The 72,089-nt window shown below is 44.1% G+C and overlaps 3 long non-coding RNA genes across 4 annotated transcripts; 1 reads left to right on the top strand and 2 right to left on the bottom strand.

Moving 5' to 3' along the window:
* Nucleotides 1-13,693: 13,693 nt before the first annotated feature.
* On the bottom strand, nt 13,694-27,198 carry LOC132814779 (uncharacterized). Its single transcript, XR_009644490.1, has 3 exons — nt 27,149-27,198; nt 21,506-21,631; nt 13,694-13,795 (listed from the first exon to the last, which is right to left on the bottom strand). It is a non-coding gene; the product is annotated as an uncharacterized LOC132814779 (long non-coding RNA).
* A 16,642-nt stretch (nt 27,199-43,840) lies between these two features.
* LOC132814778 (uncharacterized) lies at nt 43,841-53,268 on the bottom strand. Its single transcript, XR_009644489.1, has 4 exons — nt 52,522-53,268; nt 51,916-52,104; nt 46,045-46,110; nt 43,841-44,783 (listed from the first exon to the last, which is right to left on the bottom strand). It is a non-coding gene; the product is annotated as an uncharacterized LOC132814778 (long non-coding RNA).
* Nucleotides 52,795-70,701, top strand: LOC132814777 (uncharacterized). Of its 2 annotated transcripts, none has more exons than XR_009644487.1 (6): nt 52,795-53,527; nt 61,035-61,197; nt 64,704-64,789; nt 65,457-65,608; nt 69,065-69,230; nt 69,386-70,701. It is a non-coding gene; the product is annotated as an uncharacterized LOC132814777 (long non-coding RNA). The 2 variants fall into 2 exon arrangements; XR_009644488.1 differs by having other exon boundaries at nt 52,796-53,527; nt 61,035-61,072.
* The last annotated feature ends 1,388 nt before the right edge of the window (nt 70,702-72,089 follow it).

The raw sequence follows: 72,089 nt of genomic DNA, 5'->3' as shown, positions 1-72,089 counted from the left end.
CCCTACATTCTCAGACACTATGTTCCTAATCCTAACCCCTCAATTGATCTTGCCTTCAACACACTCTAATGCACAGTGTTCCTGTCCCTAACTCCAGTGGGAATGGAGTGTAAGGCAGTGGAATGTTCCTCCTGCAGAATGTGGGAAGTAAGGGTCACCACTAGTGTCCCTGCTGACGACATCTGTGGGAAGTGCACCCAACACCAGCTCCTCGAAAACTGTTTTAGGGAACTGGAGTTGGGTGAACTTTGGATCACTCGGGAGACAAAGCGGGTAATTGACAGGACTTACAGAGAGGTAGTCACTCCCTACATAAAAGAAAAAGACAGATGGGTAACAGTTAGGGGACAGAAAGGGAACAGGCAGGCAGTGCAGGGATCCCCTGTCGCCATTCCCCTCACCCATAAGTATACCGTTTTGGATACTGTTGGTGGGGGGGATGACTTACCAGGGGAAAGCAGTGGGGCACTTGCTGCTCAGAAGGGAAGGGGGACTCGATAGTTAGGGGGACAGATAGGAGGTTCTGTGGGCACGAGAGAAAATCACAGTTGGTGTGTTGCCTCCTGAGTGCCAGGGTCCATGATGTCTCTGATCGTGTTTTTGGGATTCTTCGGTGGGGCGGGGAGGGAGAGCAGCCCCAAGTCGTGGTCTATATTGGCACTAGCGACAAAGGTCGGAAGAGAGATGGGGACTTGAGGCAGAAATTCAGGGAACTAGGATGGAAGCTTAGAGCTCGGACAAACTGAGTTGTTTTCTCTGGTTTGCTGCCCATGCCATGTGCTAGTGAGGTGAGGAATAGGGAGAGAAAGGAGTTGAACACGTGGCTACAGGGATGGGGCAGGAGGGATGGTTTGGGGTTTTTTGATAATTGGAGCTGTTCCTGGGATAGGTGAGACCTCTACAAGCAGGATGGTGTTCATTTAAACCAGAGGAGTAATAATATCCTGGGTGGGAAATTCCCTAAAGCTATTAAGGTGGATTTAAACTAATGCAGCAGGGGGATCGGAACCAAAATTGTAGGAGAGGTACAGAAGAGGATGAGAGTAGAGAGTTCCCAAATCAAGTATTTGACAGTCACAAGCGAGAACTTGGTTTGAAGTGTGTGTACTTCAATGCGAGGAGCATCAAATAAAGTGAGTGAACTGGCAGCGTGGGTTGGTACCTGGGACTTCGATGTTGTGACCATTATGGAGACATGGATAGAACAGGGACAGGAATGGCTGTTGCAGGTCCCAGTAGATGGTTCAGTAAGAACAGAGAAGATCGTAAAAGAGGGGGAGGTGTGGCATTGTTGATCAGGGACAATATTACAGTTGTAGAAAGGATGTTTGGGAACTCGTTAACTGAGGTAGCATGGGCTGAGGTTAGAAACATAAAAGGAGAAGTCACCATTCTATAGGCCGCCGAATAGTCCCAGAGATGTATCGGAAAGGAGAGCAAAGATGATTCTCGATAGGAGTGAGAGAGGCGGGGGGGACTTCAACTATCCAAATATTGACTGGGATCACGACAGTACGAGTACTATAGATGGGTCAGTTTTTGTCCAGTGTGTGCAGGAGGGCTTCCTGACACAGAATGTGGACAGGCCTACAAGGGGCGAAGCCACTTTAGATTTAGAACTGGCTAACGAGCCTGGCCAGGTGTTAGATTTGGAAGTAGATGAGCACTTTGGAGACAGCGATCACAATTCTGTCAGGTTTACTTTAGTGATGGAAAGGGGTAGGTGTACTCCACCGAGCAAGAGTTACAGATGAGGGAAGGGAAATTACGATGCACTTAGGAAAGATTTCGGAAGCGTAGGGTGGGGAAGGAAACTGCAGGGATGAGCACATTAAAAATGTGGAGCTTATTCAAGGAAAAGCTCCTGTGTGTCCTAGATATGTATGTGCCTGTTAGGCAGGGAAGAAGATATAGAACGTGTGAGCCGTGGTTTACTAAGGAAGTGGAATCCTGGTCAAGAAGAAGAAGAAGGCTTATGTTAGGACAAAATGTGAAAACTCAGTTAGGGCGCTTGAGGGTTACAAGGAAGTCAGGAAAGTCCTAAAAAGAGAGCTCAGAAGAGCCAGGAGGGGACATGAGAAGTTGTTGGCAGATAGGTTCAGGGTTAACCCTAAGGCTTTCCATAGATACGTCACGAACAAAAGAATAACGAGAGTTTAATTAGGGCCAATCAAGGATAATAGTGGGAAGTTGTGTGTGGAGTCAGAGGAGATAGGGGAAGCACTAAATAAATATTTTTCCACAGTGTTCACTATAGAAAATGAAAATATTGGCGAGGAAGATACAGAGATACTTGCATCCAGACTAGAAGAGATTGAGGTTCACAAGGAAGAGGTATTAGAAATACTCCACAGTGTGAAAATACACAAGTCCCTTGGGCTGGATAGGATCTATCCTAGGATCATCTGGGAAGCAAGGGTAAAGATTGTCGAGCCTTTGGCATTGATCTTCAAATCATCATTATCTACAGGAATAGTGCCTGAGCACTGGAGGATAGCAAATATGGCTCCCTTGTTCAAAGAGGGTAGTAGAGACAATCCTGGTAATTACAGACCAGTGAGTCTCACTTTAGTTGTTGGTAAAGTGTTGGAAAAGGTTATAAAAGATAGAATTTATAACCATCTAAAAAAGAATAATCTGGTCAGGGACAGTCAGCACGGTTTTGTGAAGGGTAGGTCGTGCCTAACAAATCTCATTGAGTTTTATGACAAAGTGACCAAACGGGTAGATGAGAGTAAACGGTTGATGTGGTGTATATGGATTTCAGCAATAAGGTTCCCCACAGTAGGCTATTATACAAAATGCAGAGAAATGGGATTGTGGGAGACATAGCAGTTTGGATCAGTAATTGGCTTGCTGAAAGAAAACAGAGGGTTGTCGTTGATGGAATATGTTCATCTTGGTGTCCAATTATTGGTGGCATACCGCAAAGGTCGGTGGTGGGTCCACTGCTGTTCGTCATTTTTATAAATGACCTGGAAGAGGGCTTAGAATGGTGGGTTAGAATTTTGCGAACAACACTAAGGTCGGTGGAGTTGTGGATAGTGACGAAGGATGTAGTAGGTTGCAGAGAGACATGGATAGGATGCAGAGCTGGGCTGAGAGCTGGCAAATGGAGTTTAATGTGGACAAGTGTGAGGTGATACACTTTGGACAGAGTAATTGGAATGCAAAGTACTGTGCTAATGGTAGGATTCTTAGGAGTGCAAATGAGCAGAGAGATCTCAGTGTCCATGTACACAGATCCCAGAAAGTTGCCACCCCCCATATTGACATGGTTGTTAAGAAGGCATACAGTGTTTTGGTTTTTAATAGAAGGATTGAGGTCCGGAACCAGGAGGTTATGCTGCAGCTGTACAAAGCTCTGGTACGGCCACACTTGGAGTATTGTGTACAGTTCTGGTCACCGCATTATAAGAAGGATGTGGAAGCTTTGGAAAGGGTGCAGAGGACATTTACTCGGATATTGCCTGGTATGGAAGGAATGTCTTACGAGGAAAGGCTGGGGGACTTGAGACTGTTTTCGTTATAGATAAGAAGGTTGAGAGGGGACTTAATAGAGACATACAAGATAATCAGAGGGTTAGATAGGGTAGACAGGGAGAATATTTTTCCAAGTATGGGGAACGGCAAACACGAGGGGACACAACTTTAAAGTGAGGGGAGATAGTTATAAGACAGATGTCAGAGGTAGTTTCTTTACTCAGAGAGTAGCAACGGTATGGAATGCTTTGCCTGCAACGGTAGTAGATTCGCCAAGTTTAAGTGCATTTAAGTCGTCATTGGACAGGCAAATGGACGTACATGGAATAGTGTAGGTGGGATGGGCTTCAGATTAGTATGATGGCGTCGCAACATCGAGATCCGAAGGGCCTGTACTGCACTGTAATATTCTATGTTCTAATTCACTCTGCTTTTGCTACACTCTCAGGCAGCACTTTCCAAACTTTAACCTCTCGATTTATCTTACCTCCCCCACATAAAATCAAGCTACTTTACTAAGACTTGGTGGGTGGCATTAGATTGTCTTCATATGGTTTTAACCTCCTTAATTCGCTTTAATTCTGCTGCGCAATGCTCTGACTTCAGATAAGTTTTAGTGACCACTCAAGTTCGGAAGAGGCTGATAAAGTAAGAACAAGGAGAGGATCGCAGATGTCTGTGATTTTGCTCTTCAACATATCTGAGAGCTCTGTCTTCCTGTGTTTAATCAACGTTTTATATTTCTTACGTTTTGTCATTCATGGATTTAATCTTGATGATTACCTACCTATTCCATATGACTTCAGTGCAATTGGTTTCATGCTGCAAAACCTAAGTTGTTGCACAAACACATTACTGTTTAGGTATGCAGCAAATATCAGAAATGCAGTAAAATAACTGAATCCATGAATTCCTTACATTATGAACAAATAAAACACCTCTGTGTAGCCCACAGGAGGATGCTATTGTTCCCAGACTATGAAATTATTATTTTTAATTCATTTGTGGGATGTCAGTATCACTGGCTAATTCCAGAATTTTGATGCAGTAACACAAAAGACAACATGATATATTTCCAAGTCAAGAGGGTGAGAGGGTTGGAAGGAAACTTGCAAAGGGTGGTGCTCCCACGTATTTGCTGCACCTGTCCTTCTAGATGGAAATGGTTGTGGGTTTGGAAGGTGCTGACTGAAGAACTTGGGTGAGTCTCTGCAGTGCATCATGCAGATGGTACACTACTGCTATTGATAGTCGGTGTTGGAAGGAATGAATGTTTGTGGATGTGGTGTCATTCAAACAGGCTGGTGTCAAGCTTCGAGTGTTTGTTGTAGCTGCACTAATCCAGGCAAGTGCTGAATATTTCATCACATCCCGACACAGAATCCTTATACCAGTGCAAGGAGAGAGTTTAACTTGGAAACCTGTGGATTCTCCATCATGGACAATTCCTTTGGATTGTGCTTAAGAAATGGAATTTCCTGCTAAATAATTCCTCTCAGCTTGGAACCCTCCGTAAGTCTCCTTTAAAATCAAATTCTTCTGAGTGTTCTGATAAAATTAAATAGAATAGTTAATCAGAAAATGTTTCACTATCAAATACATGGTCTCACTTCACAGTAACATATCTTCAGATCCAATGCTTATGTCACAAACAGTTATATCAACTGTTTCAACTTAGGAAATTGTGGCAGCCGATTACATGGAATTATCGTCACCCACTTACCGAATACATAAGTGTCTGGGCTCCCAATTTTTCAGCATTAAACTTCCCAATTCCAATGGGCTGCTACTCCAATGTAGTCTTATCAGAAATTTCCTGTCATGTGGTGAAGAGTGAAAATAGTGCAACAAAACTCCCTTGTGTTGAAAGTGATATGCCCTCTGCTGGTTGCCCCACACCACTGCACATGGGTGTTGGAGGGTGAAAACTCTCAAGGATTCAGTCAGAGATGGAGAGAGGGAGAGCATCAGGTCACAGCACCATCCAATCAGCACAAACAATAAAGAAATACACTCAGAGACAAACACGGAGACATACACACAAGGCTGGTATACAGAGGGCTGCAATTGGACTTGAGGTCCTTTATTGTGGAATATGCATATATGGAGAAATGTTGTGCGCCCTCTGCAATGTGGAAATGATTTGTCTTTGCACAACATTCCTGACATTAAACACATTAAATAAAGTGCACCAGACCTGAAATGTTAACTATTGAGTTTTCTTCACAAATGCTGCCAGACCTGCTGAGCTTTTCCAGCACCTTCTCTTTTTGCTTCTGATTTATAACATCGGCAATACTTTCAGATTTTATTTTGCAATGCCAGAAAACACAGACTCTGATATTTCCTCCCAAACAAAATCTGTTGTTTGTGAAGTGATGTGGAGTGTCCAGTGGAGGGTGGTATTTTATCACTTTAAACTCAAGGTGGATAGACAGAAAAAAACTGAGGACAAACAGGATTCAGTACCAGGACAACAGAGTAAAAAGTGGACCCAACCAGGACAACCTGTACCTTCAACAAATCCGAAGCCTCCAGCAACAGACCTCCCTCCGGATCCTCCGCTCCACCCTTGCAGCCAAGCGTCGCTACCTACATTCCCTGCAATCAGCCCTACCCCAACTCAGGACAACACTCTCACAAACTTGCAAAGGACCTCTACTGTTCTTCAACTACAGAAGAATCCACACACTAAACAAACAGTTCTTCCTAGCCATATCAGAAATTAAAGACAGTAAGTACCGAAAACTTTCATGTACTTACCCCCACACTCGTGGTTCCTGATTCCTGATGAAGGGCTCTGGCCCGAAACGTCGAATTTCCTGTTCCTTGGATGCTGCCTAACCTGCTGTGCTTTAACCAGCAACACATTTTCAGCCAAGACAACAGAGACAGCATTGCACAGAGATACTGATATGGAGGTACACACAGATAAAGAAGAGAGAGGGAGAAAGGGAGAGTATGAGAAAAAGACAGAGAGGGAGAAATGACAAAAAGAGAAAGAGTGAGAGGATGGAGAAAGAGGGTCAGAGAGAGCAGGACAAAGAGAAGGAGAGAGATAGAAAGACAGATAGAGACGGAGGGAGAGAGGACAGAGGACAGTATGCAATGGGGAAGAGATTCTCGTGATCTACTCATAGGATTGGAAACATCAATCAAATTCCTCGCTCTGCCTCCTCTGCTCCAGCGAAAAAATCTCAGCCTATCAGTCACCCCTCATAACTGAAACCTTTCATCCAAGGCAACATCATGATGAATCTCTTTTTCACTCTATCAAATGCAATCATGATTTTCTGACAGTGAGGCAAACACATCGGGGCACAGTACTCCAGATGTTGTCTCACCAATGTTTGTAGAAACCTTCCTTAGTCATTCATTCCTGATGAAGAGCTCATGCTTGAAACGTCGACTCTCCTGCTCCTCAGATGCTGTCTGACTGCTGTGCTTTTCCAGCACCACACACTCGACACTTGATAATGAAGGCAAGTATCCCAGATGCCAGATTTGTCAAACTGACTACCTGCACTGACCCCTTCATGGATCTATAGACTTGGACGCCACGACCCCTTAGTACTCCACTGGAATTGAGCATTCATTGTGTATGTCCTTAATTTCCATTTGCCAGTACCCTGCCCAATTTACCAGCTGATCAGTATCTGACTGGGACTATCCTCCTCACTATCAACAGCACCATCGATTTTTGTGTCTTCTGCAAACTTGTCAATTCCACCATCCGCATTCACACAGAGTCAGAGAGTAATACAGCATGGAAACAGGCCCCTCAGTCTAAACTAGACCATGCTGATTATGAGTGAAAATGTGTTGCTGGTTAAAGCACAGCAGGTCAGGCAGCATCCAAGGAATAGGAAATTCGACGTTTCGGGCACAAGCCCTTCTTTTAACCTACTGCTTTTTACCCGAAGATTTTAACCTACTGCTTTTTACCCCATGCTGATTATGATGCCCACGAAGCTTATTCCAAGTGCCCACAATTCTTCTATATCCCTCTCATGTCTTCCCATGCCATGCACCTATAAAATGTTGTTTTTTAAATATTGCTATGGTACCTGCCTCAACCATTTCCTCTGGCAGCCCAGTCCATATACGCATCACTCTCTGCGTGACAAAAGTTGCCCCTCAGGTTCGTCTAAAACCTTTCCCCTCCCACCTTAAACCAATGCCCTCTCGTCTTTATTTCCCCACCCCTGGGAAAACAACTATATGCATTCATGTTATGTGTGCCCCTCATGATTTCATACACCTCAGTATGGTCACCCCTCATTCTCTGACATCCCAAGGAATAAAGTCCTATACTAGCCAATCTCTCCCTATACCTCAGGCCTGCTTGTCCTGGCAACATCCTCAGACCTTCTTTGCACTCTTACCAGTCTTCCATGTCATTAATTTAAATAACAAACAGCAAGCATCCCAGCGCTGAACAATGTGGCACACTGCTGGTCAAAGACTGCGTTACTAAGACAACATCCTTTGTCTCATATTTGTAAGCCAAGTTTGAATCCAGTTTACCAATTTGTTTTGGATCCCTGTGCCCTTTCGTTTTTTTCCAGCTTTTCATGTGGGACCTTGTCAAATGTCTTACTCAAGTTCATGTCAACCACATCAACTGCACTATCCTAATCAATATATTGAGTTTTCAAAAAACTCAAAATTAAATTAATCTTCTTCCAGTCCTGTCATCCCTCTTTTTCACTTTTCCTGGTTCCTACTACTCTCCCTGCCTCAGTAAATTGTATTATTCCTAAAGTACTTCTCATCGACATGAACTTCTGTTCTTGCAATGCTCCATATGACTGTAAACTCTTACCATCCCGAGAAATCTTTATGACTCGAACGTTTGTCATTCATTACAGTTTCCCCATTCACTGTGAACTGCACCAGCCTCTAAAACTGTCCCTGTCTCTCTAAACTCATCTAGCTTGTTCAAACCGCACTTTGGCTGCAACCTTCCCCTCAGTCCCTACAAAATTCTCTATCTGAATAATGTTGTCAAGACTCGACAACCCTCTTGATCACTGTAAACTCTTCCCATCTCTCCAAACTTTGCTGTCTCTGTAACTTCCTCTAGTCCATACACACACCCTAACCCTGGAAGCTTCTTCAGTCTCTCAAATATTCTGTTTCAGAATAACTTTATCGAGTCAATACAATCATTCCTACCTCTGCCAATACAAACCTCCCTATCCGTGTATTCACCTTCAGTCCCTATAAACTTCCCAGGAAGTTCTTGCCACAAGAACCTGTTTTGGGACCACTGCTGTTTGTCAATTTTATAAATGACTTGGACGCAGGCAAAGGTGGATGAATTAGTAAGTTTGCAGATGACACTAAAGTTGAGGAGTGGTGGACAGTGTGGAAGAATGTTGCAGGTTGCAGGTTCTTGGATAAACTGCAGACGTGGGCTTAGGAGTTGGAAATGCAGTTCAATGCAGATAATTCCGAGATAGTTCAATGTCGGGGTGCTGAGGGAGGAGAGAGCGAGGGGGAGGGTGGGAGAGAGACAGACAGACAGACAGCAAGCAAGAGAGAGAAACAGCGAAAGAGAGCAGACAGCGATAGAGAGAGGGACAGTGTGTGTGAGACAGAGACAGGAACAGCAATAGAGGGAGAGAGAAATGAAACAAAGAGAAAGACTCAGACAGAGAAAGATGGAAAGAGTGAGAATCAATGAATGAGTGAGAGAGAAAGTGACAGAGAAAGACAGAGAGGGAAAGAATGGCAATAGCAGAGACCCGGAGACAGACAGTGGGAGAGGGAGGGACAATGAAAGAGAAAGATGGGGAGTTGAGAGAGTGAAAGAGATACAGATAATGAGATATAGAGAAAAGGATGTAGTCAGAGAGAATGAGAGTGAAAGAGAGAAAGAAAGGGAGATACATAGACAGTGTGATAGAGAGACAGTTAAAGAGAGAGAGACACTGAGACAGAGTCAGAGCAGGTTTATAAAAAAAGCAGAAGGAGGGAGTGATGAAGTAAGAGAGAGAGACTGGCAGAGTCAGTTAGAGAGGGAAAGACAGTGTGAGAGAGAGGCACTATTAGGGAGACAGAGCTTGGAGAGAAAGACAGTGAGAGATAACAAGATAGAGAAAGAGACACAGAGTGAGCGAGAGAGTGAAAGTGAGAGAGAGAAATCACAGAGAACAAGGCAGACAGACAGAGAGATAATGACAGAGACAGACAGACAGTGAGTGATATAAAGAGTGAAAGAACAAGAGTGTCAGAGTGTGAGAGTGAGAAAGTGAGAGTGGTAGAGCAACACAGAGAAAGAGAGAGAAGGGTTAAGGGAGATTGTATCAAATGGAGACAGGCCAGAGAGAGAGACACACAGAAAAGTTTCACCAACCTGAACGACCTCTTCTCTGAATTAAATAACGACTCTGCCCTTGAAGCCTCAATTGATGTCATTGTCCCCCTGTTGGCCCATTCATTATTTTGATTTGGCCAGACACTTACATATTGCAAAACAACCATCTTGGCCAGATGATCCATGAACATCCAGACACCACTTGCGTCAATAGGGATCGAACACCAAGTGCAAAAGTTAATTTAGATTGCAGTTGTATATTCCTTTCGTTCTGACCCATTTGATTTCTATAACCTGCTACCTGGTTGCAGACTGTCCTAAAGCAATACATTTGTTCATTGTTCAAACATTCAGTGGAAATAAGATGCCTCTGTATAAGAACTTGTCAGAAGGCAATACTTCATCTGAAGAAATACTTTTATGTTGATCTCTCCACTGGAAGCATAACTTCCATCATAAGATCAGCGATACTGTGCATTTTACTCAAAGGCACAATCCAGCGGACATCTGGCAAGTGGACAACCTGACAGTGAAGCATTGCCTCCCCCCAGCTCCTGATAATGTGACAGTCTGTATACGCTGTAGTCTGGTTAGCTTGCAGTTAAATCGAAAATTTTAAAGATTTCATCATTTGTAACAAATTTGATTTCCAATCTTGAGCGAAAGCCTGAAAGAGATCCAATCATGTAATACAGGGGAAGGTAAAGAGTGTTGTTAATTAAAGGAAGAGTTGTGCAAAGCTGATGTTGGGTTGTGGGGAGCGTTTTCTGGTGCAGTGGTAATGTGCTAAATGTATAAAATATATATAAAGCTGACGTTAAACACTCAGAACATTTTCTAATTCCGTAAAGCAGGAACTAACAAAATAATGCATGGAATTAAACACGTGAGAGTTATAAACGTGTGTTTGAAACCACTTTCTATAGATGAAGCAAAATGTGCTCAGAAAAGTCAAATATGTGCATTCATTTGGCAGCAGAAGAAAACCTGCAATTGGGACAAAGTGAATAACAGAGAAAAAAATGTTATTTTGGGTCTGTCTTCAGAGGTGAAAATTTGCTAAGTTTCTCAACAATACAATAGAAGCAATACCCTCGTCAAAATCAGGAGATAAACGAATTGGTCATGAGCGAACAGAAGTAGTACTGGAGAAAGTAATCCTGGAATCTGAAAACCAATGTCTCATTATCGATTGCAGTCATCGTGCATAATCGTACATATGTTCCTGGTTATCTTTCCAAATTCTGTGATGTTGGTATGGCATCAACCCCAGTGAAATATCAGAATGCATTGTAAACGATGATGTAAGTGGACACTTAAAAATAAAATGGTGTGATTGGATGGAGTCAACGCAAATTTATGAAGATAGACATTATTTCACAAACTCTGTTGTGTTTCCTCCTTGGAAGAATTAACTGGCAGAACATTTACAACGTAAATAGGGAGGGTTTGGTATCCAATATGACAGAGAGCATGTAACTGTGGGTACCCAACTGGTTAGCATTCAGCATGTTTAATGGGCACCAAACAAATAATAGGAATACATCTGCCATCCTCGGGTTAACTTGTTGTGACCAGAATGCTTCCGAAAGGACCAGCCTTTTCACACCAACTAGTATGCATTGTTTAAATTTCACCATAAAAAGATAAGACATCAGAGTGGGAGTTAGGCAATTCAGCCCATCGAGTCCACTCCGCCATTCAATCATGGCTGATGGGCATTTCAACACCACTTACCCGCACTCTCCCCATCTCCCTTAATTCCTTGCAAGATTAAGAATTTACCAATCTCTGCCTGAAAGACTCATGCCGTCCCGGCCTCCACTGAGCTCCATGGCAGTGAATTACACAGGCCCACCACTCTCTGGCTGAAGAAATGTCTCATCATTTCCGTTCTAAAATGACCCCCTCTAACTCTAAGGCTGTGCCCACGAGTCCTACTACCCCTGTTTGATGGAAACAATTTCCCAGTGTCCACCCTTTCTAAGCCATGCATTATCTTGAGGTTTCTATTAGATCTCCCCTCAACCTTCTGAACTCGAACAAATACAATGCCAGGATCCTCAGCCGTTCATCGCATGTTAGGCCTGCCATTCCAGGGATCATCCGTGTGAATCTCTGCTGGACACGCTCCAGTGCCAGTATGTCTTGCCTAGGTGTGGGGCCCAAAACTGCACATAGTATTCTAAATGGGGCCTAAGCAGAGGTTTATAAAATCTTAGTAGCGCCTCACTGTTTTTAAATTCCTACTCTCTTGAAATAAATGACAACATTACATTTGCTTTCTTAACCATGGACTCAACTTGCGAGTCAATCTTTAGAGAATCCTGTACTAGTACTCCCGGATCCCAGTGTACATTGTCAGACAGCCAATCCTCAATCCATGACAGTAGCTCACCTCGAACACCACGGGCCCTCACCTTCCTCAGCAGCCTCTCGAAAGGCACCTTATCAGAGGCCTTTTGGAAGTCTCAGTAAATAACATCTACTGGGTTTCCCTGATCTAAACTACTTGTTACCTCTTCAAAGAATTCTAATAGATTTGCCAGGCATGACCTCCCCTTAACAAATCCATGCTGACTTGTTCTAATTCGACCCTGCACTTTCAAGAATTTCGAAATCTCATCCTTAACGATGGATTCTTGAATTTTACCTACAACCGAGGTTAGGCTAATCAACCTGTAATTTTCCATCTTTTGTCTCGATCCTTTCTTGAACAAGAGGGTAACAACAGCCATTTTCTAATCATCTGGGACTTTCCTTGACTCCAGTGATTTTTGAAAGATTACAACCATTGTTTCCGCTATTTCTTGAGCTACCTCCTTCAGAACCCTACGATGTAGCCCATTTTTAGAGCTTTTGGCTTATTGACTACAGAGGAACCTCGATTATCCAAATGCCAATTATCGGAAAATTAGTCTGCTCCCTTGTGGGCTCTCTCACAAGCTATTCCAAATGCCATCCTGTAAGCATTCCATGAATTCCCTTTCTTTGGATCCACTGGCAACATAATTCCCCCAGACCATCTACATATTGAAGCCCCTATGATCACCATGACCTTGCATTTCTGACACGCCCTATCTATTTCCTGGTACATCTTACATCCATGGACCTGACCACTGCTGGGAGGTCTGTTCATAAATCCCACTCTGTTTTATTTTGCCTTTGTGGTTACTCAACTCCATCCAGACAGACTCCACATCATCTCACCCTATGCCATTCAGTGCCATAGATTTAATTTCATTCTTAACGAACAAGGAACCCCACCCCCTCTGCCCACCTCACTGTCTTTTCGATAAGTTGTAAATCCTTGGATGTTTAATTACCATGTTTAAATGGAAGCTAGGGAACTTGGGGAAATTAATAGTGATGTCATAAAATCTATCCATATTACAGAGGAGGAGATGCTGGGCACCTTAACATCAATAAAGATAGATATTTCCCCAGGACCTGATCAGGTAATTTCAGAAATTTTTAGGAAGCGAGAGAAGAGATTGCTGGGCACCTTTCTGAGATAGAGGATGGCGATAGAGGGTTATTTTCCTGAGATAGAGGATGGTAATAGAGGGTTATTTTCCTGAGAAAGAGAATGGTGATAGAGGGTTATTTTCCAGACTGGAGGCCTGTGACCAGGATCAGTTCAGGTTCCACTGCTTTTTGTCATTTATAAAAATGGTTTGTATGTGAATATAGGTTTGCAGATAGCAGCAAAATTGGTGGTGTGTTGAACAGTGAAGAAGGTTGTCTGACAGTACAACAGGACAATAGGCTGAGGAGCGGCAGATGGAATTTAATTGAGATGAATGTGATGTGTCGTATTCTGGTTAGGCAAACCAGGGCACGACTTATACATGACACCCCATCCCTCCCCTCACCCTCCACCCCACTCGTAGCATGTTGCGGCCGCGACTCTGTTCCTCTTCCTCCTTGCGGTCTGTCACGGCTGTGTCGCCGTCTCGGTCCATCCTCCCCCTCGCGGCGTCATCGGACCTGAAACATTAATTCAGATGTTTCTTCTCAGATGCTGCCAAATCTGCTGATCTTTTCCAGCAATTTCTGTTTTTGTCTTACACTGAGGCTAGCCTGATCTCCACGCCTCCAAGTAACTATACACTGACTGTAAGGAGTCTCACAGTGATTCTGGCCTGATCTTCACACCTCCCAGTAACTATACACTGACTGTAAAGGGTCTGACAGTGAACCTGCCCTCATCTGCACACCTCTGTGTAACTGTACTGTGTCTGTAAACAGTCTCACACTGAGTGTGGCCTCGGTTACACACCTCCAAGTCAGTATAATGTCAGTGTAAAACAGTCTCTCAGTGAAACTAGTCTCATTGACGCACCACCCAGTTACGATATGGTGACTGTAAACAGTCTCATTGAGAGTCTGGCCTCATCTGCACGCCATTCAGTTACTACATGGTGATTGTGAACAATCTAACACTGAGCTTGTCTTTTTCTTTTTAAATTTCAAAATTATATTTGATTCATCAAAAATATCTTTCTGTATATACATAGGCACAAATGGAATTTGGTCCTTTCCAGTTGCAATATCCTTTATTGTCACGTGATATCCAACAAAGAATATTCTATTCAAGTAAACAAACATTGGACTTTGGACAAACCAAAAACCCAAAAAATGTCGCTTACACGTACGTCATTATATATATGGGAGACACTGGGAGGGTCCGATAACTGAACGGACCCCCATTTCCCTTCAGCAGGAAGATCTCAGACAATGGTCTTACCCCCCACTGCACCTTGGCAGCAGTCGCCCCAAGCTGTAGTCCATCCCTCAGCACGTAGTCCTGGACATTAGGATGTGTCAGTCTGCAATACTCAGTCAGGGTCAACTCCTCGCTCTGGAAGACCAACAAGTTCTTGGCAGACTAAAGAGCATCATTCACTGAGATGATGATCCTCCAGGCTCAGTCAACGTTTGTCCCAGAAACTATATGGTGACTGGAAACAGTCTCACGGTGAGCCTGTATTGTTCACCCTTCTACCAGTGTCTGTTGCCTGTTTCACAGTCAGCCTAGCCTCATCCTTACTTCCTTTGAGTCAATCCTTTGTGTCCCCTTCCAATTAGCCCCTGCGTTTGAGAATGCAGCCAGAGATCTCTCCAGGCCACATTTCATTCTCCTCACTGTCTCAGTGTGCCCACGTATACCACTTGTCTTTCCCTTTCCCTCCTGACTAGTTTTTGTGAACCCCAACCCCCTCCCTGAACCCACCATCCAGCTGCAATGTTCGGGAACCCCCACAATGGACGCTGCCGTTACTCTTCCAGCTCGTTCATATTTCTTCACAAAACAGAAACATAACTCATTGACAGGAATAAGTGGCGGGTGAATGAGATAAATCATACATCTGCAAGCAGATTGCTGTTCAATGGTGAGATTAACTTTATTTTATGTGTATAAATTAAAATCAAAAGAATCACGTGTAGTTCTGCATGCAACTCATTTCATTGAATACAGCTGTGCAAAGAAATGATATCTCTGCTGTTCAAACCATTCCAATAGTACAACATTGGAGAGAGAACATTTGGAAATGATACAGAAACTGCAGATCAATTAAAGGGAAATTGAAGGCATGCTCTGCACCAAAACTCTTAATCCATTTCACAAAGGAAATACTTCATTCAGGCGATTAAATCTGTCTTTACTGGTCTCCTTCCCATTATATTTTCTTCCACTCTATGGGTCACCTCAAATGTGTGACTCCATTTCCTTTCCAGTATGGCCTTACCCCTTCCTTTTTCCCGGGTATGTAACTGTTTCTCTTTAGTGTGTGCTTTATTTCCAGGGGAAATATGAATTCCAATGGTTGTGACCAGGACAGCCAGCTGGACCTCATAGAATATGAGTTCCCTGATTGGGGCTGTTAATCTGGACCAAGCAGGGAGCCCTGGCTGACAGATGAGAAGGGTCAATGTCAGAGATGCGGTCTCTGAATGAGGCAGTGATAAAGTCAAGGACAGTTCATGTGTAAATAGAGGGGGACCTGGAGAAGGCCACAAGCCTCAGTGCAGATTTCTTCACATCCATCTCCAGCACTGGGTTTAAACATTACTGCATACCCTTCCTTTTAGAGTCACAGGCATAGAGACACAGAGATATACAGCACGGAAACTGACCCTTCTGTCCAACACAGCCATGCCAACCAGCTATCCTAAATAAATCTAGTCCCATTTCCAGCATTTAGCTCATATTCTTCTAAACCCCTCTTAGTCACATACTCATTCAGATGCCTTTAAAGAGCAGTGAATATGATCTACATGAGCATCAGTCAGAGGTTAGTCAAGGTTCCTCTACTGCTCACCCGTAGACTGTTAGATCAAGGTTAGATCACATTGAACACAGGGTAAAAACAAGGACTGCAGATGCTGGAAACCAGAGTCTAGTTTTGAGTGGTGCTGGAAAAGCACAGCAGGTCCTCAGATGCTGCCTGAACTGTGTTGTTCCAGCACTACTCTAATCTAGACTCATATTGAATACAGTCTATTCATCCTCTCCCTATAGCTTAAACCCTGCAACCCTGGCAGCATCCTTGAAAATTTTTTCTGAACCTTTTCAAGTACAGTAGCGCCTCGACATACGAACAACCCCATTCACAAACAAATCCTGTTTACGAACAGGATTGTACGTAAAATCTTGCTTCAACGTACATACAAAATTCAAGGTACGAATGCAAAAAGCCCGTGTGCGACCATGTGGTTTCATTATTTTGCTTTGCTACGTGCTTGTTGAACGCAAAAGCTCTCGGGCCCCGCATGATCTCAATCAGTTCATCTTTGGCACGTGCGCTGTGAACGACCGTCCTAGCATTCTTATGCTATGCGAGCAATGGAAAAAATTGATTCAGTTCACGAACTGGGTCCCAGAATGGATTAAGTTCGTAAGTCGAGGCGCTACTGTACTGTTGTCCAACATCTCAGTTTCAGTAAAGCGTTTGATAAGATTATCTACGGTAGGCTATCACAGAAAATACGGAGGCATGGGATTGAGAGTGATCTAGTGGTTTGGATCATTAATTGGCTGGCTGGAAGAAGAGGGTGGTGGTTGATGGGAATTGTTTCATCCTGGAGTTCAGTTACTAGTGGTGTACTGCAAGGATCTGTTTTGGTGTCACTACTGTTTATCAGTTTTATAAATGACCTGCATGATGGCATAGAATGATGAGTTAGTACACTTGCAGATGCCCTTAAGGTTGGTGGAGTTGTGCCAAAGTATGTTGTAGATTACAGTGAGACATAGATAGGCTGCAGAGCTGGGCTGGGAAGTGGAAAATGGAGTTTAATGCAGAAAAGTGTGAGGTGATCCACTTTGGATTGAGTAACAGGAATACAGAGTAATGTGCTAATGGTAAAATACTTGGTAGTGTGGGTGAGGAGATAGATCTCGGTGTCCATGTTAGAGCCCTGAAAATTTCCACCCGGGTTAAAGGATTGTTAAGATGGCATATGATGTGTTAGGTTTTATTGGTAGAGGGATTGAGTTTTGGAGCCATGAAGTCATGTTGCAGCTGTACAAAACTCTGGTGTGGCCACACTTGGAGTTATTGTGCATAGTCCTGGTCATTGCATTATAGGAAGGATGTGGAAGCTTTGGAAAGGTTTTAAAGGAGATTTACCAGGATGTGGTCTGATACGGAGGGTAGGTCTTATGAAGAAAGCTTAGGGACTTAATGCTGTTTTCCTTAGAGAACAAAAAGGTTAAAAGGTGACTTGACGGAGGCACACAAGATGATCAGAGGAATAAATAAGACAGACAGTGAGAACCTTTTTCTTCGGAAGGTGATTGCTAGCACGAGGGGGCATAGTTTAAACTGAGAGGGTGATACATATAGGACAGATATTAGAGATAGATTCTTTACTCAGAGAGTACAACGGGCATGCAATGCCTTGCCTACATCAGTACAGGACTCACTAACTTTAAGGGCATTTAAATGGTCACTGGATAAACATATGGATGATAATGGAATAGTGTAGGTTAGATGGGCTTCAGATTGATTTCACACGTCGGCAAAATATCGAGCCAGTACTGCGCTGAAATGTTCTAATGTTCTAACACACCCTATCTCTGTAAGCTTGTTCAGTCTCTCAAACATTTTGTATCTATGTTCTATCTCTGTCTGCAGTGAGCAGCAGGGTTAGAATAAGACTGATACTGAAAATTTGGGACCAGTATTGGGTTGCATTTGCAGATGTGTTGTTGGACAGGAAAAAGAGGTTGTGAATGGAATTGATTTTGACTGTGAGGGATTCTTGAATTTATTGAGTTGATAACTGACTTTTATTCTCTGATGACATCTCATTTGATTCATTGAATGTTAAGCAGAAAGGATATGTTGGTAAATTTGGATTTTTATATTGTTTTGAAATGTGATAGATGTATTTGAATACGCACTCCACCCATTTACAGAAATTCCCAAATCCCTTAGTATGTTAAGTCAATTCTTGGAGTCTGTTCGATGCAGTATTCTGGAGCGGAGCATTCTTTACACCTGATTGGGTATTCTATAGCACACCTTCTGACATGAAACCCGGTATTCTCTACTGCAGCCAGCTTTTCTCGGATTTCCTGGTGTCACCTCTGATCTGCATCGTGTGCAAATATTTTACTGAAGACAAAATACTTGTGAATGTCTGGTTCAGTCCATATGTCCGGAAATGGGGATTTTTGCAAGGCATGGATGAACTGACAATTCCCCGTGTTACTGAAGCATTGATCTAGACATGGGCTGTAGGTGGTGTAGAGAATGATACAGCCCATTAGCTGGTTATTGTGCTGGGTTCTGTTATTCAGCAGAGTTTGGAAAAGCTGAGCTGCGGTGCGGTTCCCGTTGATCTGGGCGGGGTTCAGCAACTTACTTTCTGGGCAACTACTGCTGTTGTTCGGGAAGACAGCGAGGTAATTTCTACCTGGGTAGTTTTGGAAATAGTTCACATCGGAGGTAATGAAAGGATGTGTTGATATGCTGGTGTTCAAGTCTATATATCTATTGGAGTTTCCGCACTGGGAAGCAGGTAAAGCCACCAGGAAGGCGAAGTGTTCTTTCCCATAATCAGATGCCCAGTGCCCAGCACCAAGCGGAAACTGAAATGGGTAAAGTCAGGGTGTGAGTCAAGGGACGGACTTCAGGTGAAACATTCTCTGTGATGACAATTCAAACTTGTGCATCATTGTGACAGGAGGTAAGAGGGCTTCAGAATATGAACAATTTCAGTAAATGGGGGAACACATGGAAGGTGCAAATGGGAAATTGTCCACGTCAATAGGAAATAAGATACATATTTGTAGAGTATTATTCAAATAGTGATTGAATGGAGCAATATTGGCGTCCATAAGGAGAGGAGGGATAGGCTGGGACATTTGTTCACTGGAATGTACGAGGTTTGAGGGGTGACCTTAGAGAGGTTGAAAAATCATGAGCGGCGTAGATGAGGTAAATAGCAATGGTCTTTTTCTGAAGATGGGGAGTTCATAACTGGAGGGCAGAGTGTTTAGGTGAGAGGAGAGAGATTTAAAAGGGACCTGAGGGGCAACATTGTTACACAGTGGGTAGTTCGTGTGTGGGTTGAACTGCCAGAGGAAGAGGGAGATGCATGTACAGTGACAGCATTTAAAAGACAATTGGACAGGTACATGGATAGGAAATGTTCAGAGAGATATGGGCCAAATGCAGCACAATGGAACTAGGTTAGTTTGGGAAACCTGATGAGTATGGACACATTGCACCGAAGGGTCCGTTTCCATGCTGTATGAATCTATGGACGTCTTTTTCCAGAGGTCACTGAAATTCAAAATGAAGGTGCAGCTGGATAGCAACATGTTAGAAAGACAAACGGCATGTTGGCCTTCATTGGCTGTGGATTTCAGTACAACTTGAAAGCTTATACAGTTGGTGAGACCACAGCTGGAGTATTTTGTACATTGTTGATTCAAGTACCTATGGAAATTGATACCTACTGCGAGGGGATAGCAGTAAGGGTTTATCAGAATAATTGTTGCTGTACAAGGTTGGTCCTATGAGGAGTGTTGGGGTTGGGTGGGCCGGCATTCAGTGGATGGTATCAGAAGGTGAAGTCTCTCACTGATGTGTATAGGATTCTGACAGGGCTCAGGATGCAATGATGATGTTTCCCCGGCCTGGGAATCCAGAGAAAGGGGCCAGGGTCACAGCATATACACGGGACACCATTTCTGACTGAGATGCTGAGAAATGTCTTCACTCAGACAATGGTGACCATCTGGAGACCTCTACCGCAAAAGTCACTGTTTTTTTTTTAAAGAAAGAAATATATTGATTTCCAGGAGCTAACAGTGTCAGTGGGTCTGAGAAAAGAACAGGTGATAAAGGATCAGCCAGAATCATATCGGAAGATGGAGCAGGGCTGATGGGAAGGTCACCCTTTGTTTCATTGCCCATTCTCTCCTATTCTTAGCATCTATTAACACATATTCAACTTTTCTTCTATCCTGGCCTGCTCTCCGTTATCTCCTTGTTTAGCCAGCCCTTTCGTATTTTATGGAACAGACCAAATGCCCTGAAGTCAGGGTGTGAGTCAAGGGACGGACTTCAGGTTAAACATTCTCTGTGCAGTGCCAGTGGGCCCTGTTTGAGATGTGTTACATGGAACAATGCCCATCATATTAATGAAAAGGAATTCACATTTCAAATTCTTGCATGGGAAGGTCAATGTTGCTTCATTTTGTACCCCTATCTCAGTGTTGTAGTAAATTCTGGGATCTGTGTCAGGTTTAAAGACAGAGTGATGCGACAGAAAGCAGAACATTGCTACTTATTTTTATACAAAACCTCGTGCAATGAATCACAGAATGCCACAAGCCTTCTTGATAACTCACTGTACCTTCATCATAAGGTCCTTTGACTGATGCACTACTCGATGCTCCATGCCATACGTATTGATGGGAAACGTATTGCCATACGTTTCTAACAAAGAGAGATGGGGAGGGAGAAGGAGAGAGACAATGAAGGCTACAGGAGCAGTGAACTAGAACTGGAGGTAGAGAGAATCCTGGAAGAATTGGAAAACAGAAAATGTTTGGGAAATAAGGACAAGGTGTGGAGCAACTAGAAAGCAAGGGAACAGAAGAAAGGGACAGAGAGAAAACAAAGAATTGTGACTGACAGGAAATTGGAATAATAAGTGAAGGAGACGGAGGGAGACAAAGTGAAACTGAGAGGTGAGGCGATTCAGTAAACAGTAAAATGTTGCCTGTGCGTGGGATTTGAGCATTTTCTCCAAACCTCACTTCGATGTATTACACTGTCTCCTTTATTTCAGGGTCAGCGGATGCTATCAATTTCACTCTTAGTGATGTACAGCCCCCCTCCCCCCAACAGCTTTTTTTTAGATTACTTACAGTGTGGAAACAGGCCCTTCAGCCCAACAAGTCCACACCGACCCGGTCGGGGCGCAACCCACCCACATTTTCCCCTTCACCTAATACGACTGGCAATTTAGCAAGGCCAGATCACCGAACCTGTCCATCTTTGAGCTTTGGGAGAAAACCGTAGCACCCGGAGGGAACCCACGCAGACACTGGGAGAATGTGCAAACTCCAGTCAGTCGCCTGAGGCGGGAATTGAACCCAGGACTCTAGCGCTGTGAGGCAGCAGTGCTAACCATGCCCCCTGGTCAGGTAAGATCTGTTTCACTGACACTTACCATTTAAAAATGCCAGTCACGGCATGGTTATCCAGTACAGCCGCATCTGACATGGGGATTGTGAGCAGCACCAACAGGAAAAGGCAGAGTGTCCGCATTTTTCGGATTGGTCAGCACCCTTTAAAACTGGAAAGGATGAAAGAAAAACTTGTTCAATTCATAACTGCATTGGCAAGAGCGTGAAAGATATGCAGGGACACATATGTTGGCAAACAGAAACTGTCTCTATCGTCCTGGGTGGTGTTTGCCATTAATTAAGCAGAAGGTCTGGTTACCTCCCATGGGTACAATTTGCAGGTGAAGATTGGAGTTTCTTCCAGGAATTATGGAGTATAGCCAAACTTTCGGAATAGGTGCAACAGGCCCACAGCTCTCTTGGAGGAGATGTGTTCTCAGACTCCAAATACAACAGGACCTTGAAAATGTCCAAAACAATGTGCACTTATATGGAACCTTTAAAGGATCGAATCATCCCACAGGATATTGCACAGGTTCCCTGTATTATAGGAGAAAGTGAGGACTGCAGATGCTGGAGATCAGAGCTGAAAATGTGTTTCTGAAAAAGGGCAGCAGGCCAGGCAGCATCCAAGGAGCAGGAGAATCGACGTTTCGGGCATGAGCCCTTCTTCAGGAATCCTGATTCCTGAAGAAGGGCTCATGCCCGAAACGTCGATTCTCCTGCTCCTTGGATGCTGCCTGACGTTCCCACTGATCACAAACTGACTCTGGTGCAGGTCCAGTTAAGCACAACACATATCACCAATTTGGATGGGTGAATCAAGAATAAAATATCCAGGTTTGATGACAATTCAAACTTGTGCATCATTGTGACAGGAGGTAAGAGGGCTTCAGAATAATATGAACAATTTCAGTAAATTGGGGAACACATGGAAGGTGCAAATGGGAAATTGTCCACGTCAATGGGAAATAAGATACATATTTGTAGAGTATTATTCAAATAGTGATTGAATGGAGCAATATTGGCGTCCATAAGGAGAGGAGGGATAGGCTGGGACATTTGTTCACTGGAATGTACGAGGTTTGAGGGGTGACCTTAGAGAGGTTGAAAAATCATGAGCGGCGTAGATGAGGTAAATAGCAACGGTCTTTTTCTGAAGATGGGGAGTTCATAACTGGAGGGCAGCGTGTTTAGATGAGAGGAGAGAGATTTAAAAGGGACCTGAGGGGCAACATTGTTACACAGAGGGTAGTTCGTGTGTGGATTGAACTGCCAGAGGAAGAGGGAGATGCATGTACAGTGACAGCATTTAAAAGACAATTGGACAGATACATGGATAGGAAATGTTCAGAGAGATATGGGCCAAATGCAGCACAATGGAACTAGGTTAGTTTGGGAAACCTGATGAGTATGGACACATTGCACCGAAGGGTCCGTTTCCATGCTGTATGAATCTATGGACGTCTTTTTCCAGAGGTCACTGAAATTCAAAATGAAGGTGCAGCTGGATAGCAACATGTTAGAAAGACAAACGGCATGTTGGCCTTCATTGGCTGTGGATTTCAGTACAGCTTGAAAGCTTATACAGTTGGTGAGACCACAGCTGGAGTATTTTGTACATTGTTGATTCAAGTACCTATGGAAATTGATACCTACTGCGAGGGGACAGCAGTAAGGGTTTATCAGAATAATTGTTGCTGTACCAGGTTGGTCCTATGAGGAGTGTTGGGGTTGGGTGGGCCGGCATTCAGTGGATGGTATCAGAAGGTGAAGTCTCTCACTGATGTGTATAGGATTCTGACAGGGCTCAGGATGCAATGATGATGTTTCCCCGGCCTGGGAATCCAGAGAAAGGGGCCAGGGTCACAGCATATACACGGGACACCATTTCTGACTGAGATGCTGAGAAATGTCTTCACTCAGACAATGGTGACCATCTGGAGACCTCTACCGCAAAAGTCACTGTTTTTTTTTAAAGAAAGAAACATATTGATTTCCAGGAGCTAACAGTGTCAGTGGGTCTGAGAAAAGAACAGGTATGTGACTGCGTGATAAAGGATCAGCCAGAATCATATCGGAAGATGGAGCAGGGCTGATGGGAAGATCACCCTTTGTTTCATTGCCCATTCTCTCCTATTCCTAGCATCTATTATCACATATTCAACTTTTCTTCTATCCTGGCCTGCTCTCCGTTATCTCCTTGTTTACCCAGCCCTTTCGTATTTTATGGAACAGACCAAATGCCCTGAAGACTATCAAGGAGATAGCCTAGACCGTAACTGTTGTCTTATTTTAAGGCTAGTTTAAGGTGCTTCATTCCGGATTTGAGTGGTCAATCTCATCGGATTTAAGCAAAAGACACTTCGTTCTTAACCACAGTTAGAAAAACTGCAAAACAAAAAAATGCTCATTTTAATTCTGTCGAAATACTTAACAAAATAATGTATTATTTAACTAATACTCATCAGCGTCCTAGCACAGCAACATCACATAAATGCAGCCTTGGACAAGGCAAATCAAGCAGATTCTAGTCCAGGAGAAGGAACAGTAACAGCAGGAATCTGGCAGCAGGGAGAGAGGGAGACCTGTATCTGGCAGCTTCAATTCCAAAACCCCCAACTTCAACAACTGAAAGCAACCCCTAAAATCCGGGGTCTGTGCATGAGGCTCATTCATGCTTCTGTCCTTTCCCTTAAACTGTGACACTGCCCTCACTTTCACAAGGTCGTTGTGTCCTCGGGTTGTTTTTCACGAGACGTCTTAAAGGCAGAGGTGTTGATGGGTCTGGAAAGAGCCGAGTTTAACAACGGCTGGGAAGTGGCCAGTTCTCTCAGCTCAGGGTTTTTTTTTCGAGTTTGTTTAGCAGGCAGTCTGAAGATGATGGATTCCAGGGAAGATTGAAAACTTCGGCAGATGATTCCTGATTGCCTTTCTCTCTGAAATCGCTTTGGAAGTTATTCCTTCCTCTCTGTAAGAAGCTGTGCTGCAATTTACCTTTTTGCCAAGGGGTGTGTTAACGAAGTGTTGCTGTACTGGACTAGTTACCTAGTAGGAGTTACTGTATTGTGTCGGTTAATGTTTTCCATAGTTCGGTTATTTTAAATTCCGTTTTGTTTAGTTTGTGTTTCAACTGTAGGATTTAAATAAATTCTGTTTTGCTTAAAGCTCAGTTATTTGAGCAATTGCTTTTCACCGGGAATATCCACTTCACATCTGCCTTTAAAACAGGATGAAGTTAGGGTCTCGGCTACCTTCTTAAAACATTTTGAGGAGTTCTGGCCTGGTCTGTAACAAAATAAAAGCTACTTACTCTGCTTTCCATGGAGAAGACATCCCACCCTCGTGTTTACAACACATCTCTTGAAAAGAAACAGAACAGAACCAATCCCTCTTAAATGCGCATGTTATCACACACATCTCTCTCTCTCTCTCTCTCTCCCTCTGGGCTTCATCTCCATCTATCCAATCAGATCTCCCCTTTCTCCCCGCAGCACACCCAACCCATTCTTCACCATAAATACCCCTTATTCCCTGCTGCTATCAGTTCTGATGAAGGGTCAACAGATTGGAAGCATTAACTCTGGTGTCTTCCCACAAATGCTGCCATTAATTCGCGATTCACCATATTCATTACAAAGGTGGTTAGGGGTGGATAATAAAGGTTGATTTAGCCAGTGAATACACCAAAGTGCAAAAGCTGAGGTTTTTCCACTGCTACCTCAGAGGTTCGAAAACTGCACTTCCCTCCAGACACCGTACTATCTCTGAGCACAGATACTTCCAAAGTGCAAATCCAAGCATATGCTTCTGCCTCCTGGAACACAATGTCCAGATAATCACCCCCTCAATGAGACATCAGAATGATCGAAGTTCAGACTCCATTACATTAGCACAGAGCTGATGTTCCTTGACCTGCAGGCATTTTCTCTGAGTGTTGTTGGTATCGATCACACTGGTGTGCACCACCCTACCCACAATACAGCTGGAAAATATCATTTACCATCTATCCAAATATTGTGCTTGAAGAATTAGAATTAATTGGTTCAAACAGGACCTTTTACACACTCCTCTTACATTACCTTGTGAAACCCAGTAATTATAAATATAATGTTATGCCTTCAGCAACCTGCTTCAGATAGAGAGAGACAAATGGGCTGGGTGGTGGTGGTGGTGGGTGGGGGGGGGGGGGGGAGTGAGGGGAAGAGAGAGAGGCGGGCTGACAGAGTGAGAGAGAAAACCAGACAGACGTAGAGAAACAGTGAGAGAAAGAGACACAGACACAGACAATGAGAGAAACAGTTTGTGTGTGTGTGTGACAGAGAGAGACAGACAATCAAAGATGCAGAGTGGGAAAGAAGAACAGAGAGAGAAGAGGTGAGACAGAGACAGTGGCAGACAGAAAAAACGAAGTCTGAGAGGCAGAGAAGGAAAGAGTGAGAAAGGGAGTGAGAGACAGATAGAGACAAAGAATATGTGTGCGAGAGAGGAAGTTAGTGTGCGACTAAGAGGCAGAAAGAGAGAAAGAGACAGTGAGGGCGCTAGAGGAAGAGAGAGAGGCAGAAAAAAGAAAGAGTGAGAGAGACATAGATGGTGAAAGGACAAGAAATACAGACAGAGAGAGCGACAGCAAGAAATCAAAAATGAGAGAGAGAGACTGTGAGAGAGAGGTAATGACAGAGAGAGTGAGAGATAGAGCGAGTCAGAGACAGAGTAGAAACAGAGAGAGATACAGAAGGAGAGAAAGTTAGAGAGACATGGGGGGTGGGGGCTGAAGGAAGAATGAGGAACTGAAAGAGTCAGAGAGAGAGAGAGACAGTGAAAGACATGAGAGAGAGGGGAAGTAAGAATGAGGAACAGAAAGAGTCAGTGAGAGAGGGAGAGAGAGACAGCATGAGTGTCAAAGAGAGATAACCTGAGGGAGAAAGCAAGACAGTGTGAGGGAGGGTTAGTGACAGAGACAGTGAGAGATTCAGAGAGAGTGGGAGACTGTGACAGAGAGAGAGTCACTGAGAGAGAAAGACAGTGGGAGAGATACAGTGAGGGAGAGAGAGGGAGACAGAGAATGAGGAAGTTAGAGTTAGTTAGACAGAGAGAGGGAGAGTTACTGCGGCTGAAAGAGTGAGAGGGAAAGAAAGCACAAGAGAGAGAGAAACAATGAGAGAGACACAGAAAGAATGAGAAAGAGGGACAGAGTGAGATCAATAGTGTGAGAGAGAGACAGTTTAAGACAGAGACAGTTTAAAAGAGAGAGAGAGAGAAGAGACATACTGAAGGACAGAGAGAGAGAGAGAGGAATTCAGAAGCAGAGTACACAGGGACATATGAGAGAGAGAGCGGGGGAACGAGCAAGAAAAAGGAACAGAGAGAGATTGTGAGAGAGATTAATTGAGGGAGACAACAAAACAGTGAGAGAGAAGAGTGACAGAGACAGTGAGAGCGAGAGAGAGACATTGAGAGAGAAAGATACAGTGTGAGAGGAAGAGAAAGAGCGTAAGAAATAGACAGACAGAGTGTGAGAGAGGGAGAATCAGTGAAAGAGAATGAGATAGACGGAGAGAGGCACTGAGACAGAAAGAGGGACAATGACAGCGAGAGAGAGGCAGAGTGGGAGACAGTGAGAGAGAAAAAGAGAGAGAGCCAAGTGAAGAGAAACAGACAGAGAGGCATAAAAACTTTTCACCAACCTGAACCACCTCTTCTCTGAACCAGTTAATGACTCTGCCCTTCAGCCCTCAATTTATGTCACTGTCCCTGTTGGGCCACTCCTTCTTTAGAGTCAGCCAGACATTTACATCTTGCAAAACAATCATGTTGACCAAATGAACCACTGCACGTCTACCCAAATCTTATGTCAATGGGTGTAGAATGCAAAGTGTAAAAACAATTTGATTCCATTTGCATGTTCCCTTGCTTCAAACCAATTTAATGCCAATACTCTGGTGGCTGGTTCCAAACTGTCCTCAAGGTGAGACATTGATTCAACAACCATTGCTTTGGGTGGTCTGGTGGCTTAGTGGTGAGCACTGCTGACTTACAGTGCTAGGGACCCGGGTTTGATCCCAACTTCGGGTAACTGTCTGTGTGGAGTTTGCACATTCTTCCCATGTCTGTGTGAGTTTCCTCCCATAGTCCAAAGATGTACAGATTAGGGTGGATTGGCCATGCCTACAGCGTCCAGGGATGTGGAAGCTCGGTGAGGTAGCCAGGGGGAATGGGCTGGGTGTAGGTCAGGCACTGTTTGGTGTGTCAGTGTGGGCTCAGTAGTTAGCACTGCTACCTCATAGTGCCAGGGACCTAGGTTCGATCCCAGCCTCGGGCAACTGGAGTTTGTACATTCTCCCTGTGTCTGTGTGGGCTTCCTCCGGGTGCTCTGGTTTTTTCCCACAACCCAAAGACGTGCTTGCCAGGTGAATTGGCCATGCTATGTTACCCATACAGTCATTGATTAGATTAGATTACTTACAGTGTGGAAACAGGCCCTTCGACCCAACAAGTCCACACCGACCCGCCGAAGCGCACCCACCCAGACCCATTCCCCTACACCTAACACTACGGGCAATTTAGCATGGCCAATTCACCTAACTTGCACATTTTTGGACTATGGGAGGAAACCAGAGCACCGGGAGGAAACCCACGCAGACACGGGGAGAATGAGTAAACTCCACACAGACAGTCGCCTGAGGCAGGAATTGAACCCAGGTCTCTGGCGCTGAGGCAGCAGTGCTAACCACTGTGTCACCATGCCGCCCACATTCAACATTCGACTGGGTGGATTGCTCTTTAGAGGGTTGGTATGGACTTATTGGGCCGAAGGGCCTGTCTCCTTATCGAAGGGGATCTGATCTCATCTAATAACCAACCATTCATGTGTGTGTTTAATTAAATAAACTTTACCTGTATTTTTTTAATGAGGCAAATAGCCTTGCATGCAATACTTACTGTCAGAAGCAAGTACTTCATCTGAACATAGAACATAGAAGGATACAGCGCAGTACAGGCCCTTCGGCCCTCGATGTTGCGCCGACCGAATCCTACCTAACCTATACTAGCCCAATAACTTCCAAATGCCTATCCAATTCCCGCTTAAATGACCATAAAGAAGGAGAGTTCACCACTGATACGGGCAGGGCATTCCATGAACTCACAACCCGCTGTGTGAAGAATCTACCCCTAACATCTGTCCTATACCTACCACCCCTTAATTTAAAGCTATGTCCCCTAGTAACACCTGACTCCATTAGCGGTAAAAGGTTCTTAGTATCTACCCTATCTAAACCCCTAATCATCTTATACACTTCTATCAGATCTCCCCTAAACCTTCTCTTCTCCAATGAGAACAGCCCCAAGTGCCTCAGCCTTTCCTCATAAGATTTTCCTACCATTCCAGGCAACATCCTGGTAAACCTCCTCTGCACTCGTTCTAAAGCTTCCACATCCTTCCTATAGTATGGCGACCAAAACTGCACACAATACTCCAGATGAGGCCTCACCAGAGTCTTATACAACTGCAACATGACCTCAGGACTCCGGAACTCAATTCCTCTGCCAATAAAGCCCAGTACACCATATGCCTTCCTTTCAGCACGATTTACCTGGGTGGCAACTTTCAGAGATCTGTGTACATGGACACCAAGATCCCTCTGCTCATCCACACTACCAAGTAGCCTACCATTAGCCCAGTAATCCATCATCTTGTTATTCCTACCAAAGTGAACGACTTCGCACTTAGCTACATTGAATTCCATTTGCCACATTTCCGCCCAGCTCTGCAACTTATCTATATCCCGCTGTAACCTACCACTTCCTTCCTCACTATCCACAACTCCACCGACTTTTGTGTCATCCGCAAACTTGCTTACCCAGCTTTCAAGTCCTTCCTCTAGATCATTTATAAAGATAACAAAAAGCAATGGTCCCACAACAGATCCTTGTGGTACACCGCTAGTAACTGCGCTCCAAGATGAACATAATCCATCAACTACTAGCCTCTGTCTCCTTCCAGCCAGCCAATTCCTAATCCAAACCTCTAATGTATCCTCAATGCCATACCTCCGAAGTTTTAGCATTAGCCTACCATGGGGAACCTTATCGAACGCCTTACTAAAATCCATATACACAACATCTACTGCTTTACCCTCATCCACTTCCTTAGTCACCTTCTCAAAGAACTCTTCCCTGCATATTTCCAGGGCATCCATTCTAATTATTTGTGATTCCATATTCACATCAGCAACAGTGTCCTGTTCCTGAGTGAATACTGATGAAAAGTACTGATTTAATGTCTCTCCAATCTCCTCCGCCTCCACACACAACTTCCCACTACTATCCTTGACTGGACCGATACCTACCCTAGTCATCCTTTTATTCTTGACATACCTATAGAAAGCCTTTGGGTTTTCCCTAATCCTACCAGCTAAAGACTTTTCATGTCCCCTTCTCGCTTCTCTTAGCTCCCTCTTTAGCTCCTTCCTGGCTACCTTATAACTCTCAATCGCCCCTACTGAACCTTCACGCCTCATCTTTACATATGCCACCTTCTTCCCTTTCACAAGGGACTCCAATTCCTTACTAAACCACGGCTGCCTCACAAGGCCCTTTACACCATGCCTGACTGGTACATACCTATCGAGGACACGCAGTAGCTGCTCCTTGAACAATCCCCACATCTCATTAGTGTTCTTCTCTTGAAGCCTGTTTTTCCAATCCACACATCCTAAGTCATGCCTCACTGCATCATAATTTCCCTGCCCCCAGCTATAGCTCTTGCCCTGCGGCGCACGATTATCCCTCTCCATCACTAAAGTAAAAGTCACCGAGTTGTGGTCACTGTCCCCGAAGTGCTCACCTACCTCCAAGTCTAACACCTGGCCTGGTTCATTACCTAGAACCAAATCCAATATAGCCTCCCCTCTTGTTGGCCTGTCGACATATTGTGTCAGGAAACCCTCCTGCACACATTGTACAAACACCGACCCATCTAATGAACTCGAGCTATAGCTCTCCCAGTCAATATCTGGGAAGTTAAAGTCCCCCATAACAACCACCCTGCTACCTTCACTCTTTTCCTGAATCATCCTCTACTTCTCTAGGACTATTAGGAGGCCTGTAGAAAACACCTAACAGGGTGACCTCACCTTTCCTATTTCTAACCTCAGCCCAAACTACCTCAGATGGCAAGTCCTCTTCCATCGTCCATTCCACTGCTGTGATACTGTCTTTGACAAGTAATGCCACGCCTCCCCCTTTTTTACCCCCATGTCTGATCCTACTAAAACATTTGAACCCTGGAACGTGCAACAGCCATTCTTGTCCCTGTTCTACCCACGTCTCTGTAATGGCCACAACATCGAAGTCCCAGGTACCAACCCACGCTGCAAGTTCACCTACCTTATTCCTTATACTTCTGGCATTGAAGTATACACACTTCAATCCACCTTTCTGGTTACAGGCACCCTCCTTCGAGATCGCTGCATTATTCCTAACCTCCCTACACTCAAGGTCCTGTACCCTAAAGCTACAGTCCTGGTTCCCATGCCCCCGCGGTGTTAGTTTAAACCCTCCCAAAGAGCACTAGCAAACCTCCCCCCAAGGATACTGGTGCCCCTCAGGTTCAGGTGTAGCCCATCCTTTTTATAGAGGTCCCACCTTCCCCAGAAAGGACCCCAGTTGTCCAGAAACCGGAATCCCTCCCTCCTGCACCATCGCTGTAGCCACGCATTTAACTGCTCTCTCTCCCTATTCCTCGACTCTCTATCACGTGGCACGGGTAACAAACCAGAGACTACAACTCTGTTTGTTCTAACTCTGAGCTTCCAACCTAGCTCCCTGAAAGCCTGTCTGACATCCTCACCCTTCTTCCTATCTATATCGTTGGTGCCAACGTGGACCACGATCTGGGGCTGCTCCCCCTCCCCCTTAAGGACCCGGAAAACACGATCAGCGACATCACGTACCCTTGCACCTGGGAGGCAACATACCAAACGTGAGTCCCTGTCGCCCCCACAAAACCGTCTGTCTGTACCCCTCACTATCGAGTCCCCAAGAACTATTGCTCTACCTTTCTCCACCCTACCCTTCTGAGCAACGGGGCCAGGCTCCGTGCCAGAGGCCTGAACCTCGTTGCTTGCCCCTGGTAAGTCATCCCCCCCACAAGTATCCAAAACGGTATACTTGTTCTTGAGGGGAATGACGGCAGGGGGTCCCTGCACTGGCTTCCTCCTCCCACTCCCCCTCACTGTCACCCTTCTATCTTGAACTTTCGGAGTAACTACTTGCCTAAAGCTCCGATCTATGACCTCCTCTGCCTCCCGAATGATCCGCAGTTCATCCAACTCCAGCTCCAGTTCCCTAACACGGGTTTGGAGGAGCTGGAGATGGGTGCACTTCTTGCAAGTGTACTCAGCAGGGACGCTAATGGCTTCCCTCACCTGAAGAAATATTTTCATATTGATCTCTCCACTAGCAGCATACCCTTCCCTCATAAGATCGGTGATAATGTACACTTTACTCAAGGACACAACCCAGCTGACATCTGGCAAGTGGACAACCTGACAGTGAAGCATTGCCTCCCCACTGCTCCTGATAATGTGACAGTCTGTATACTCTGTAGTCTGGGTCGCTTGCAATTAAATCAAAGATTTAACTGTTTCATCATTTGTAACAAATTTAAATTCCAATCATGAGCAAAATCTCAACAAGATTAACTCTTGGAATACAGGGAAACGTAAAGATTGTTGTTAATTAAAGGAAGACGGGTATAACGATGATGTTGGGGAAGGGGTGACATTAGATTAGATTACTTACAGTGTGGAAACAGGCCCTTCGGCCCAACAAGTCACACCGACCCGCCGAAGCGCAACCCACCCATACCCCTACATTTATCCCTTACCTAACACTACGGACAATTTAGCATGGCCAATTCACCTAACCTGCACATTTTTGGACTGTGGGAGGAAACCGGAGCACCCGGAAGAAACCCACGCAGACACGGGGAGAATGTGCAAACTCCACACAGTCAGTCGTGGGAATGAACAAGGTGCTTTTAAAATTGGGGATTCAGAATATCTTTTTAAATTCAGTACAGTCGGACTAAAAAAATGCATTGAGAGAAAACAACATCAAATTAAACCAGTGAGAGAGATGAAAATGTTTGAAAAAGCTTTCTACAGGTGAAGCAAAACATGATCAGAACACACAAATATGTACCGGCTCACTGCAACCAATATTCTGAGGATTTTGAATGTTGATCTTCAGATTCTGGGATTATATTAATTTTCCAGTACTACTTCTTTTCACTCATGACCAATTCAGCGATCTGCTCATTTTCACTAGGACATTGCTTGTATTGCATTATTGAGAAGTGGAGTGAATGTTCCTCTCTGAAGACAGACCCAAAATATCATCTTTATTTCTCTGTTATTCACACCGTCCCAATTGCAGGTTTCCTGCCTCTGCCAGTTGTCTTTTCTGATCACCTTTTGCTTTATCTTGAGAAAGCTATTTCAAACACATGTTTTTTGTCGCTCACTAGTTTAATTTCATGTGGTTTCTCTCTCAATGCATTATTTTGTTAATCCTGCTTTCCTGAATTCGAAAGTGTTTCGAATCCACAGGCGCAGGCTTTAACGTCAGTTTTTATGTACAATGTTTTTAAAAATTAACCTTTTTAGAATCAACCTGTTCAGAGATGTTAACACACACGCCTCTGGAGCATGGGTAGGGACACCACCACTGTACCACAAAACATCCATCCCACCCAACATCAGCTTTATGCCCGTCTTCCTTTAATTAACAACAATCTTTAACTTCCCCTGGATTCCATGATCAGATATTGTTGAGCTGTTTTCTCATGATTGGAATTTAAATTTGTTATAAATGATGCAACAGTTATAATCTTTGATTTCATTGCTAGCTACGCAGACTACAGAGTATACAGACTGTCACATTATCAGGAGCAGTGGGGAGGCATTGCTTCACTGTCAGGTTGGCCACTTGCCAGATGTCAGCTGGGTTGTGTCTTTGAGTAAAGTGTGCATTATCGCTGATCAGATGAAGTATTCCTTTCGGACTGCATCCTTGTACACAAAACCCTATTTCACTCATTTTTTAAAAAGTAGTTTATTTAGTTAAAAACACACATTGAATTGTTGGATAGTGAATAAATATCTTGCCTCGAGGAGAGTCTGGAACCAGCCACGAGAATGTCGTCATCAAATGGGTCCGAAGCAAGGGATCATGCAAATAGGATTGGATTGTATTTGCATTTTACATTCTATCATTGGTGACTTAAGAGATGGTTTAAATGTGCTGTGGCTCCTTTGGCCAAGAGTTTGTTTTGCAAGTTGTACTTACTTGGAAGAAGGCAAATTTTGATAGTGTTTGGCAAGAACATTCAATAGTTGATTGGGAGCAGATACTTGCACGTAAAGGAACAGCTACAAAAACAGGAAGCCATCAAAAATGAGATAATCACAGTACAGAAACAAGGTGAAATACAGGGCTGGTAGGTGTAAGGTGCAGTAAACATTCCCAATAGATACCCTGGACAAAAACTCTCTGAACTTGGGACATGAGTTTGTGGAATTCACATTTAAACTAAGAGTCGCTGCGACAGATAAGGCAATATGCAAGCTCAGGGACAAGCAGTCTGGAACAGAGGTAAGATAAAGGAAGGCCCCGACAAATGCCTCAGCTCAAAGACAATAAAGGAGAAAGTGAGGACTGCAGATACAGGCGATCAGAGTCGAAATGTGTGGCACTGGAAAAACACAGCAGGTCAGGCAGTACCTGGATTTGGCAGTGGAGGGGTCCCAGCACCTGCATGTCCTTGGCAGAGTGAGAGGGGGAGTTGAAATGTTCAGCCACTGGGCAGTGGGGTTTGTTTGTGCGTGTGTCCCAGAGATGTTCCCTGAAATGATCGAGTGCAACAGACACCGCAGATGAGGTGTGTGGATGTGCAGGAAAATCTCTGCTGGATGTGGAAGAATCCTTTGGGGCCTTTGTTGGAGGTGAGGGGGATGCTGTGGATGCAGGCTTTCCACCTCTTGCAAGTGGAGGGGAGTATGGGTTAGTGGGAAGTGTGGACCTAACCAGGGAATCACGGAGGGAAAAGTCTCTGTGGACCGCTTCCATATTCTCTCCGTAACTCCCTGGTGAGGTCCATGACCCCCACTAACCCCCTTCTCCACTCCCGGCACCTTGCCCTGCCACAGCACGAAGTGTAGAACTTGCACCTACACCTCCCTGCTCACTCTGTCCAGGGCCCCAAAGGATCCTTTCACATCCCGCAGAGATTTTCCTGCACATCCAATCACCTCATCTACTGTGTCTGTTGCTCTTGATAGTGTCTCCTCTACAATGGGGAGACAGGACGCCAACTTGAGGAACGTTTCAGGGAAAATTACTGGGACACATGCACCAAATAACCCCACCGCCCTGTGGCTGACCACTTCAACACACAGCATTAACATCGACTTCACCACTTTCCTCATCTCCCCTCCACTCCACCTCTTGCCAGAACCAAACCTCCAACTCAGCACCACCCTCTTGAACTGTCCTACCTGTCCATCTTCCTCTCCACCTATCCACTCCACCCTCTGCTCCGACCTATCATCATCATCCCCTCACCTTCACACACCTATCACCTTCCCAGCTACCTTCCCCCAGCCCCACTCCCACCGTCATATTCATCTCTCAGACCCCTTCCCCCAGCCCCATATTCCTGTTGAGGGGATTATGCCTGAAACATCGACTCTCTTGCTCCACGGAAGCTGCCTGAACTGCTGTGCTTTCCCAGCAACACACTCTAAAAGACAATGAGCACCAGTCTGCAAAGCAAACAACAGAGACATTCTGCAATTTACAAAATTACATAACTATTCACCTTGTAATCATTTGCTCAGACTCAGAGATCCTGAACACTCCACACCTTTGCAAACCTGTTTGTCTTGAACGGGAAGGCTATCACACTATCAGCAACACCTTAACCTGCACCCCTTGAAGAGAAATAATGGACGTTCAAAACTATGGTATACACCCACTGGCTTTAATTGGAGAACCATTCACACTCATCGAATACTCAGGAAGCTCATTCAGCTCCGAGAGGAGGAACAGCAGCTCGGTGATCCAATGCAGATTTGGCAGGAAACACGGGAAACCTCCAGCAGGTATAACTGGGGAACCCTAATCTCTGGGGTTTGTTCAGTAGGAGGTCCGGCCAGCATCAAGGGAATCAGTTACAGCCAGTCACAGACTCAGGAAAAGAGAGAAAGGGTGGGCTACAGGGCTGACAGTGCAGCGCAGTCCCCAGGGAAGGGAAGTATGAGAGGATCCCGGGATTCGTGTTTGCTCTCTGTCACTTTCTCTCTCCTTTCCCCTGTCATTCAGTAATTAACAGCTCTCTGTAATTCAAACCCCATTGTACCAAGTCAAGGCTGCAAGGGTTAACTGGGGAGTTAACAGCAGTCAGATAAGTCTCGTTTCACTTGATGCATCGCACTGTTTTTTTTCAAAATATTCATTTACTTGTCAATGTTTTAATAAAATCAGAATTTTATTTGCCTCTGAAGCATCTCCATACCGTGTTTTTCACTGCACCATGTCTCACCACATAAGTCCATTGTCAAAACTAGGGAGCTGTTGGATAATAAACTGACCTTCACTTCCTAGATAGGGGCAGGGGGTGCTGGGGGACAGGAGAAGGTAAGGCTTTAGTCACGAAAAAGAAGGCAGCATACATCAGGAATAGACAGCAGGGATTGAGTGAATCCCTTGAAGAGTATAAAGGCAGTGCAAGTATATTTAAGAGGGAATTCAGGAGGGCAAAAAGGGAACATGGGATAGCTTTGCCAATCGGGTTAAGAAGAATCCAAAAGGATTTTTTACACATACATTCAGAACAAAGAAGTAACGAGGGAGAGAATAGGGCTCCGTAAGATCAGCCTATGTGTGGAATTGCAGGAGATGGGGGAGATACTAAAAGAATATTTTGCTTCCATGTTCACGTCGGAAAAGGATATGAAAACCAGAGAATTGAAGAAATAAATGGCAACATCTTGAACAATGTCCACCTTACAGAGGGAGGAGGAGCTGGATATCTTAAATCACGGAAAGAATGAAGAACACCTGGAACCTGATCTGGTGTACCCGAGAAATCTGTGGGAAGCTAGAGAAGTAATTTCTAGGCCATTTGCTGAGATACTCGTTTCATCGATAACCACAGGTGAGGTGGCGGAAGACTGGAGGTTGGCTAACGTGGATGGGAAAGATGGGAAGGAAAATCCAGGGAATTCTCGACTGGTGAGCCTGAAATCAGTGGTGGGAAGGTTTTTGGCGGGAATCCTGAGGGACAGCTCTACATGAATTTGGAAAGGCAAGGACTGATTCGGGATAGGCAATATGGCTTTGTGCATGGGAATTCGTGTCTCACTGACCTGAGTTTTTGAAGAATTGTTGAAGAGGATTGATGAAAGCAGAACGGTGGTCTTAATCTATATGGACTTCCGTATGGCACTTGACAAGGTTCCTCATGGTAGCCTGTTTAGTGGGGTTAGATCATGTGGAATACAGGGAGAACTAGCCATTTTGATGTGGAATTGGCTCAAAGGGAGGAGACAGAGGGTGTTGGTTATTTTTCAGTATGGAGGCCCATGGCCAGTGTTGTCCCACTGGGTTCTGTCAGTTATGCAAATGACTTGGATGTGAACATAGTTCCTAAGTTGCGGATGATACTAAAGTTGGAGGCGCAGTGGACGGGGAAGAAGCTTTCCCTCAGAGTACAATGGGATCTCGATCAGATGGGCCAGCGGGCTGAGCAGCGGCAGATGGATTTAATTTAGATAAATGTGAGGTGCTGCATTTTGGGATGGTAAATCAGGGCAGGACCTACACAGTTAATGGTAAGGTCCAGGGGAATGTTGCTGAACAAAGAGACCTTGAAGTGCAGGTTCCTTGATAGTGGAGTTGCAGATAGATAGGATAGTGAATAATGCGTTAGGTATGCTTTCCTATATTGGTCAGAACAGTGCGTATAGGAGTTGGAAGGCCATGTTCTGGCTGTATAGGACATTGGTTCGGCCATGTTTGGAATACTGTGTTCACTTCCAATCTTCCTGCTGTATGCTGTGAAATTTGAAAGGTCTCAGAAACGATTTATGAGGATGTTGCCAGGGTTGGAGGGTTTGAGCCATAGGAAGAGGCTAAATAGACTGGGGCTATTTTCCCTGGAGCACCGGAGGCTCAGGCGTGACCTACAGAAGTTTATAAAATTATGAGGGATATAGACAGGGTGAAGAGCTAAAGACTTTTCCCCCGTGTTGGGGGGACTTCAGAACTGGAGCACGTAGGTTTAAGGAGAGGGGAAAGATAGAAGGAGCAACTTCTTCACGCAGATGTGTTGCATGTATGGATGAGCTGCCAGGGGAAGTAGTGGATGCTTATACAGTTACATTGAAAAGGCTGAAAATGTGTTGCTGGAAAAGGGCAGCAGGTCAGGCAGCATCCAAGGAGCAGGATAATCGACATTTCTAGTATGAACCCTTCTTCAGGAAAAGGCATTGAAAAGGCACCTTAATGGGTATGTCAATAGGAAGAGTTTGGAGGGGTATGGGTGAAATACGAGCAAATGGGACAGGAGTAATTGAGAATATTTGGTCTTAATGGATGTGTTGGACCATAGGGTCTGTATCTGTACTGAACAGCTCCATGACACTGTGACTCTATTTAGAGCATTGCACGGCAACGAGGCCAGTCCTATCCTTCCCAACACCGGGGACAGGTAGAACCTCAGTACATGGTGACCCTGTGTACCAAGGGTCTACACACAGCTTGATGCAGCCGCACACAAAGGGAGGCATCAGGGTGAGGGCGATGTTGGGTATGTTCGCATACTACACTCGCATGGCACCTGCCCCATCCATTGTGCATTTGCCATGTTGTGGCCCCTTCTAAAAACCCAAAACTTGATTCTTCACCAATTCACATGTGGTCCCCTCACATGCTCCTGATCACATTCCCCAATTTGAAACCATCCACCCACCCAGGGGACTACCGTTGGGATGAAAGAGCAACTGGGTGATAATAAGAGCACATCTGCAGGCTTTCGAGATTGAGATGCTGTTACCGCCACCTTTGTTTGGCATTATCTCCGTCTCTCTTCCTGTGATGTGCTATCTCTGCTTCGTACTGTCTCTCTCTCTCTCTGTCCCTCTTTCTTTCTTTGTGTCTGTCTCCCTTTCTATTTCCTCTTCAGTTTGCTGAGTAAAACACTCACTGCCTGCATCCATGGCAGTGCCCATGCAATGGTAGCCCAGCACTACAGTAACAGCCGGCCCGAGAATCTGATTACTTTCTCCCCTGCGATGCTGTTACAGTGTTAACTGTTGCTCCAGAAACCAACTAATCTCAAACGTCTCTCGCTATACACACACATCATAATAGTGATTAGCTTAGAGCATGGATCAGTACCTGGTGCTATGATGTTGTGGCCATAACAGAGGCGTGGTTTCTCAGGGGCAGGATTAGTTGCTGGATGTTCTGGGGTTTAGAGCATGTAAAAAGAATAGGGTGGATGGAAAAATGATGAGGGGGTGTAGCACTACTAATCAGAGAGGGTATCACAGGTACAGAAGTTACCTTTGTCGAGGAGGGTCTGCCTACAGAGTCAGTATGGAAATTAGGAACAGTAAGGGAGCAGTCACCTCATTCGGGGTTTACTACAGGCCTCCCAATAGCAACAGGGAGATTAAAAAAACATAGGTGGGCAGAATTTGGAAAAGTGGGAATGTAGTAGGATTGTAGTAATGGGTGACTTTAACTTCCCCAATATTGATTGGAACCTCCTTTGAGCAGATAGTTTGGAAGGAGCTGTTTTTCTAAGGTGAATTCAGGAGGGTTTCATAACTCAATACGTTGACAGGCCGACGAGGGGAGAGACCATTTTGGACTTGGTGCTCGGCAATAGCTGGGGCAGGTGTCAGATCTTGCGGTGGGATAGCATTTTGGTGATAGTGACCACAACTGCCTCATGTTCTCACAGGCACAGTGTTTCTGTCCCTAACTCCAGTGGGAATGGAGTGTAAGGCAGTGGAATGTTCCTCGTACAGAATGTGGAAAATAAGGGTCACCACTAGTGTCCCTGCTGACGACATTTGTGGGAAGTGCACCCAACACCAGCTCCTTGAAAACCGTGTTAGGGAACTGGAGTTGGATGAACTTTGGATCATTCGGGAGGCAGAGGGGGTAATTGACAGGAATTACAGATAGGCAGTCACTCCCGAGATAAAAGAAAAAGACAGATGGGTAACAGTTAGGGGACAGAAAGGGAGCAGGCAGGCAGTTCTGGGATCCCCTGTGGCCATTCTCCTCAACAATAAGTACACCGTTTTGGATACTGTTGAGGGGGGATGACTTACCAGGGAAAAGCAGTGGGGCACCTGCTGCTCAGAAGGGAAGGGGGAAGAGGAGCAGAGCAGTCATTATTGGGGCCTCGATAGTTAGGGGGACAGATAGGAGGTTCTGTGGGGACGAGAGGGACTCACAGTTGGCGTGTTGCCTCCCGAGTGCCACGGTCCGTGATGTCTCTGATCGTGTTTTTGGGATCCTTTGGAGGGGTGGGGGGGGGGGGAAGGGAAGGGAGAGCAGCCCCAAGTCGTGGTCTATATTGGCACCAACAAAAAAGGACGGAAGAGAGATTGGGACTTGAGGCAGAAATTCAGGGAACTAGGATGGAAGCTTAGAGCTAGGACAGAGTTGTTTTCTCTGGTTTGCTGCCCGTGCCTTGTGCTAGTGAGGTGAGGAATAGGGAGAAAAAGGAGTTGAACATGTGGCTACACGGATGGTGCAGGAGGGAGAGTTTCTAGTTTTTTGATAATTGGAGCTCTTTCTGGGGTAGGTGGGACCTCGACAAGCAGGATGGTCTTCATCTAAACCAGAGGTGTACCAATATCCTAGGTGGGAAATTCACTAAAGCAATTAAGGTGGATTTAAACTAGGGGGATGGGAACCAAAATTGTAGGACAGGTACAGAAGAGGATGAGAGTAGGGAGTTCCCAAATCAAGTATTTGACACTCGCAAGCGAGAACCTGATTTGAAGTGTGTGTACTTCAACGCGAGGAGCATCCAAAATAAAGTTGGTGAACTGGCAGTGTGGGTTGGGACCTGGGACTTCGATGTTGTGGCCATGATGGAGACATGGATAGAACAGGGACAGGAATGGCTGTTGCAGGTCCCAGGATTCAGAAGTTTCAGTAAGAACAGAGAAGATGTTAAAAGAGGGGGAGGTGTGGCATTGTTGATCAGGGACAATATTACAGTTGTAGAAAGGATGTTTGGGAACTCGTTAACTGAGGTAGTACGGGCTGAGGTTAGAAACATAAAAGTCACCATTCTATAGGCCGCCGAATAGTCCCAGAGATGTATCGGAAAGGAGAGCAAAGATGATTCTCGATAGGAGTGTGTGAGGCAGGGTAGTGTCATGGGGGACTTCAACTATCCAACTATTGACTGGGATCACGACAGTACGAGTACTATAGATGGGTCAGTTTTTGTCCAGTGTGTGCAGGAGGGCTTCCTGACACAGTATATGGACAGGCCTACAAGGGGCAAAGCCACTTTAGATTTAGTACTGGGTAACGAGCCTGGCCAGGTGTTAGATTTGAAAGTAGATGAGCACTTTGGAGACACGATGGCACAGTGGTATGGGCGGCACGGTGGCACATTTGTGCATGTTAGGTGAATTGGCCATGCTAAATTGCCCGTAGTGTTAGGTTAGGGGTAAATGTAGATGGGTGGGTTGCGGTTCGGCGTGGACTTGTTGGGCCGAAGGGCCTGTTTCCATACTGTAAGTAATCTAATCTAATCCAATCTAATTCTGTCAGGTTTACTTTAGTGATGGAAAGGGGTAGGTTTATTCCACCGAGCAAGAGTTACAGATGGGGGAAGGGAAATTACGATGCAATTGGGAAAGATTTAGGAAGCATAGAGTGGGGAAGGAAACTGCAGGAGATGAGCACATTAAAAATGTGGAGCTTATTCAAGGAAAAGCTCCTGTGTGTCCTAGATAAGAATGTACTTGTCAGGCAGGGAGGAAGATATAGAACGCGTGAGCGGTGGTTTACTAAGGAATTAAAATCCCTGGTCAAGAAGAAGAAGACTTATGTTAGGACAAATTGTGAAAACTCAGTTAGGGCGCTGGAGGGCTACAAGGAAGTCAGGAAAGTCCTAAAAAGAGAGCTCAGAAGAGCCAGGAGGGGACATGAGATGTTGTTGGCGGATAGGTTCAGGGTTAACCCTAAGGCTTTCCATAGGTATGTCAGGAAAAAAAGAATGATGAGAGTTTAATTAGGGCCAATCAAGGATAATAGTGGGAAGTTGTGTGTGGAGTCAGAGCAGATAGGGGAAGCACTAAATAAATATTTTTTCCACAGTGTTCACTATAGAAAATGAAATTGTTGGTGAGCAAGATACAGAGATATTGCATCCAGAATAGAAGAGATTGAGGTTCACAAGGAAAAGGTATTAGAAGTACTCCACAGTGTGAAAATAGACAAGTCCCCTGGGCTGGATGGGATCTATCCTAGGATCCTCTGGGAAGCAAGGGAAGAGATTGTCGAGCCTTTGGCATTGATCTTCAAATCATCATTATCTACAGGAATAGTGTCTGAGCACTGGAGGATAGCAAATATGATTCCCTTGTTCAAAAAGGGAAGTAGAGACAACCCTGGTAATTACAGACCAGTGAGTCTCCCTTCAGTTGTTGGTAAAGTGTTGGAAAAGGTTATAAGAGATAGGATTTATAACCATCTAGAAAAGAATAATCTGATCAGGGACAGTCAGCACGGTTTTGTGAAGAGTAGGTCGTGCCTAACGAATCTCATTGAGTTTTTTGACAAAGTGACCAAACAGGTAGATGGGAGTAGATGGTAGATGGATTTCAGCAAGGCGTTCAATAAGGTTCCCCACAGTAGGCTATTATACAAATGCAGAGGAATGGGATTGTGGGAGACATAGCAGTTTGGATCAATAATTGGCTTGCTGAAAGAAAACAGAGGGTTGTCATTGATGGAACATGTTCATCTTGGTGTCCAATTACTGGCGGTATACCACAAGGGTCGGTGGTGGGTCCACTGCTGTTTGTCATTTTTATAAACGACCTGAAAGAGGGCTTAGAAGGGCGTGTTAGTAACTTTCAGGACGACACTAAGGTCAGTGGAGTTGTGGATAGTGACGAAGGATGTAGTAGGTTGCAGAGAGACATAGATCGGATGCAGAGCTGGGCTGAGAGCTGGCAAATGTAGTTTAATGTGGACAAGTGTTGGTGATACACTTTGGACGGAGTAATCGAAATGCAAAGTACTGAGCTAATGGTAGAATTCTTGGGAGTGCAGATGAGCAGAGAGATCTCAGTGTCCATGTACACAGATCCCTGAAAGTTGCCACGCAGATTGACAGGATTGTTAAAAGGCATACAGTGTTTTGGTCTTTAATAGAGGGATTGAGTTCCAGAACCAGGAGGTTATGCCGCAGATGTACAAAGCTCTGGTACGGCAACAATTGGAGTATTGTGTACAGTTCTGGTCACCGCATTTTAAGAAGGATGTGGAATTTTTGGAAAGGGTGCAGAGGAGATTTACTCGGACGTTGCCTGGTATGGAGACAATGTCTTACGAGGAAAGGCTGAGGGCCTTGAAGCTGTTCTCGTTAGATGGAAGGATGAGAGGTGACGTAGTAGAGACATACAAGATAATCAGCGGGTTAGATAGGGTGGACAGGAAGAGCCTTTTTCCAAGTAGGGGGACGGCAAACTCGAGGGGACACAACTTTAAAGTGAGGGGAGATAGTTATCAGACAGATATCAGAGGTAGTTTCTTTAGTCAGACAGTAGCAAGGGTATGGAATGCTTCGCCAAGTTTAAGTGCATTTAAGTCGTCATTGGACAGGCAAATGGACGTACATGGAAGAGTGTAGGTGGGATGGGCTTCAGATTAGTATGCCGGTGGTGCAACTTTGAGATCCGAAGGGCCTGTACTGCTCTGTAATGTTCAACGTTCTAATTCACTCTGCTTTTGCTACACTCTCAGGCAACACATTCCATACCCTAACCTCTCGATTTACCCAACCTCCCCCACACAAAATCAAGCTACTTTATTGAGACTTGGTGGGTGGCATTAGATTGTCTTCATATGGTCTTAACCTCTTTAATTCGCTTTAATTCTGCTGCGCAATGCTCTGACAATCAGACACGTTTTAGTGACCACTCAAGTTCAGAAGAGGCTGAACGGTGAGAACAAGGACAGGATCGCAGGGATCCAGAGATGGAAAGCTGACGGATGTCTGTGATTTTGCTCTTCAACAAATCTGAGAGCTCTGTCTTCCTGTGTTCAATCAACGTTTTATATTTCTTACGTTTTGTCATTCATGGATTTAATCTGGATGATTACCTACCTATTCCATATGACTTCAGTGCAGTTGGTTTCATGCTGCAAAACCTAAGTTGTTGCACAAACACATTGTTGTTTAGGTATGCAGCAAATTTCAGAAATGCAGTAAAATAACTGAATCCATGAATTCCTTACATTATGAACAAATACAACACCTCAGTGTAGCCCACAGGAGGATGCCATTGTTTCCAGACTATGAAATTAGTATTTTTAATTCATTTGTGGGATGTCAGTATCACTGGCTGGGCCCAGCATTTATTACCCATCACTAGCTGCTTTTTGAGAACGTAGCACTGAGCTGCCTTCTTGAATTGCTGTAGCCCATGGACTGTACATAGACCCACAACGTTGTTAGGGAGGGAATTCCAGGATTTTGATGCAGCAACACAAAAGACGACGTAATATATTTCCAAGTCAAGAGGGTGAGAGGGTTGGAAGGAAACTTGCAATGGGTGGTGCTCCCACGTATCTGCTGCACCTGCACTTCTAGATGGAAATGGTTGTGGGTTTGGAAGGTGCTGACTGAAGAACTTGGGTGAGTCTCTGCAGTGCATCATGCAGATGGTACACTACTGCTATTGATAGTCGGTGTTGGAAGGAATGAATGTTTGTGGATGTGGTGTCAATCAAACAGGCTGGTGTCAAGCTTCGAGTGTTTGTTGTAGCTGCACTAATCCAGGCAAGTGCAGGATATTTCATCACATCCCGACACAGAATCCTTATACCAGTGCAAGGAGAGAGTTTAACTTGGAAACCTGTGGATTCTCCATCATGGACAATTCCTTTGGATTGTGCTTAAGAAATGGAATTTCCTGCTAAATAATTCCTCTCAGCTTGGAACCCTCCGTAAGTCTCCTTTAAAATCAAATTCTTCTGAGTGTTCTGATAAAATTAAATAGAATAGTTAATCAGAAAATGTTTCACTATTAAATACATGGTCTCACTTCTCAGTAACATAACATCAGATCCAATGCTTATGTCACAAACAGTTATATCAACTGTTTCAACTTAGGAAATTGTGGCAGCCAATTACATGAAATTATCGTCACCTACTTCCCGAATATATGAGTGTCTGGGCTCTCTATTTTTCAGCATCAAACTTCCCAATTCCAATGAGCTGTTACTCCAATGTAGTCTTATCGGAAATTTCCTGTCATGTGGTGAAGAGTGAAAATAGCGCAACAATACTCCCTTGTGTTGAAAGTGATATGCCCTCTGCTGGCAGCCCCACACCACTGCACATGGGTGTTGGAGGGTGAAAACTCTCAAGGATTCAGTCAGAGATGGAGAGAGGGAGAGCATCAGGTCACAGCACCATCCAAACAATCAGCACAAACAATAAAGAAATACACTCAGAGACAAACACGGAGACATACACACAAGGCTGGTATACAGAGGGTTACAATTGGGCTTGAGGTCCCTTGTTGTGGAACATGCATATATGGAGAAATGTTGTGCTCCCTCTGCAATGTGGAAATGATTTGTCTTTGCACAATATTCCTGACATTAAAAAGAGTGCACCAGACCTGAAAGGTTAACTATTGAGTTTTCTTCACAAATGCTGCCAGACTTGCTGAGCTTTTCCAGCACCTTCTCTTTTTGCTTCTGATTTATAACATCGGCAATACTTTCAGTTTTTATTTTGCAATGTCAGAGAACACAGACTTTGATATTTTCTCCCAAACAAAATCTGCTGTTTGCGAATTGATGTGGAATGTCCAGTGGAGGGTGGCATTTTATCATTTTAAACTCAAGGTGGATAGACAGAGAAAAAGTGAGGACAAACAGGATTCAGTCCCAAGACAACAGAGACAGCATTGCACAGAGATACTGATATGGAGATACACACAGATGAAGAAGAGACAGCGAGAAAGGGAGAGTGTGAGAAAAAGACAGACAGGGAGAAATGACACAAAGAGAAAGAGTGAGAGGATGGAGAAACAGGGTCAGAGAGAGAAGGACAGACAAAGAGAAGGAGAGAGAGAAAGACAGATAGAGACGGAGAGAGAGAGAACGATCGACAGGGTGGGAGAAAGGACAAGAGACTGGGAGAAAGAAGGACAGAAATTGAGAGAGACAACGTAAACTCCAACAGACACAAAAAGGAGTTAAGACATGGTCAGATTGAAGGGATAATACTCACTATTCCATTGTTCCCAGCTCTCTCGATAGTTTCTCACACGCATTCTCACCTCAGGTTTGCTTCTGCCTGGAAATGTATCAGCATGTCTCCATATTTGTCATAGAGTCATATTTGTACAGCACAGGAACAGACCCTTTGATCTAACTCGCCCATGGCGACCAGATATCCTAAATTAATCTTGTCCTATTGGCCAGCACTTGGCCTATGTCCCTCCGAATCTATCCTGTTCGTATTCCCATCCAGATGCCTTTTAAATGTCATTTGTATCTGCCTCCATCATTCCCTCTGGTAGCTTGTTCAATACACACACCATCCTCTGCATGACAGAGCTGCCCCTTCAGTTCCTTATAAATCTTTTTCATTTCAACTTGAGCCTGTGTCTGAGTTTGAACTACCCTGCCTTGGGGAAAACAAGTTTGTTATTCATCGTGTCCTTAGAAAATCACTCATGATTTTCTAAACCATTATGAAGTCATCCATCAGCCTCCGATGCTCCAGGGAAAATTACCCCAGCCTATTCAGCCTCCTCCCTACACCGCAAACATTCCAAACCTCGTAATACCCTTGTAAATCTTTCAGAAACCTTTCATTTTTCACAACATCCGTTCCTATAGCAGGGAGATGAGAATTGCATGCAATGGACGAATCAATTTCATATACAGCCACAAAATAACCTCCCAACTCCTTATATCGCCAAAATATCTGGCCCCAAATTTTCACTCCCCTCCCAAAATTTATGCCCTATCTCAAAATATTTTGCACTCCCAAATATTTGCCTCACTATGTATGCCCCCCACCCCCATCCCGTGAATGGTTTACTACCACAAATATTGTGCTGAGCTTGATTCCCTGCGGCCAGAGGTAAAGGAGACTGTGTGCACTGACTGCTTTAAGGCACAGCAAGATCCCAATGCCAGAATTACAGAAGCTTCACCTCACAATGGGTGTCCTTTGGGCTCCTTATTAAATGTCCTGGTCCTGTCCATTTCCCCAGGATTTGCCACAGTATGGCCCCATTGAGTATTCTTCCTGTGGAGACCACGTCTCGGCCCTGTCTCACACTCTGTGTCCTGTGCTCTCCTCTTCCAATTGTCTCTCTCCCTCTTACAACAGCCCCTCCCTCCTCACCCTCCCCCAAATGTCACCATCGAGCAGCACTCCACTCAGTTTCTTCAGCCCTATCCCTGCTGACCACTCTCTCCCTCAGGAACTCAGGGGCATGGTAACTGCCCCCTCTCACCTTCCCCTCGAAGACTCACCACCCCTCAGTCTCTGCACCACATCCTCCAGCTAACTCGCCATTTGACTGACCAAATTAATTCAAATCAAGATCCCCGTCTGCAGTCATCCTGAGCACACTCTCAAAGAGAATGTTACTTCGTACCCCTTCTTCTCCACCGCCCCAGTTTGGATAACAATGTGTGTAAAACCTGGGTGAGATTGGAGGGAAAGGTGGATCCCACTGAATCAAGGTAAAATGGATGGCTGGAAAATGGAAAGCCTTCAAAAATGAGATAACAAGGTTCCAGAGACAGTATACGGCGTTTCGGGCATAAGCCCTTCATCAGGAAGCACGAAACGTCGAATTTCCTGTTCCTTGGATGCTGCCTGACCTGCTGCGCTTTTCCAGCAACACATTTTCAGCTCTGATCTCCAGCATCTGCAGACCTCACTTTCTCCTCCAGAGACAGTATATTCCTGTTTGAGTGAAAGGAAAAGCTAGTAGACGTAGGGAATGCTGGATGATGAGAGAAATTGATGTTTTGGTTAAGAAAAAGAAGGAAACATATGTGAGGGATAGACAGGAGAAATCAGGTGAATCTTTAGAAGAGTAGAAAGGCAGTAGGAGTATACTTAAGAAGGAAATCAGGAGGACAAAAAGGGGACATGAGATAGCTTTGGCAAATAGTGCCAAGGATAATCCAAAGGGTTCTTATAAACACATTAAGGGCAAAAGAGTAAATGGGGAGAGAATATGGCCCCTCAAAGATCAGCAAAGCAGCCTATGTGTGGAACCGCAGGAGATGGCGGAAGATATTAGACATGTATTTTGCATCAGTTTTTACTGTGGAGAATGGCATGGAAGATACAGAATGTAAGGAAATAGATGGTGACATCTTGAAAATTGCCCACATTAAAGAGGAGGAGGTGCTGGATGTCTTGAAATGTATAAAATTGGTAAATCCCAGGACCTGATCAGGTGTATCGTAGAACTCTGTGAAAAGCTAGGGACGCGATTGCTGGGCCCCTTGCTGAGTGAGGTACCACAAGACTGGAGGTTGGCTAACGCGGTGCCACTGTTTTAGCAAGGTGGTAAGGAAAAGCCAGGGAACTATAGACCTGTGTGACTGACATCAGTGCTGGGCAAGTTGTTGTCCTGAGGGAAAGGACTTACATGCATTTGGAAAGGCAAGGACTGATTAGGGATAGTCGGCATGGCTTTGTGCATAGGAAATCATGTCTCATGAACTCGATAGAGTTTATTGAAGTAACAAAGAGGATTGATGAGGACAGAGTGATGGACATGATCTATATGTACTTCTGTAAGGCGCTCAACAGGCTCCCCATGGGAAGCTGATGAGCAAGGTTAGATCTCATGTAATACAGTGAGAACTAATCATTTGGATACAGAACTGGCTCGAACGTAGAATAAAGAGGTTGTTGGTGGAGGTTTGCTTTTCAGACTGGAGACCTGTGACTAGTGGAATGTCACATGGGTCGGTACTGGGTCCACTACTTTTTGTCATTTTTTATAAATGATTTGTATGTAAACATAGGAGGGGGGACAGTTAGTAAGTTTGCAAATGAAACAAAAATTGGAGGTGTAATGGACAGTGAAGAAGGTAAACTCAGAGTACAACGGGATCATGTTCAAATGGGCCAATGGGTTGAGTGCTGGGAAAAGGAGTTTAATTTACATAAATGTGAGGTGCTGCATTTTGGAAAAGCAAATCATAGCAAGATTTATACACTTAATGGTAAGGACCTAGGGAGTGTTGCTCAATAAAGAGACCTTGGAGTGCAGGTTCATAGTTCCTTGAAAGTAAAGTTGCAGTGAGATAGGATAGTGAAGAATGCTTTCCTTTTTTTAGTTAGTATTGAGTATAGGAATTGGGAGGTTATGTTACAGCTGTACAGGACATTGATTAGGCCATTTTTCGAATATCATCTGCAATTCTGGTCTCCTTCCTGTCGGAAGGATGTTGTGAAACTTGAAAGGGTTCAGAAAAGATGGACAAGGATTTAGCCATGGTTGGAGAGTTTGAGCTAGCGGGAGAGGCTGAACAGACAGGTGATGTTTTCTCTGAAGCATCATAGACTGAAAGGTGACCTTACAGAAGTTTATGAAGTCATGAGGGGCATGGATAGGATAAATAGAGAAAGTTTTCTATCTGGGGTTGGGGAGTCCAGAACGAGCGAGCATAGGTTTAGAGTGAGAGCGGAAAAGATAGAAAAGGGACCTAAGGGGCAACTTTTTCACGCATACGATTACACGTGTATGGAATGAGCTGCCAGAGAACGTAGTCAAAGCTGGTACATTTAAAATGCATCTAAATGGGTATATGAATAGGAAGGGTTTAGTGGGATATGGGCCAGTACTCTCAAATGGGACTAGATGAGGTTTGGATATTTGGATGGCATGGATGAATTGGACCAAAGGGTCTGTTTCCATGCTGTACATCTCAATGACTCTATAACTGTATAGTACCCTGTGTCACTGAGTCCAAGATTTCCCAATGCTGCCTCCCCAGTCACTGGGACAGAGCAGAGGGCTCATGGAGGAAAAAAAAGTGAAGGCGGCATGGTGGCTCAGTGGTTATCACAGCTGCCTCACATTATGTGAGACCCAGGTTAGATTCTAGCCTCAGGCGACTTTCTGTGTGGAGTTTGCATATTCTCCCTGTGTCTGCATGGCTTTCCTCCTACAATCCAAAGATGGGCAGGTCAGGTGAGTTGGCCATGCTAAATTACCCATAAGGTTTGTTGCATTAGTTAGAGGGAAATGGGTTTGGGTGGGTTACTCTCCGGGGTTGGTGATGACTTGTTGGGCCAAAGGGTCTATTGCCACAATGTAGAGAATGGAATCTAATCTAAAATGCAAGGGGAAAACGATGGAAGGACAGAGAAAGGGAGGGAGTGAGAGAAAGGTAGACGGAGATCGCGAGATAGAGAGTGAAATCCTTCGGGACGAAACAGAATGTCAGCAGGTATGGGAAGAAAGTGGGGATAGAGGGATGGAAAACGCAGGAAAAGAAAGAAAGTAGGGAAGATGGAGAGAAATCCCAGGGACAGGCATAGGATAGGAACAGACAGATATTTGCAAAAAACAGAGAGGTAGAGCTGAGAGAGTGGGTGTGCCACTGCAATGCAGATAAAATGGTCGACAGACAAGAACAGTAAGATCCTACAGAGCTGAGACAAAGATGCAGAGAGATGAACAAAGATATTGATTTTGGAAATATTGAACAATTAAGCATTCCTTTAAAAAAAATGGTGAGGTGACAACCAAGCAGAGAAATGTAAGAAGGGAATTCGCAGGGCAATGTGAACAGGATGGAGGTGTGCAGAATATGGAGAGGTAGATTGAAGGAAAGACGTGGGAGAGACAGCTGGGAACGTGGAAGTAAAGATAGAGGGAATCAGTGAAATCTGTGGGGTTAGACTATGCAGCAGCCCCTTTGCTATCTTTTTGCCCCTTTAACTCACCCTTTCCATAGCTTGTCCCTTATGGTATAAATCCCAGAGACAGCCTGAACCCCACAACTGATTTCTCCTTGTGTTAATGAAGGACAAGGAGACAGCTCTTGTCTGACAATTCCTCATAGCAGAATAATTTGATTCTCTCTATCACTGTATTGTCAGAGTTTCAGGTCCCAATTCAAACATTGAATCAGTCATGATCCTATTCAATGGTAGAGCAGGCTCGAGACGCTGATTGGCTGCTTCTATTCCTATTTTGGATGGTCGTATGTCCTCAATGTAATCTTCCAGCTCTTGGCTATGATGAGACAGGACTGATCTGAAGAGTGATCCATCGTCTGAGAGTTTCAGAGTGAATCAGCCTTTCCGGATTAGACTTCCAGGCTCTGTGTGAGAAGTGAAATCCGCTTGATTCTCCCTTTAGTCTCTCACTGCAAGGTGGAGCAGGCCAGTCACAGGGAAACAAATAGTGGGCCCAATGTGCTCTCTCCACCAGCACAGTTTGGGAAGGACACATGGAGAGACTATTTCCTTCACTGGCTTCCCGTGGCCTCCCTTCTGGCTCGAGCAGGCCTAATGGCCTTGCTCATGGTTCCTATTGAATTGAAGTGAAGACTGGCTATAATTGTGTTGTACAGGGTGTGCCCCCTGAAGTGAGGTTGGTCAGCTCAGTTGGATGGAGAGTTAGTTTGCAATGGAGAGTGATGCCAACAGTGTGGGTTCAATTCCCACAACCAGCTGGGGTTACCATTGTGGGAGATTAAAGATGTGGGAGGGGGTGTTGGCGGGGAGATGGAGGGGAAGGGGAACACTACTCAAACAGTCGCAGGATTCTTGCAGCATACTTAAGGCTAAGATTTTAACGAATATAGAGGTTTTTGCTTACAAAATAGTTTTAAACTAAGAAATAACTTTAAAGTGTTATAGTTGACCACAAAAGAAACAGTAGGGGCATTTCACAATACAGCTTATAGTTTGATAAGAGAAACTGCATAAAAGAACCAAGCTGTAACAAACAAGGAACAAAGAATGTAGACATACAAGGACAGCAGGATGGCCAGATAAGAAAATAACGAGAGAGGAAAAAAACAAGTGGGGTAATCGGCTAATGATAGGATGGGAAGAGGGAGGCGTGATTCCGCAACTTGCAAACTCAATAAGAATGCTTACATGCTTTGCTTTCGTGTGCATTTTTTGCTTTATTGCAGAGGCGTCCGGTACTTGCAAGGCCGTAATAAATTGTTCTTGTTTCCAAGGCTTTGTCTCAGGCTGATGTGTGAGTGAGTTCTGTTTCTCACACCATGAAGGATTCTCCTTCTCAACTTCTCCCCTCCCCTGGGGCACGCTGACCCTCGGATCCTACAGCCACGGTATGAAATGGTGTTAGACCAAACAGGTGAACGGTTACATTGAGGGGACTGAGTGTGAAAGGTTCTTGTCCCAATGGAACAGGGATCGTCATAAGATGGAACAGCAGAAGGAAGTGATTCACTCCCAAAGTCTGCTCCACCTTTCACTCAGACCATGGTTGATCTGATCATTCTCAACCCAACTTTCCTTTCCCCATCCCCATACCCCGCTGTCCTCCCCCCACCCCATTACTGAATAAAATCCCTGTCCTTCACGTTGGAAGATCACATTCCCAGTTCTCCAAGAGGACACTTATTCTGAACACTTATTATTCACAAAAATAAATGTCCAGGGAGATTTTCCAAAACAGTGAAATCTTTTGATTGTCTGCACAATAAGTTAAATAAGAAGGGTTGTTTTACCTACCTGCTGTTAGTTGTGTCGAAGGGTGAACGGATGGGAACCGTTATCTCTGCTTTAATCCCACAGGAGCTCCAGGGATTCACCTCCAGGGGGCGGCACCCAAGCGGGACCGCAATCCCTATTGGCCGGTACCATGACATTGACAGGGCCCTTACCCAATCGGAGGCAGCGGTGGAGTCGATTCCCGCCCTTCAGGTTTTCCAAGCGCGGCCGTTTAACCGACACTGCGCGAGGGTGGGTCTTGCGCATGCGTAACATTTCAAACCGGGACCCGCGTGACGGCCGTTGGTTAGTCTTCCCTGGGATTTCGGCTGGACTGGACGCAGAGAGCTTGTTTAAAACAAAAATCCGTCCCGTGACGGTATTAAAATCAAAAACACTGTTAATGTTCGGATATAGACTGTGGGGGAGGGAACACCAACCAGCTTATGTTCCCCGGGCAGGGACGGACGGACTGATGGAGGCAGGGAGGGCAGAAATGCCCCACAGACACACAATCAGAACTTAGTGGAAAAGCCCAGCGGATCTGGCGGAGTTCACGTTTTAGGTGGAGAGATTCTTCCTCAGAAGTGGAGGTGGTTACTGCAGATGCTGAGGGTTAGAGTGGTGCCGAGGAGCGTGGGACATTCTGATGAAGGCCTTTTGTCCGAAATGTTTATTTTCATGCCAGGCGGACGCTGTCTGAGCTGCTGTTGCGTTTCCAGCACCAACTCTGATCCTTCCTCAAAGGTACCTTTGGCCCAACCCCTCTGTGCTGATCGGACTCCGGATTGGCCGGAACCACGGCGATTGACAGGTTACTTGACCATTCGGATCCCGAGATAGTGCTAACCCCCGCCCTGAGGGATCCTGCGCAGGCTCGAGGCGCTGCTGTTGATCTGAGTCTGCGCGGAGGCGGGGCGTCTGGCTTCCAGGAAGTGCACACGCGTGGTGTTTAAACCCGGAACTGGGAATGTCTTCTGCGTGGTTTCGGCTGAGCGGACTGAGTATTATCATCCTTCCAATGAGGGTGAGAAAACATCTTTGATATTAGTTAACAAATTAACTGTGTACACATTGGGTAGGAGATCACACAATTCCCGGCGAGGGGAGGAGCTCGATGAAATCAATAGTCATAATTGTACAGCTCAGAAACAGACCCTTGGTCCGGCTCGTCCATGTCAACCAGATATCCTATATTAATCTAGTCCAATTTGCCAGCGCTTCGTCCATATTCATCTAAACCCGTATTCATTTTTTCCATTTTTAAATGTTGTAATGATAGCCACCTCCTCTGGCAGCTTATTCCACATATGCATCACCTTCTGCGTGAAAAAGCTTCCCCTCAATCCCTTTTAAATCTTTCCCATTTGTCCTTAAACCGCTATCTTCTAGTTTTGGACTCCTCCACCCTCAGACCCTGTCTATTTAACCTATTTATGTTCCTCATGACTTTATTAAACTTCTAAAAAGTCATCCTCAGCCTCAGGCGCTCAAGGGAAAACAGGTCCAGCCTATTCAGATTCTTCCCCATAGCTCAAACCCTCCAACCCTAGCAAAATCCTTCTAAATCTCTTCTGAACACTTTCAAGTCTGAAAGAATAAGAACAAAGTCACACTGCACACAAATAGGCTATTTGGTTAATCCTCGGGTAAAAAATGAGGTCTGCAGATGCTGGTTAATCCATCTATCCCGTCCGGATTTCCTAAACTGAACTAGATGAACTAGCTGAAGTATCCCTCTGAACCTTTTCCTTTCGGGTGACATGGTGGCTCAATGGTTAGCATTGCCTCACAGCACCAGGGTCCCAGATTTGATTCTACCTTTGACCGACTGTGTGGAGTTCGTATATTGTCCCCCTGTCTGTGTGGGTTTCCGCTTGGGGCTCCAGTTTCCTCCCACAGTCCAAAAATGTGCAAGTTAGGTAAATTGGCCATGCTAAGTAACCCATAGTATTCAGGGGCCTATAGGTATGGTAGCCATGAGATATGCAAGTTTACAGGAATTGGGTAGGGGATGTGGCTGGGTGGATCAGTGTCAACTCGTTGAGCCGAATGGCCTGGTCCCACAATGAAGAGATCCAATCCAATTACTTGTCCAGTTTATGTTGCAATCAGATGTAACAGGACACCAGAACTGGATCTGATGCATCGTAGGATTTTGCATGAAGTGAGAGGAGAAATTATGGGGGCACTAGCCAGAAGATTACACTCTTCCCTGCAATCTGATGAGTACCAGGAGATTGTAGGATTGTTAGCATGGCAATCTTTTATTTTTCTAAAAAGAGTTGTAAAGTTAATCCTGTCTTGTCTGTTTAATTCCAGAGAAACCTCTGGCAACAATTATTTGGGATAAAGCTTGTAGTCAGGCTGATAAAGGCGGGTTGGTTAGGAAAAATCATGGTGAAATTGTGCAGAACTAACTTGCTGATGTTTTTTGATGAAGTAACAAAGTGCTGATGAGGGCAATCTACATGAATTTCGTGAAGGTACCACGCAACAGACTTGAGGAAGGTTGTCATTCATGGTACAACAGGGAGGGGCAACATGGATACAACATTAACTATGTGATGGGAAAGAGAGAGAGTGACGGCTAATGGATATTTTTTGAGTTCGAGGAAAGTTTGGGATAGAGCTCGCAGGATGTCAATGTTGGGAACAGCATGTTCCGGGGAGGAGGAAGAGCAAGGCTATGTAAGGGATCCTTGGATAACAAGGGAGAGTGTGAATTTAGTCCAAGGGTGAAAAAGAAGCATATGGAAGGTTTTAGAAAGCTAAAATTGGGTCACACCTGTGATGAATATAAAAAAGCAGAAAGAATCCAAGCAGGGAATTAAGAGAGCAAGAAGATGCTGTGAAATGATTTCAGCAATTGGGGTTAAAGAGTATCGCAAGAGTATTCTACACATTTATTAATAAGAGGATAACTGGGGAGAAGGTAGGACCACTCCAGGATAAAGGAGGGAGCATTCATTGGTATTCTCCAGGAGAAGGATATGGTGGATAGTGAGATTAATGCGGAGAATGCAAACATGCTAAGGCATACTGAGACCAAGAAAGAAGTGTTCGATCTCTTGATGAGCATTAAGGTGAAGGAGTCTCCAGAGCCTGATGGTTTCTACCTCAGAGGAAAGAGAGCAGATTGCTCAGGCCTTGATGAGCTTTGCATCCTTGCTAGCCATTGGACAGCTCCTGGAAGACTGGCAAGTAGCAAATGTTGTTTTTCTGTTCAAGAAGGGAGACAGGGATAATCCAAGAAACTATAGACCAGTGAGTTTCTGATCAGTGGTTGGGAAGCTGTTCAAGAGAATACTTAGAATGTATGTGCTTTTGGAAAAGCGTGGCCTAATTAGGGACAATCAGTATGGTTTTGTGTGTAGGTCATGTCTTACTCACTTGGTTGAACTTTTTGAGTAGGTGACAAAGGTAATTGATGTGGATAGAGCAGTGGATGTTGTTTACATGCTTTTTAATAAGGCTTTTTTAACAAGGTCCCTCATGGTAGGTTCATCTAGTAGATTAAGATGCATGGGATCCACTATGACTTGGTTGCTTGGATTCAGAGTTGGCTGGCCCGTCGAAGGCAGAGGGTAGTAGTGGAATAGTATTTTTGTGGCCAGAGGTCCACGACCTGTGGTGATCTGCACAAATCTGTACTGAGAATTGTACTGTTTATGATACATATGAATGATTTGTATGAAAATGTAGTTGGGTGGGTTCGTAACTTTGCAGTTAACAAAAACATTGTTGGAATTGTGGATAGTGCAGAAGATTGTCAAAGGCTACAATGGAACATAGATCAGTAGAAAATGTAGGCAGAGAAATGGCAGGTGGAGTTTAATCTGGGTAATTGTGTGGTGCTGATCTTTGGGAGATCAATTGTTAATGAAAAGCATGCAGTTAATGCCAGGACATTGAGTACACTGATGTACAGAGTTGAAGTCCATAGTTCCCTGTAGGTGGCCATGCAGGTGGGTATGGTGGTAAGAAGACATATGACATGCTTCCGTTGTTGGTTAGGGAATTGAAACAAGACTCGGGATGTATGTTGCAGCTTCATAAGATCTTGGTTAAGTCACAGTTAATGTTGCATTTGGCTTTAGAGTGGGTGCAGTAGAGGTTTACCAGGATGCTGCCTGAATTAGAGGGTATGAGCTCTCAGGAGATGCTTGAAACACTTGGATTGTTTTCTGTGGAGTGCTGGAGGCTGAGGGGTGACTTGAGAGAAGTCTGCAGCCCGATCTGCTGTGCTTTTCCGCACTGCACTCTCAACTACAAAAGTTAGTTGTTTGGATAGGCTTGACAGTAATAATCTTTATTCCAGAATTGAAATGTCTAATACAGAGAGGCATGCATGTAATGTGAGGGGAAAGTTCAAAGAAGATGTGGGGAAAAAGGTTTTTAGAGAGTGGTAGGCGTTTGTAACATGCTGCCAGGGATGGTGTTAGAGGCAGATACAATGGGAGCGTTTGAGATTATAAGATAAGCACATGAATTTGCCAGGACTGGTCAGATATGGAGCAAAGGTAGGCAGAAGGGATTAGTTTAATTTGGTGTCATGTCTGATACAGCACAGTTGGCCTAAGGCCCCATTGCTGTACTGTATTGTTCTATGGTCCGATGGTGAGAGACTCTGTGCAAATTTCCATTAAATGCCTAGTGCAATTTAATGTCTGTCACTTCAAAGCAGCTACTAAAGTAGCACTATTGCAGCACAGTGGTACTGCCTCTCTCTCAAAACAGAAAGGAACACAGTTAATGGTAGGGCCTTGGGGATTACAGTTGAAGAGGTAGACCTTGAGGTTCCTTGAAAGTGGTAGACTGGCTAGTGAGGAAAGCATTTGGCACGCTTGCCTTCATTATTCAGAATATTGAGTACAGGAGTTGGGACATCATGTTACAGCTGTACAAGACAATGGTAAGGGCACATGTGGAGTACTGGGTACAATTGTGTTTGCCTGCTTTATGGCGGATATTATTAAATTGGAAGTGTGTAAAAATAATTACGAGGATGTCACAGAGATTAGAAGGTTTAAGTTATAAGGTGAAAATGGATAGGCTGAAATGTTGGAGGCTCAGGGGTGACCTTTATGGAGGTTTACCAAATCATGAGGGGCATATCCAAAGTCTTTTCTCTCGCTTAGGGGATCGAAAGATATTAGTTCAAGTTGAGAGGGGAAAGATTTCAAAGAGACCTGATGATATATACATGAAAACAGACCCCTCGGTTCAACTCGTCCTTCCTCACTCTCCTATCGAGCTGTGACTCCACTTTCAAGGAACTATGAACCTGCACTCCAAGGTCTCTTTGTTAAGCAACACTTACCATTAAGTGTTATTAAGACCCATCCTGATTTGCTTTTCCAAAATGCAGCACCTCACATTTATCTAAATTAAACTCCACCCCTTGGCCCAATGGCCCATACTCTATGGTAACCATCTTTGCTGTTCACTGCCCCTCCAATTTTGGTGGTGTTTGCAAAGTTAAGAACCATACCTCCCATGTTCATATCCAAGTCACTTGTATAAATGATGACAAACAGTGGATCCAGCACTGATCCTTGTGGCTCGCCTGGTCACAGGCTTCCAGTCTGACAATCAATTCTCCATCTCCGCCCTTTGTCTTCTACCTTCAAGCTATTTGTGTATCCAAATAATTCTCCTTCTATTCAGTGTGATCTATCCTTGCTAACCAGTCCACCATGAGGACCTTTGTCGAACATCTTACTGACGTCCAAAGATCATGTACATTACTCTGCCCTCATCAATGCTCTGTGATTCTTCAACAAAACTCAATCAACTTAGTCAGACTGTATTTTGCACGCACAAAGCCAAGTTAACGATCCCTAATCAGTCCTTCTTTTCCAAATACAATACATCCAAATACTCAGGATTCCCCCCCCACCCCCCCAACAACTTGTCCACGACTCATGACAGGCTCACTGGTCTATTCTAGAGCTAACTGTAGTTGCACTGACGTGGAGGAAAGTTGAATAGGTAATCTTAATATTTTCAAAAACCTTTCAATTTTTTTTATTTCAGGGCATCATCATTTGAGAAGGTGTAATGCTGCCATGGGTGAAGGTTTGAGTAAGAGAGAAAATTAGATATTTTCAACAATAATGGGAATAGACACAAGGTATTTTCTGAGTGAAAAATGTTTTCTCCTCTCGAAAAAGGCTGCTGAACTTAAGCAAAAAGTTGACATAGCACGAGGCAATTGGCTAGGTACTAAGCAGGATGAGTGAAGGAAGTGGCCATTTAGAATAAGCTTGTCTATCAATTGGCCCAATGACTGGAATAAATGTAGACTTCTGTCCCAGCTGTAGAGACACTTCCCTCTGCACCAATAGACCCAAGAACAACATTGCTTATTTATCATTCTGTCCATTTCCAAGATGTTCTCAATAGCCTCTATTAGTCATTCATTCCAAATACAGATGAATGATTCTGAAAGGAGTTGCTCTTTCACTCGGGCCATTTTTTACCCGTGAGCCCAGTAGCAACAGCAACTGTGGGAGAGAAAAGGTCTCAGGCTGGAAAAGCATCAGGCCTATATGAACCTCCCTTCTTTAGGTCAGGCTGGGATTTGGACGTGAGGTGCAGCAGTGCTTGAGGCTGCGGAGCAATGAGAGGTGAGTGAGGGCCAGGAGGCCACCTGGGTAGGTGAAGGCAAGAAGCTGAGATTTGGCGAGCAGGGGGAGGCTGCGAGGTAGTGAGTGGTTGAGTATGACTGTCCATGTACAGCCATCTGAAGGAGAGCTGTTGATGTGGTGCTGTGGTTTTTCTGTGTCACTGGAGAGAAGGAGGGCATCTCAATAGGGTTAGAGATTGGATGCATATAGAAACATAGGAATAGGAGTGTGTGCTGTGGGTGAGAGGAAAGATTAGGAGCCGGAGTAAGCGATTGAGAACTGGTAACTCCTTTTCAGTTAACTTCTTACATTTGTGGCAAATCAACTGTTTAGTTATGATACATAGAGAGGAAAAATGTATGATCTGTGTCAGTTGAGAGTGGTTTACTGATCTCTGAGAATAAACAGGCATATGGTGTGGATGTGTTGCTTGTGGCAACAGTCTTCTGTTCAAGTGTTGGGTCCCTCTTCCTCTTGGTGTTTCTCCATCTTCTTGGTGAGGACTGTTCCTGTCGCCAAGCACTAATTTGACTGAGCAACAGTGAAATGACAGCAAATTCCTTCCAAGCTTTCATGGTGGATGACTTGGAAGGAATCTTGCAGATGGTTCCGTGCATTTGATGCCCTTGTCCTTCACGATGACAGAGGTTAGAGGTTTAGAAGGTACTGTCTAAGGAGCCTAGATGAGTTATTGCAGTGTTTCTTGTCAATGGTGAAGGTACTGCCATTCAGTGTTGGTTGTGAAGGGAGTGAATTTTGAAGGTGGTGGATGGCGTGAAACATGTGATATTGGTTTGACCTGTCACATGTCAAACTTTTTCAGTGTTGCTCATCCAGGCAAGTTCCATAACATTCGTGACTTGTGCCTTGTGGATGGTGGATGCTTTCTACATCTAATCTGTCTATCTCTTTAAGAACATTATAACATAGTCGATTCTTCTAATCTTCAGAGAAAACATGCCCAGTCTCCTCAATCGCTAATTTATAGGACAGTCCCACCAACCCAGCAATCAGTTTAGAGAACATCCCTATACTCCTTCTTAGGTAAATAGGCAGGAGGACCAGAAGTGTACACAGTACTCCAGGTGAGATCTCACCTGTACAAAGGAAACCAACAGCTAACGCAAAATTTGCCTTCTGAATTGTTTTGTGCACTGTCATGCTAACGTTCAGTACCTTGTGAACTGTACCTTGTGAACAGTATCTTGGTCCTTCTAGACCTCAATATTTTCAAACTTTTACCATTTTAAGAAATGGTCTGCATTATCAGGCCTCCAACCTTGTACTTACTCACATTCTCTTCCATCTCCCATGCTCTTCTTTATTCACTCGGCCTATTTAAGTCTACCTGAAGCCTCTTGGCACTTTCCTCAATATTTGCAATCTCACGAAATTTTATGTCATCTGCAAACTTGGAAATATTACAATCAGTCCCCAGAACAGGGCCCCAATCACTGATCCTTCTGGTCACACCTTGGCAACCTGAGAATGACTCTTTCAATATGAACTTATTAAATAGTGGCACGGCTTGAAGAACCAATTGGCTTCTTGCTTGTATTTGCTATGGCATTGTCAGGACCATGTGTCGATTTACAATGAGATAACTGGAGTATGGGGTGGGTGGTTTTAATTAAAGATCCAAGGGAAAGTAGCACCAACATTGAACTCTTCATGTTGAGTTCAGAGTGAAATCAGCTGATTATTGAAACAGTTCTTGATCCTTGTCCACTTTCAAATTTTTTTCCTTAATCGATTCAGTTGCTGCTCACAGGTTTATTGAAGGTGAAAATAAAATCTGCACCAATTTATTCAATAGTAATTGCCAAAGTCATGAAATGGTATTTGGAAATTGTTGTAATGATAATATAGCTAACATTGAGAACTGCTATCTCTTTGTTCTAGGTGAAGGTATTCAGCAGAAACACAAGGAAATACTCCAGGTACAAACTGAAAAGCTGTGTGATCACTATCCGAAGAAACAAGTTTCCAGCTGGTTGATCGATATGCTGAGTTAATGCTAATCGCTAATGTACGAAATTGGACATTTAGAGAAGATGAACATCTGGTAAGAGGCTGAGTCCGTGAAGAGTGTAGAGAGAAACATCCCTGGAGAGAACTGGACAAAACACAAACTGATCAGTTGTCCAAGAGCAGGTTTTTTTTTCTCCCCAGAGAACTTCCACAGCTGGGAGTGTGGTAGCAGTGATTGGGGACCCAGGGACTGGAAAAACAACAATGGTAGAAAAGACTGATTGGGCCACTGGGAAAATATACCCAGAATTTTTATCTGTTTTCCGTTTTAAATTTCGGGATTTGTATGCTATTCACTCAGGAATGCTGGAGCAGTATCCTTATTTTGGGAATGATATGGGAGAGGTCTGGAAGAACCCAGAGGGATTGCTCTTTATATTTGATGGTTTGTAAGAAATCAAATACAGTATCGATTTTTCTGATGGTCTTAAAAGTAGACCCTCAGTTCATGTGCACTGATTCTGAATGCTGGTGTGACAGTGTCTGACATTGTGTACACTCTAATCCAGCATAAGCTGCTCCCGGGATGTTCAGTGCTCGTGGCCAGCTGTCCCATTTAATGGAAATAGCTGAGATCATGTCTGGGCTGAAATCCTGCGATTTGTTGGTGATGAGCGGAATGAATATTTCAACAGGCTTTTTGAAGATCAGATGATGGCAGCCGCTGTTTTCAAACAAGTGAAGGGGAACAAGATCCTATGTACCATGGTCTACAACGTTTTGTACTACTGGATCCTCGATCTGTTACTGAGTCCCTTTTTCACATAACAAGACAGGAAGCTGCAGCAACTTCCCAAGATTATCACCCAACTATATTTTTACTATAGTTACAACGTTGTGAAAAACCATGGCTGAGAGATTGAAGACCCCTGTGTTGTGTAACTGAAGCTTGGTGAGATGGCTTTCACAGGATTCTGAAGAGGAAGGTTGTGTTCAGGAATGTAATTCTTGTCTGTTTTCCTAATGGAACTATTGGAGAGAGATGATTCTGTGCACTGGGTGGTTAACACATTCCCACACCTCGCCAGCCAAGAGTTTGTCGCTGCCTTTGCCCCAGATCCCAGGGACATTTGAAGCTCTGCAGTGAAGCCCATAGCAAGGAAAACGAGCTTGATGGATTGAGGCTGGCTCCTGGTGGATAGTGGAATGTCAGTGAATTCTATGACACAATTAACCACCTCAACGTGCAAGACAATTCTGAAGGATTCCAATATCTGGCTCCTGAATGCCAAGTATTGAGTTAATGCTATGCTGGTTCTTAAATCCTTTCTGAATCTTCTCTAGTAAAGTAGTATCCTTCCTGTAGCCAGAACTGCCAGATGGGAGGGTTGTGTTGTCTCATTTTAACAGAGATTGGAATTAAAGAAGGAACAGAAATAGAGCAAATTTTCCAGTCGTGATCATTAATATCTTGGACAGTATTTCCGATAAGGGATTTAGAGTGAACTGAGGGGGATTGAGAGATTTTACAGGTGACGGTACATTTGTATAGATCTCTAGGTCTCTTCTCGAAACACTACCCAGGGCTCCACCATTAACTGATTAAATCCTGCCCTTGTTTACTGTACAAAAATGCAATAAACTCCATCTGCCACTCCTCAGCCTGTTTTCCCAATTGATCATGATCCCTTTGTAGTCTCAGATAACTTCGTTCACTATTGAGCATACTAACAAAGAGAGTGGTGTAAGGAAGGGGCTGAGCACTATTTCTGAAGCACTAGCATGGGCAGTAGTATCAACAGGACAAGGATATGCGATGGGGTGGGGAGCATGATAGGCATCGGAGTCTGTGAGCTTATACATGCAATTGACAAGGAGGCAATTGTCTGAAATGAGACAGGAGAAAGGTACCATAGAAGGTCCATTGAAAAAAGGGCATTTGTGGAAACTGAAAATAGGTCAATGAATTTGCTCCATATCCAGCTGATTGAAGGGGATGGCGTAAAGACAGTAATGAAAGTACTGGCTGGAGCAAGGTAGCTGAGTAAGACCGGAACAAAAACAAATACACACAGGCAGCCAGACCAATGCGTCCTACACCAACACCAAGTGGGGATGCTCCAGTGTTTATACCCAGCACCCTCACAAACACCCCTTACAACAGCACATGAGCAGTGATTTTTTTTTTCATTTCTGGATCAGAACTGTTATTTAACAGTTGACTGTGTCAATGAGCTGAAATGAATCAAGTCCAAATAGGGCACTGGGACCCACAAGAGGTGGTTGAAGGAAGCTGAAAGGGAAAGGGATTGATGGGTCCTTCTCAGGGAAGATCGCAAGCTCTGATAATTTTATCCTGCTCCTTTTAACTGAGCTTTATACCAGTTAGAGAAAGGTCAACATGGACAAGAATGTGAGTGAACTTTAACACAAACACACAAAACTTACTCTCAGTCTGACTGCACCCCTTCATCAGTCTTGACAAGCCCTTGAACTGACTATCTCCTGACCCAAACTGACTAGTTTTGACTAACCTCAGGAACCTGCCACCCTCTGCATCCACCACCCTCTTAACCTGCCACTGTAGCCACTTACCTCACCCACATGCCCACCTTGCCCTTTTGTGAACTCACTCACAAGATGTGAGCATTTAGCATCCATCCCTAGCTGCCCTGAGGAGATTAGTAGTGTTCTGCATTTTCGAACTGTTGCAGTCCATTCACTCATTTGCTGATTCACTTGTTCATTCAGGCAGACACTCAGACACACGTGCCAAAATGAGTTTTGTCTTCTGCTTCCCTTGAACCTACAGCGTATCAACAAAGATGTCCAAGGGATGCTAGACGTCTCACTTCTGGAGAAGCCAGGCTTAAACGACACTCCTAGAAATACCAAATAACATCCAGGAATGGAAACGTTTGAGCAGTTGGCACTCCATTGATTATTGCTTTGCAGAAAATCCAAGTATTTAATAAATGACAAAAGAGGTAATTTGCAAAATAAGCAAAGGTGAAGTGTGGTAAAAACATCTTCACTGAGCTAGCAGCCCTATTTGGTGTATGAACTATGTTGTCTGGGAATATGGTGAAGGCAGGTTCAATCGAGGCATTCAACAAGGCATTTGATGATCATTTGGCTAGAAATGATGTGCAATGATATGGGGGGAGAAAAGGAGGCTATTAACACTAGTAATGATGCTCATAGAGAAGGCAGTGCAGGCACAATGGGCCAAATGGTCTCTTCCTGCACTTCTGTGATTCTGCGTGATATCAGATTTCAACACAGCATAAAACCAGTGATAGTGAATTGACAGCCAGTCCACTTTGTTCTTGTTTCTCTGTTCCATTGGCTTGGGAACTTGAAATTTCATTGAAAGTGAAATTGGGTGAGGTATATCTCCAGTGATGGGTCTTGAGTCAAATATCATTGTTACTTGCCATTTATTAATTACAGTAGAACCTTCCAATTTGTCCTGGTAAATTGTATTTTTACATCAAAGAAGATTTTATTTGACTTTTTCTTGTTTCCTGTAATATTCAAGACACAAACTTTGCATATGTTTTGGTTTGACTGTATATGTTTCTCGCTACCTTTGTTTAGTCTCCAGAGTAATGACCCAGAAGATTCAGAAATAAAATTACATCTGTGGTTGAGAGGAAACCGAACTGCAGAATACAGGGACTGGAGTAAGTAACAGAATGTGAGATGTTTATAATGGCTAGATGTCTGACAATGTACACTTAATAAAATGTGTGCAAGTTTAAGCATATCAGGAATGACATTAATAGCAAACAGTGGAAGTGAATTTGGAAAAAAGTGGAGAGGTAAATTAGATGGCATCATATTTGCCAGCTTTTCCAGGCCCACCCAGTAATCAAACTCTGAATTGATTGAACCTAAACCGGCTGTGCATGGTACAGAAGAATTGGGCAATCTCCTGTATTCTGTGTCTGTACTAGTGAAAGGACTGTGTGAGACTGAGGAATACAAACTGTAAAATGCACACACTGCAGGAGGTACCAGACTTTGTGGCATTGTGTTTGACATTGTCAGACAATGTACTGTATCAGCAACGATTAAAAAGCACTGCATTTCTAAATATCAACAATACTTTATTCACAGTACTCAGTGAGAATGATAAATTTGGTACATTGCAATTAATAAAAATGGTATAGTATTGGTATTGTTAAATAAGGTGCACTTTTGTTAGAATTGATAATCGTACAAATATACTCCAATCAGTAACATTATTCTGTAAAGACTGTACGTAGTTGCAGTATCCTTGTCCATACTGAATTTTATTCATGCTATCTTTCCTGCTTTCCATTATTTCCCTTGTTTGATCCAATTTAGCATTAATGGTGTCCGTGACAGATTCTGGGACCTAGGACCTCATCTCTGCTCTCACGGCACACTGATCAGTGATGGACCTGGCCCAAAGTGATGATAAATTGGGTCATTTCTGTAGCTCTGGGGATTCCAAACTGTAAAATATAGATTCTGAGGTAAGTTCCAGATTGTGTGATTATAAGAAATGAATATCTGGCACAGTGTGATGACAACTGACAGTAATTATTTCATTAACAACAGTGCATTATTTTTAGACCCCGTAATGACTTATTAATTAAGCTGCCCGTTATTTGTGTTAGTGATTGTGTATTTTGAAACAAAGTACTTAACCAGCAGAAGTAGTCATGGCATTAAACACTGTGACAATTCTTATCAGCAAAATTGTCAATAATAATCATTTTGTACATTAATAGTTCTATTACACATTAACAATAATTAGCTTGTTGCTAGTACCAGTGTGTTTAATAAATTCCATAGTACTCATGTCAGTGACCGTAATTAAAATATTTTAAATATTCCACATTAAAGGGACACTGTACATTATTATGGTCAGTGATAGTGTTGTAAAATGTTATACATTGTATGTCATTAAGACATGAGTCCATAAGTAGTAACAGGCCATTCAGCTCCTTTAGCCGCCTTTGACATTCAATAAGATCATGGCTGATTTCCACTTTTCTGCCCTTTCTTCATAATCCTTGATTCCCCGACTGCATCATTGAAGTTTGCATCATACGTAGGGTGTTTAGAAATGCGTTTGACATGCTTGTCTTCGTTGCTTAGCCTTTTGAGTAGAGGGGTTCAGAAGTTGTGCAGAATATTGGTGAGGCCTCTGCTGGAATGATGTGTCTGTGTATGCTAGCCCAGTTATAGGAAGAATATTATTAAGCTGGAGATGGTTCAGAAGAGATTTACTAGGCTTTTGCGTAGTATGGAAGGCTTCAGTTATAAAGAAAGGTTAGAATTTTTTCACTGGATCATAGGAAGTTGAGAAGTGACCTGACAGAATTTCATAAGATAATGAATTAATTTGTAGTTTTTTTTCACCAAGGATGGGGGATTTTGAGACTCGGGTGCATATTTTTCAGGGAGAAGAGATATTTTATGAAGACTTAAGAACAACTTTTTTTCCCACAGAGGGTGGTTCACATGTAGAATGAATTTCCTGAGGAAGTGATGGATGTGGGTACAATTGCAATGTTTAAAAGACATTTGGATGGGTAGATGAATAAGGAATGTTTGGAGGGATGTGGGCCAGGAGCATGCAGATGGGGCTAGTTTAGTCTGGGATTATGTTTGGCATGGACTGGTTGGACTGAAGGGTCTCTTACCATGAGGGATGACTGTGATTCTGCCTCCACAGCTCTTTATGGCATGGAATTCCAAAGACAACCCTCAGAGAGGACATTTCTCCTCATCTCTGCCTTAGAATAAAGAGGTGCTAATTTAAGACTGTCCTATGGTTCTAGACTTTCCCATGAGGGGAAACCTCCTGTCAGTATTTACCCTGTCAGGTCCATTAAGAATCTGGAATGTTTCCATGAGATCACCTCTCATTTTTCTAAATTGCAGTAAATAGTGTCCCAGCCTGTTAAACCTTTTGTTTTTAAGACAATCTCTCCATATTATAGATCATCCAAGTGAATCTTCTCTGAACCGCATCCAATGAAATGAAATCTTTCCTGAAAGGAAGCAAAGCTGCTCACAGTACTCCCAATGTAGTCTCATCAGCATCTTGTGCAGCTGCAGTAAGACTTCCTGACTCCTGTATGTCAACCAACTTGAAATTAGATCAAACATTCCATTAACATTATCCCTGTTTGCTAGCTTTGTGTTTCCTGCGCAAGCTCCCTTCAGTTTTTGTTTTACAGCTTTCTGCAGCTTTTCCCTATTTAAATAATACTGATCTATTGTTTTCCTTCCAAAATGAACATGTTTATTTGTATTGGAGTGCTCATGGCAGATTTCATGTCTGCTTCACTTTAATTTCAATTTTCCATTTCTTTCCTCTCTCTCCATCCCTAAACCCAAGCCTGTCAAATGCTGGCCTCTCAAATTCTGGTGCTCATGATCTTGTTTCTGCTGTCACTACAAATCAGTCACTAACGTTTCTGAAGCTGATCAGTAATAAACTGGAAGGTTCAGGAGTGGAAATGTTGACACCAAACTGAAAAACGCAGGCAATAAGGGGTGGGGGGGGGGGAGAGAGAAAGAGAGAGAGAAGTACTGGGCATTCATTCATAACAACTGGGTGGCTACAGTTGTAGATTAATATTTGAGCCACATCATTTGCATCATTGGACCTGTCACTGTAAGAAAGAATGCCATTCAAACGGTGCCAGCTTCCTTACAAAGACCTGCAAAGTTTTATTTGTCTTCCTTCTCGCTGTCAATTTACACGTTTTGCTTTTAAGAAAATAATCCAATGCTGTCTTGAATGCCTGATTTGTATCGACCTCACCATGCCCACAGGCAGAACATTCCAGATTCTAGCCATTTAATGCAGAAAATAATTTCCATATGTTGCCATTGCTTCTTTTACCACTTACCTGAAATAAATACTTTCTGGTTCTCTATTCTTTCGCCAATGGGAATGCTTTTACCCATGTATTCTAAGTTAATGGATGCACTAAGTTCTGAAAATATTTTTGCTGTCTACTTAATTTTAGAATTGGTTACCTTCACTATGCACAGAATAATCAAGAAAATTGAAATATTCCTTTGAATTCAATCTGATGAGATTTAAGGAAAGTATTAATGTAACCTTTGACCTGGCCCTCAGTAATGACATTTCAAAGTTTTCTCCTGTTGGTAATGCAGACATTTTCTGCATTTAATTCAAATATTAACTCACCCTGATTTTAACATTTTTGAGGTTGGAGAACTAAAGCAGTTTGTTCTGTAAGTGGGACTAAGAGCTAAATATAAATCCTAGTACATGTTTCTATATCCTTGTGTACTTGATTGACACCACATCTGCATGTATCCCCAGTCCCTCCATCATCGATGCTCAGTAGCAGCAGTGTGAATTATCTACAAGATTCGCTGGAAAAGTTAATCAAAGATCCTTTGACAGTAGCTCTCAATCCGTGACCACTTCCATCTAGAAGGATAAGTGCAGCAGATACATAGGAGCACCACCCTTGAAAATTCTACTCGAAACCACTCACCATCCTGAGTTGGAAATATCACTGTCAGTGAGTGAAAATCCTGGAATTCCCTCCCTAAGATATTGTGGGTCAACCCACAATGGACAGTTAGACTGCGGCGATTCAAAAAGCTCATCCCCATGTTTTGAAGGTGACAACTGGGAATGAGCAATAAATGCTGGCCCAGCCAGCAATGCCAATTCCCATGACTGAAAACAGAGAAAAGCTCCATTGGGAATTGTGATTTATTGCTCTTGATGTCAGGGAAGGCACTGCTTGAGTTCTGATGGAATGGTCCCAGGCTTCTCATTGTCATCTATGTCAGTCAGGCCTGGGAACATTCCACCTGCTGCTTCTCTTCACTTTACTGGAACAGAATATCCCATATTTTCCAGTTATGTCTGTTTCAGAAATACTGCTGTTAATAAACTTTAGTTCTTGTTCTTTCTTTGTCTCCCCTAGGGTATGTGCTGCTGCCTTCTCAGAGCTTTGTGCTGAGAAACTTGCCCTTGCTTTCAGTACAAACCAGTCACTGATGGAGTTGTCCATCTCATTAAACATCTTCACCAACAATTCTGTCCCCTCATTTTTGCATGGTGTACAAACTGCACAGTCTGCAATGGATCAAGTGAGTGTTTATGAGCTGCTTTAGTATTAAAAATTCAATATAGATTATGTTCAATACACTTCTATATTTATTATTGAGCACTAACCCCAGTCTCTCCATTATTTACACGGTGTTTCCATCTCTTTAGTTTCTGTTTAATCTTCAATATGTTTCAGATTGTGAGGAAATGGAGTTCACTCCAAATGGGAAGTCGCTCCGATCCAGACCGAGAGGGACTGTGTGAATCTTGGAAGTTATAGCATCACTACTGTCGTTATTTGAATATTTTTCGCTGATTCTGCACCCCACCCCACCCTTCCTTCAACCGGCTGTGTTCAAGGTTGAAATTCTATTGACGATTTCCCAGTCTCCACTTGAGCTAAGGTCATCTCTCATTGTGAGGTCAGAGGGCCCAGTCATAGAGTCATTAGACTCAGGGACTCAGCACTCAGTGTGGCTTCTACAGGATATCTTTGCCTCATTGTGACCTGCTGGGGACATACATTGGCATCAAGGAGCCAGAGTTGGACTCTGTCTGGGCTGCAATGGAACAGTGACAGTTACACTCAATATTCGTGTGTCTGTGGGGTAGATTACTCCAGGTTCCTGCTCAGTACCTTACGCAGTAAGGAAGGTTTAGATTACTTACAGTAGTGGAAACAGGCCCTTCGGCCCAACAAGTCCACACCGACCCTCCGAAAAGCAACCCACCCAAACCTATTCCCCAACATTTAACCCTTCACCTAATACTACAGGCAATTTAGCATGGCCAATTCACCTAACCTGCACATTTTTGGACTGTGGGAGGAAATCGGAGCACCCGGAGGAAACCCATGCAGACACTGGGAGAACGTGCAAACTCCACACAGACAGTTCCCTGAGGTGGGAATTGAACCCGGGTCTATGGCGCTATGAGGCAGTAGTGCAAACCACTGTGCCGCCATGTGAATCTGTGTCAGAGTGAAAGGGGACTGTGCCTCTCACTTGAGATGGACTCCCCTTCCAATAACATCCACTCTCTGGATTCACTCAGAGTGACAGCTTTGTTTTGGATATTCCTCGAATTGGACTTCACAATCAAGCAGCTCCAGAGAGAGAGAAAACTAAAGGATAAGCTTGAGCATGGAACATTGAGCACAAAACCTCAGCTTCCTGGGTAACTGCAGGAGTAAATTCTCAGAGTGACAGAACGTTCCTATACTTTGTTAGGATGATCTCCTCACTCTGTTGCATTATGTTGAAGTATTTGCAGTATTGCTTTTTCTTTTGAAGAGAATATTCCATCAGTGATAGTATAGTGTCTGGAAATGGCAGAATCCAAGCATGAATGAGAACCAGATATTAAAACAAAACATTCTGATCACGCATTTTGTCAAAAGATGTGTGGTCTTAATACAGGAACCGGTTGTAAAAGACAACATGCCAGTGACAATCAGACAACCGTGCAGAATAAAAACTAAGAACTGTGGATGCTGTAAATAAGAAACAAAAATAGTAGTTGCTGGAAAAGTGCAGCAAGTCTGGCAGCATCTGTGGAGGGAAATCAGTTCTGACGATGGGTCACTCTACCCGAATCGTTCACACTGATTTCTCTCAACAAATGCTGCCAGACTTGCTGAGCTTTTCCGAAAATATTTAGTTTTGTTTCAGAAGACAATGCAGGCTCACTGAGCCTTCACTGGTGATGGTGTCTCTTACTGGAGCATTGCTTTACTTTCAGGGATTCACAACTTGTTTGATATTTGGTGTCTTAACCTATTTACAGATACAACGGATAACGGGTTGGCTGGCCAGACTAGAATTTTTGTCCAACCCTAATTGCTCAGAGTGTAATTAAGAGTTGCTGTGTATCTGAAGTCACATGCAGATAAGATGAGTTTCCTTCCCTGGGCGTCAATGAAACTGGTGGTTTTATTTTTCCTAAGAAACAATAATAGTTTCATGGTCATCATTAAACTCTCCATTCCAAGATTTTACTAAATTCCGATTCCATCATCTGCCATGTTAGGGTTTGAACCCAGATCTTAGAACATTACCTGGGTCACTGGATTCCTGACCAGTCATATCCATATCCTGTGAATAAAAAGAAATTGCCTTGCATATTGTGGTCCATGTGGGTATCAAGAATGCATGGGGGACAACGAAAGGGCTTCTGCTGAGAGAACCTGGCCAACGTTCGAGCCAGCACCATCATTCAATATGATGGCTGATCATCCAGTTTCAGTATCCCATTCCTGGTTTCTCTCCAAACGCCTTGATCTCTTTGGCCACAGGGCCATTTCCAGGTTCCTGAATATATATCTAATGACCTGTTCCCAACAGCTGTCTGTGGTAGAGAATTCCATAGGTTCAATGGCCACCCCCATTCTCCTAAATTCCAGTGAGTACAAACCCAGTTGTTCCAGTCTTTATTCATATGTCAGTCCTGCCATCCTTGAAATCAGTTTATTGAAGTTTTGCTTGACTCCCTCATTAGCGAGAATGTCCTTCCTCAGGTTAGGAGACCAAAATACTGCACACAGTACTCAAGCCATAGCCTCCCAAATGCTTTATATAACTGCAAGAAGACATCAGTCATCCTGTATCAAATCCTCTCGCTATGAAGGTCAGCATGCTGTGAGCTTTCCCCCACTTCCAGCACCTGCATGCCAGCAGTGACTGTTCCACAATAACACCCAGGTCTTGTTGGACTTCACCTTTTCCTAAACTGCCACCATTCAGATCATAATCTACCTTCCTGTCTTTGTCACAAAGTGGATAGACACGCAAATACAACATAATGCGGATAAATGTAAGTATGTACCCATTCAGCCAGCTATCCAAGTCACTCTGCAACTTCTCAGCATCTTCCTCATAACACACACTACCACTCAGTTTGTG

This window comes from Hemiscyllium ocellatum, unplaced genomic scaffold (assembly GCF_020745735.1).
Source record: "Hemiscyllium ocellatum isolate sHemOce1 unplaced genomic scaffold, sHemOce1.pat.X.cur. scaffold_910_pat_ctg1, whole genome shotgun sequence".
NCBI classification, from domain to species: domain Eukaryota; kingdom Metazoa; phylum Chordata; class Chondrichthyes; order Orectolobiformes; family Hemiscylliidae; genus Hemiscyllium; species Hemiscyllium ocellatum.
The sequence above is the reverse complement of the archived record's forward strand: the minus strand, read 5'-3'. Positions and strand labels throughout refer to the sequence as shown.